Source organism: Ornithodoros turicata, chromosome 1 (assembly GCF_037126465.1).
Source record: "Ornithodoros turicata isolate Travis chromosome 1, ASM3712646v1, whole genome shotgun sequence".
NCBI classification, from domain to species: Eukaryota; Metazoa; Arthropoda; class Arachnida; order Ixodida; family Argasidae; genus Ornithodoros; species Ornithodoros turicata.
The window spans coordinates 77,582,671-77,653,399 of record NC_088201.1 but is presented as its reverse complement, the minus strand read 5'-3'; the positions used below and the strand labels follow the sequence as shown (position 1 = coordinate 77,653,399).

The following is a 70,729-nucleotide window of genomic DNA, read 5'->3' as shown; positions in this document are numbered from 1 at the left end:
TTTCGTACGACTGGGATATGCTTCGGCCCTTTTGCTCGTTCTCTGAACTGCGCGGGATTGACGTTTTTTTCTCTCCTGCAAATGTCAAAAAAGGGACGCTACTCGTCAAGCATGTTTTTGCAACAGAAGAAAGGGTTTCAGGTGATGATGTCACCCTCCACGGAAAGTGCGTGTCTCAGGTTAAATAATAATAATAATAGTTGGAGGTTTACGTCGCGAGACAACTCAGATCATGAGCGACGCCACAGCGGTCGGTCTGTGGATTGCTTTTGCCCACCTGAGGGTTCTTTAACGTGCGATGAAAGCTCATCACACGGCACCCCGTATTTAAAGTCCCTCGCGGAAGACGGCGTGTCTAACCCTGACTAACCCGTGACTTGTACCCTGCCACCAAGTTGCTGGCGTCCTCGGCCGGGTTCGAACCCGCGATCTCGAGATCAGAAGGCGAACACGCTACCGACTGAGCCACCGAGGCCGGTCTCAGGCTAATGACAGCGTTGTTTACGACATTGTTCTAAAGGTAAGCATGTTTTATTTGTCACACGTTGCGTTTGTACGCTGCCGTTGGTGAATGACAGTCCGTCAACAATGCCGTACGTCGTATTTCAGCTGGACAATGTATTGCATACATTGTCGGAAGGACGGTGCACCTGTAAAGCTGGAATACAAGGGTAGTGCAAGCATGCAGCCGCTTTGTGTGTTTACGTTAACAGTGCCGAGGTCGAATTCCGAATCAGTAGGCCTCAGGCGTGGGGCAAACCAAGCGAGAAGCCGCGCCGGGATCCAAACAAGATGATTCCGACCCTGTTTCCAGGTAACAATTAAGACGTCCGTCTTCACCGCACAATTGACAATTATATCTACAATCGCAAATGTATTAAGCGGAAACAGAGAATGGTACATATATCTACAGTGTGTCCCAGCCAAGTGCGAACAGTACCTCAGATGGAAGTAGCCCTACAGGCGAGCCTTGTGCTGCAAACGTCTGCTCCACTGTAAGAGGAGCCTGTTTCTCACACAAACGTCATGGGAGAGCTTTCTGTAAGATACCTTGTCTGTACTTAGCTGGAACACCTGGTACATACTGTCTTCTTTGTGAAGAGATCGGAATTTAATTTAAAAAGATGCTATATATATATATATATATGCAGGAAAAATCAGAAGACGACAAAGAGCTTACAGGAAAACACAAAGGGGAGTTTATTAACACATATAGGGATAGCATATAGGTGTTAATAAACTCCCCTTTGTGTTTTCCAGTAAGCTCTTTGTCGTCTTCGGATTTTTCCTGCTTATTTCATTCTCGTGGTCAACCGCCCTCCTAAGCTTCTAATCTATATATATATATATATATGCATGTACATAATTTTTTTTAGTCCCCGCAGGTCCCCCGAATGTGATGTACTTGTGTGCTAGTTACCAATACATAACTACATAACTTGTCTTCTGTTTCTCCCATCTGTACAAGTGTTGCCATACTGTCTCTCTACGCTGTATATCCTTTCATTCCTACATTTATATACACATATTCTGTTTTCCCCTTTGCTACCTCATGCAATAACACCTATACTTCATCATCAGCTGGACCCTTGAAATGTGGCGCAGAGACGGCGGGGTGCCCAGCAACGTTATGGAGCACTTTCCCTCGATAGAGTGCTCACTTTTGCAAGTGTTGGACTCCATGAAGAAGTCTGAAGAACAGAGGGAGTGTGAAGCCATAATCAGGGAATAAGTGTCCTGGGTTTCCCTGGATGTAGTGAAAGAGAGCCTCGCACCATACCTTTCAGCCATGGGACAACGTACGAAAACGTGGCATTTCATGGAATGGAAAGCCAGCGAAAATCAGCGGCTCATCCTCGCACCAAAGGATTTCCTGGCCTTGCTGGACACGGAATCCACACAGTTTTACCGTGATCATGTCCTCTTGAAATCTGACGTTTTACATATCGCAGCGAGCACACTTGGTCAATCCCAGAACAGGCAGTATGTGGACATCTTTAATTCGTCCAGGACACTAGAAACATGTTATAGGCCGAACAAAATGATCCTGTTCCAGCTACACAGGAAACATGCTGAGAGATACATGAGGTATCGTTATCTGCAGGTGGTTCCAGGAGCGTAGATGCAGGATCACAAGCTCTACAGCGCACCAAATCAAAACGAGACGGACAAAGTTGAAGGAACTGGCTGTGAGCATGGCAACACGTCAAGCATTTTCAAATGCTGCAACTCAATATGGTATGTGATGCAGGACAGGTGTGCTTGTAGCGTGCACATGCCCTCGAATCTAGTGAATGCTGGAAAATAAGAGAGAGTTATTGCTTTTTCTGCAGGAACTGCAAATGAAAGCCGTGCACGTGACGTCCTCCAGAATCAGCTAGGTGTACCAATTACACAGGTGTGTTGCGGAGTTGTTTATGACATAGGAGATGTAGCGCATGTTATAACACTGTAGTGATTATTCGCATGCTTTCTTTGTCCCTAGGACCTTGGAGTGTCATTGCTGTACATCCTCTATTGCTTCTCGTCTCTTGAAACAATGTCATCATTACGATTGGTTGTGTGAGTAATAACACCACCACACGTAAGCCTCCTTCTACACCTGTGTCGGCCAAGTATGCTGCATGAGGTGAAGTCCAGCAGCGAAACGGAAAGAGGAAGTGGCTAGTGAAAGGGTGGAGCAAAGAAAATGCACAACTGCCACTGGCATAGACAGAAAAATATTTCGGGAGGGATCTACGCTAGTGGCAACTGCAGTGATTGACAGACTATTCAGGGTGTCTACCAACCTGGAAAACAGGGAATTGTCGGGGAATTTTAACATGACTGGAAAAATCAGGACAAATTTCGGGGCACGATGGAAAATTTCGGGACGTTTTTTAAAAGTCATTTGCCTTTGCAGACTGGTCTGGTTGTCACAGGCCAACAGCCATGGCTATGTTGTAGCCCCGACGGCGTCGTGAAGCTTGGCGATACCATTGCTGTGGTAGAAATCAAGTGCCCCTTCAGCTGCAGAGACACCACGATTGTGGACTATGAAACAAAAGCGTCGAATGTCAACTACTTGAAGTTCGTCGGCAACCGGCTAGTTCTTCACAGCAGCCACTGCTACTTCACACAGTTGCAGCTCCAGCTGTACATCCTTAATGTTAGCAAGGGATTTTTTTTTGTATTTTTTCCGAGGTAAACTGTGACCATAGAGGTCACTAAAGACGAGACCTTCCTGGCAGAGGTTGTACCGACTCTAGAATATTTTTATTTTACATCCCTTCTGCATGAGCTTGCTCAGCACAGTAGGACACGCTAGTTGCAACCAGTAGAGCTACTTGTACATAAATTGCATGCATCCCTTGAAGATTAAAATACAGGGTCCGCCAAGATAAACTCCCGGGTTTGTAATGCAGATTAAACGGATAATGCGGGGCCCTCAGAGCTAACTCGCATATCAGAGGACAAATAATGCTCTAAAATTTCATCTCATAGCCTTTCTTTTGTTTAGTTCGCCGCGGATACTTCGTAAAAAATTAAAAATCATGGCTCTCTTAACATTTCCTATGGCCTATGTACGCGGCGCTAAGCCTAAAAACCACCGGCAAGCTGGTGTACCGAATGTTCCCGATAAAATGAATTAGCGGGGCTTTCAGTGATAAACCGCATGTGGAGCGCGCGTCGTGCTCGAAAGTTTCACCTCATAATCTTACTTTTGCTTCCTTCGCCGTGGATAATTTATAAAAGAGAACAAACGGCTGCTCTCTGGGTTTTTAATGGTGTGCGCCTTCGGACACGGCCCACTAGAAGCTGAAGGGTCGACAGCGGCGTTTATGCCGATTCCGAGGACAAAACATCGCCAATACGGAACATAGGAAGAGTTTTCTAATGTGAATGTGCAGGATGCAGCGGGATTAGCGGCATGATAGCGGTCTTGCCCTGCGGGTGGTTTTATAGGCTTAGCGCCGTATAGGCCATAGGAAATGTTAAAAGAGCCCCGGTTTTTCCTTTTTTACGAATTCTCCACGGCGAATTAAACAAAAGCAAGGCTATGAGATGAAATTCCGGGGCATTATTCATCCTCTGATATGCGATTTAGCTCTGAGGGTCCCGCATAATCCGTTTAATCTGCGTTACAAGCCCGGGAGTTTACCTTGGCGGACCCTGTATATGTCACAAGTCAGTATGTTCTCAATGTTTTATTTCACGTCTCTCAGCACCCCACTTCCATGGAAGTTTAGCAGGCCTTGGTAACATTTGCAGGGCAGTAGGACATTTAACATAACTACGATTTTATGATCGGTGCCTAGAGGTTGACAAGGGCCCCACACACTTTCATTACTTTACCCATGTGGGGAATTAGGGAAAGCGGTACAAGGTTGTTCAAGACATTATACAGTTTCAACCTCTGAATAGCTCACATGGCTCACATAGCTCACGCTCTACATGGATTCTTACTTGTGCTATGACAAATGTGGAGTTCATGTCCTCTACAGAAAGCTGACCTCCCCCAGTGTTGAATGGTGGCATCAGGAGAACAGCTCCCTGTTCCTCCATTGTAGTTTTTATCGCTGGGAAACCCTTGTCGCTCATTACCAAGTCTCCAGGCAGAACATGTGTGAGAAAACCAGACTGCCTTGTTATGAGGGAATCTGAGTGCCGTCCCCCATAGGGCTCAGAAACAAACGCAATCATGCCATTGGGAATGATACCCACAAGCCACTTAAGAGTGTATCCCCCCTTATAGTGAGAATAAAGGTAATGTTGCTGCTCAGGGTCTGACGGAGTCTCGGTCCTAACTTCAGTACAGTCAATTATAAATGTACAGTTTGGGTAATTAGCAGTAAAACATGCCGGCATTGTGTCTTTGATGGTCGTCCTAGGGGGCACAAAAATCCACTTTTCAAGCTTCGTACTGAGATGGTCCAGCATGAGATGAAACACTCGTGAAGCTGTAGATTTTGTAACACCAAAAAGTGCCCCAAGTGCTGTCAGGCTTACTCCAAGTTTCAACTTCATGAGGAAGAGGACAAGCCTGTCCTCTCGAGTCACATCTGAGGACCGTTGTCGTTGGCTTGGAAGCAGGTAGAGCAGCAGAGTGAACACTGACATGGTGACCCCGCAGAGGTCATGAAATGCCTGCTCAGAAGTTTGAAGCGTGGCAAAGCCGTGAAAATCAAATTCCCTTCTCCAGGTCACATTCTGGTCACACTCCTAAGCATAATGGTGACATGTGGATGTATGTTACACGTATGCACTAAAACTATTGTGGTAACAAAAGAGTGCATACCTTACGGGGCTTCTCGGCATGGCTAACTTGACAAGAAGCATCAGATCCAGCAGTGACAGCCACAAACAGCTGCAGGTCACCAGTGTCCATTTGGTCATCTGTCTCAGTATCCTGCTGTGCATGAAAGGGAACTTAAATGACGTACAGTATAACTATACAGTGTGTCTCAGTTAAATCCCCGGGCTTGAAATACAAAGAGAGCGGTGAAAGAAAAAATGAGCGCCACTTTTTGCGACTTGAGTAAGAAACATGGGCTACTTGTGGCGTAATACCTGTTTCTTACTCAAGTTGCAAAAAGTACTGTTTGCTTTTTCTTTTGTCACTCTCGTTGCACTTCAAGCCCGGGGATTTAACTGAGACACACTGTATACCGCGTGTCCGACGAATATTTCACAAATAAGTTTCATGTGCCTTGAACATCATCAGCAGTATCTCTATGCACAGTTTGTTGCCGGCTGCTGCTTTAACAGTACGTAAGCGGTGCTATAGTTGAAGCACAAAATATCTTGGTTACCATGTTTGCATACGATGCCAGGGTTGTCGCCTCTGATGCGACATTAGCAAGAAGTTCCAAGCCGCCCTCATTTGCAGATGACAGGTCAAATTCACTTGTCAGATCTTGCTCCTCCTGCTGGTCAGGGGGTTCTTCCGCTGGTGCAAGTGCCGTGCTGGCTTGGTGTTCTGCACGGTTTTTCGACCTGTGTTATTAAAAATTCTGAAAAATTTACGCTCCTTATCAAACTGCCATAAGCTGAACACATTCCTGAAAATTACCACACCTCTTGTGACGTTGGCCATCAACGTTCTTCCTCCTGTAAACTGATGGGAAGATCGTCGGAACGTACGATACATCACTCCCGACATTGCTGACAGTATTGTCGACGAAGTGCTGGCTGCAAATCATCGACCATGGTTGTGGCTGCCACGGAGTTCCATCTGGACTGAGCAGTCATAATAATTACAGTGAAGCGATATGCAATCATGTGTCCAACTACTTACTTTGCGCGGCGGACAGCAGCTGCCCATGCTTCCCGCCGTTTCTTCTCGTACCACCTTCCCGGGAATCGGTGGAAAACGACGGGGGGTGACGCGCCGACTGTGTTGAGTGTACTGTTCGTACAGCTTACAACGCAACAGTAAACTGGCTTTGTCTTCTTCTTTTTCCTCGGACGAACGTTTTCGCTCATCCTACGAACTCTTGTGGCACGAACGGTAGTGATTAAGCGAAAAACTTGAACCAACACGTGCGACTGTAGCCGAAGCGAATGCGAGTGTACTTAGCAGAGTTGCAAGACTGGCCCACCAGGGGAGAAAAGCAGCGCTGCCGTCGCCCCCCGAAACTCCAGCCGAACAGGCCTATGGGTGCCCCCCTCTCCTCCCTGCACGGTGTCGCTGCTATCTTGCTTCTTTCTATTCGCTTTTGTTTTAGTTCTGCGGGCTGTTGGTCGGTGTGTAATACCCCTGACACACGAGCATGTTTGAATTCCTTTACACAAAGGGACACCGAACGGAAAGGCGTTGCGTGACGTGACAGGGGACAAAGGAAAATCTCGTTTTACGAAGCTGTCCTTCTGGGAGGCTGAGATCGGCGACCTTGTTTTCGTCTGTAAAGACGTATGGCGTAGCTCCGAACAATTGGCGATACGACGACAATACTCTCGAATGAAGGCTAGACCGCGTTTTCATTTTTGAAGTACTCGGAAGTCTGCGGGCAGATACTCATGCAGTTGCAGTACGTATTTTGAATTCCTTCTTCGTACGTGTAGGCTTTGTCCAATGGAAATATCTAGCGCGCCATCTCTGGGTACATTTTTCAAAGGAAACGCCAAAAGGAGTTCGTTCTTGCCGTGTGTCACCGGCACGAATTCCTTTCTGGAAGGTGTCCTTTGTAGCTGTAAAGGACTCCTAACTGAAAAATTTTGCTAGTTACTGCCAAAAGATACTCTCAGTCTAGCAGCTAAATTCCCAAGACTGATCGCCAGTGTATAACAGCGCTACGTGACTATCACATAGCAATTGTCCCTAATATGTAATAAGCACCTGAAGCACCACCACACCAGAATGCATGTCAATATATCGACTCAGCCTGAATACTGTCCACGCACACATAGACAATGAGGAAATGTTCGACGAATTGTTCCACCCCTGACACGCAAGCGGACACTGAGCACATCGTCCTGCGCTGTGCTCCATATGAACGACTGATATGCTGTTTAGGCTTACCTTTACGCAGGATCGCCACTGGACCATTAGGTTTCTGGGGTCAAACCTGGAACAATCCAGCGTTCCAACGTTTCGCCACTGAAGCTTACTTACATGAAACGGGATGGGTTTCTGGTAGTTGACTGTGATAGACCAGTGTTTAGTGGCACGTTTGTTTCAAATACTCTTGCCTGCCCCAACAGACGAATGCGGTGTAGCCGGTTCCCGTAACTGCGACGAACCTCTCCGCATATTTTACCTTTTCATATCCCCTCCCCCTGGCTGATGAGAATTCCTGCCAGTGTGAGGATGAGACTCACGTGAACGCCTGAGCGGTCGCTCCTCCGCGAAGGTATTGGTGTATTCATTCGTGAGTTGCAAATAGAAATTAGAACACCACAATGTTGCGTGTGCAGAACAGACAACAGACCGTGCAACAGACGAACGGCGATGGGGTATAATGATGATACTGTCGGCGCCACCTAAATGTGACGACTTGAAGGCGTTGATGCTGTGCAACTCGTGTCATGAACCCGGTAAACGCAAAGTAGCGCTTTTTGCGGATACTATCTCAACTAACCTTTATCTCGGCATTCCTGTAGGCGATAGCTGCATGTCCATGTCCCAAACTATGCACTGTACACTCACGAATGAGTTTGTGCGTGCGACCGTTGCTACTTTTGAGTGCTTTGATGAAAAATTGCCGTTCTCCGGAATACACCAGCCAGCCTACATTCCTCAACTTTGTTCATACTTTTATGCCGTTGCATTGCAGGTTATTAGTAAACTGAGTATTTGTAGAATTTTCATGGACTGGTTGTAACATGTCACATCTAGGATCACATCAAAGAGATTTCCGCAAGAACTAAAGGTGGTGGAGATTATCTGCGGCGCGTGCAGCATGTTGCCACCAATACAGACAGACTCACCATACGTACAATCCGAAAAATTGCAAAACTCTCATATTCGAGGAAAGCATTGTCCTGCACAAACAACGGGAAGCAGGCGAAGGGAATTCGTTACATGTTCAGTTGTCGCAGAAAACTATCGATAGTACTATCAATAGTCCACTAGCGTAAACTATCGTAAGATAAGTTGATATAGAGTATATAAGTATATAGACTATCGATCGTAAGACTATCGGTGTAGTACTACCGATAGTGAAATATCGGAGAACTATATACCGCGTGTTTTCGACAGTACCCATCACAAGCACAATAGCTATTCAACAAAGACAATCAACTACCATTACGTAATAATTTGTGTAATTAATAATACTTGAAATAATTGTAAATGTGTAATACCACGATCAGAATTCTAGCGCAAATAATAAAAAGTGACGAAGTATTCAAACTCTAGTCCAAACAAATGATTCAGTCAGGATCCAGTCTGTTCGTCGTCCTTCTCTAAGTTTCTTCCTTGCTCTGTGTTACTACAATTGTTGACGCGAGAGTGGGAAAATGAAGAGAGGTACAACAACAGCAACTGTGTTTAAAGATGATGAAAGTGAGATGATGCCGATACTGAGAACCAAACCTAGGAAAAAACAAACGAAAATAAGAAAAAATTCGACATTACTATCCATTGTATACTACCGTAAAAGTACCAGTAATTTTTCTGCAATATCGATATATCGATACTCGATCTTTCACCTCACTACCATAACAGCGTCACGTTCAGGTGAGAGCAGTCATCGCGACACTTAGGGACAGTTCTCATTTGGCGACGCCCGACGCGGCGTCGTGAGCGGGCGGCGGATATAGACGCGCATTTCCGGAGTCGGGAGAGGAGAGACGTCAAGCCAAAAAACTGCCATGCCGAACTTCATTCACGATGTTGGCGAGAGCTGCCGAGAACGACAGCTGGCTACCAATTAGGTGACACAGAAAGGCGACGCCTCCTGATTTTTCGTCTGCATTTGGACGACGGAATGCCACTGTGGTGGGAACATGAAAATCGTGCGCGTTGACGGGGCGGCGGAAATGCGCCTCTACATCCGCCGCCTGTTCGCGTCGCCAAGTGAGAACTGGCCCTTTTCTTTAATTGGATTTTTTTCTTTAATAAATGGGAGACTCCCAGGTGAAGAAGTATCATAATGTGATATCACGAAAGAACGCACTATTGAACCGCCCACCGCAAAATATACATTATAGGACTGATCCAAAATCTTGCTTGAAGGTCAAGGTTTTGTAGTGACAGTAGTGACATGAAATAAATGAGCTTAGTGAAGCTGAGCTGCCACAGGTAATGTTGCAGTAGGTTGCACGTTATCGCGTTATTTACGAGTCAAAACAGCCCCCCCCCCCCATTCACACCATCCAAAGATCTGAAGTCCTACAGAACTGACGCTTTATTAGCCTCACGTTTGTCTGCAACTACATGAAATACATGTAAATAATAATAATGATGATGATAATGAGATGTTTCAGAACAAACAACAAGTTTGCATGCACCTATAGCACATCACGGAGTTGATCGCACATGCTTGCTTCATTCCTCAGTGTCATGTTTCTTCTTCTTCTTCTTCTTCATATGAGTTGAGTGAGGTCAGCCAAAGTCGATGGCTTGTTTCCTTCCACCCTTGGATCGACGAGCTCTGGTAGTAAGTATTCCATGTAGAACTTCTTCAGCTCCGGAAGAGTCTTCGCCGGAAGTCTTCATCCGGATGAATTTCGTGGACTTTGAGGTCTGACTGGGACCACGCGGCAAGTTTGCAGAACCGTCGCTTAGTTATGTTCAGCTGCATCTGTATGTGATAAAATATTTATGAGACCTGGGTAGTTGCAGGCTCCGATTGCATGATGTCTCGAAACTTCATCTACGGCGTCATATTTCTTAGCTGACGAAGGACACTTTATTTCTAAGATTCCGTCATCGTTAATCAGCCTGTCGAGGCTTGTGCCAAAAAAAAAAAAAAGCAAGAAGAAAAAGAAAAAGACAATTCAGGATCGACAACCAGTCCAGAGTCCACATTTCTTCACTTTGAGATGCGGGTCTTTCAGCTGAATTGCGTCAGGCTCGTCATGTTCGTGGTCTATTGCACTCGATGACTGTTTTTCAAGCTTTGCGGATACAGTATTTCGTTTAATATGCGACTGTACTTGAAAGACGCTCGATGCGGCCTGCAAATATACTGTACACAGATGTTGAAGGAATCCTAAACCTTCTTTGTTCGTGCCATAGTTTTGTTTCGCTTTGTTCTACAGTAGTTTCTTCAAGGTCCTCAGCTTCCTGTATAGTTATCCTTATAGTAGACAAACTCATTTGCTTTTGCAATATACAGGGTGTCCACGCTAAGTGTGAACAGATTTTTTAAAAATATATCAATCACTTTTTCCGAGATGAAATCAATTGCTATATAGCATATGCTGAAGGGCACTCCATAAGGGGGCATTAACAGACTCCTAAGGCAATGTCTTAATTAACTTTCAATAATTAACTTTTTAATTATAAAAGCTACGAAGTTGCTCCAATGAGAACATCTGATCTATTCGGTCACCAGATACCAAAGCCGTTTTCAGAACAAAAATCCGTTCGGTAGCTCGTCCGCAAAAAATTCGTGAAGGAACGCCATTTTTTTCTTTATTTGGTTTATTGCGCATCGGCGCAAAGAATTTTATTATTTTAGTTTATTGCGCAAAGAGGCGGCTTTCTTTTACCCCCAGTGTGAGAGAGTGAAAGAGCACAGTGCCGCCTCATGCGTCGAAGATTAGCTTTAACTTGCGGAAAGAAAACAAAAACACAAATCTATCGGGTGACTCTATCGCGACTGCCCTTATCTTAGGCTGCATTTTCTGTTTTCTTTTAATCTTTTTCCAGGACGCAAGAGGCGATAGTGTGCTCTTTCATCCTCTCGTACTGGGGGCGAAGGAAAGACGCGTCTCTAGAGATGCGCAATGAATAAAATAAAGAAAAAAATGGCGTTCCTTCACGAATTTTTTGCGGACGATCTATCGAACGGATTTTTGTTCTGAAAACGGCTTTGGTATCTGGTGACCGAAGAGATCAGATGTTCTCATTGGAGCAACTTCGTAGCTTTTATAATTAAAAAGTTAATTATTGAAAGTTAGTTAAGACATTGCCTTAGGAGTCTGTTAATGCCCCCCTAGGGAGTGCCCTTCAGCATATGCTATATTGCAATTGATTTCATCTCGGAAAACGTGATTGATATATTTTTAAAAAATCTGTTCACACTTAGCGTGGACACCCTGTGTATCGCTCTGTCCAGATCTATCTTCGCCACCGTGCGCCGTAGTCTTTGTCTCCCGCGATGTTTCCGAACTTGGGGTCTTTGGACGCTGTAGACTTGCCGAAGTTGGATGCCCTCCTACATTGACGCTGTCTTATCCAGGGCACATTCCCGCCGTTCGCTTCATAAAAAGGGATCGCCACTTGGGGCCGCGGATGTTGTACCCGAGAGCTGCTATTTCACATCGATGTTCGTATCCTCTGCCTTTAGCATAGTCTACTCGCTTCCCTCCAACTGCGCGGGCAACAAGGCTCATCAAACCCGAAATTCGCGGTCACCCCCCGCCGGCGCACTCCGCCACTATGCTCAGCCGCTATGTGAGAAGCGGCCTTACAGGATGTGAATTCAATGGGTGACAGCGTTTATGCCAATTAACAGCAAAACAGAATGAAAATATCAAGATGTCATCATCTAATACAGAAGAATGCCATGCAAAGAACCCCTGAAGATATGAAAGGCACTAGCAGAATATAAACCTAGTGCACCCTGACCAAATGAATTTTGTTGAAATGAAGTTGGCAAGTGATGCAATGTTTCAGAAGTAGACTGTGGGTCATTTCTTGCAGGCAGACGTGTAAGCGAAGCATGGACTTCTCTATGCCTGCTGCACTTAGAGAAAAATTGGTTGATTACCATTAACAGTGAAATTCAAAAGCCTCCGTAAAGGATATGTGTTTTCATGTATGATGTTTTTTCCTCAGACTTTAGCACCAGTGCTCGTATGTGTCTGCTGCCGTTTAAATGATCGCACTGCCGGCGATTTGCCGTGCAAGTTCACTTTTGTGCCTCTATCTTGGCAAGTTATTTCCTTGCCATATCGTCGCGGCTCTCTCATGCTGAATTAGAACGGCATGTATCAGCTTTTAGTCCGTTACGCAACTCGTATCAGCAGCGAAGAGCAACGACAATTTCTTCTTTGTCATTGGTGTTGCGGCTGGCACTATCATCAATGCGCATAGAAGCCAAGATGCGGGACGCGACGTGATAAGATGTCTGCGTGATTTCGAGTGGAGCGAACCATAGGGGTTATATGTTTATGGATACGTACCTTGGGGTATATGCATTGGTGGCCAAGCTGCATTAGGCAATCTCAGGAATTTCGAAGGGGGTGTGGAAAAATTCAGGGGGAGTGTACATCTCACTGGGGGGTAATGAAACTCCTGGAAATCACCGCAATTATAGCAAAGTGCCTTAGCGTAAAAAATATAGAAAAGAAACAGGTGAGCCGTATAGTTATTAGGCATTCGCATATACCATTCATCAGTGAAAAACTTCACTTGACACACCAACAGAAACAACGGCAGGCCTTGGGAGGTTTGTTGGATAGTATAAAGCAGGAATGAAGAGAATTTGAACTTACGATCTCGCAAATTTGCGTGTTCTTTTGTTTGTTTACAGAACTTGTCACGGCAGTGCGGGACAGAACGGGGGCTTCAAGTTTACCCTGCCCCGAACACAAATTTACCACGGGACGACTCTGGTTCTGAGGCTGACTCAAACACAGAGACGAATACAACACGAGCCTCAAGTGCCTAGGAACATGAACAACTGAAATATGTCAGTCGTCGAGAAAGCCCGCCGCTGTCTGGGTTTTCCAACAGCGGCATTTCAACAGAACCATGCACCGTATTGCTCTCCTGTAGGTAAGGTTAGGTTAGGCTTGGGCTTATCCACAACTGCCGACGCCCCTCGATGTGGACGTATTGAATGTGCAAGCTCGATGTGCTCTGCACAGTACTTGCGTATTCCTTTTCCCCTTTGTACACCCGAAGTAGAGCGTTCCAACCACTGAAAGCTTAAATAAGATTGAGAAAATTAACAATTCCTGAACATGTGTGTTGATTTTCCACTCTACTATGGCCATAACCACAAGAAAAAAGCACCTCCCGGGGCTTCCGATTCGAGACATTCGAGCAGAACATTCGGGCTCAACCAGTTTCCTCCAACACGCCTAAAATGTGGACGCAAATCGCCGACGCGGGAGAACGGACTTCCCACCAAATGATCGCGAAACGATGCACCTACAAGGGGCCTACGAGGCTAGCAAGCATGCCAAGCAATGGCGTTCAAGCCCATGCGCACTGCCCAAACCGCACGTACGAGCCCCAGTGCTCCTGCATCCGCGACGGAGGAATGAGATACAGAACACGAACAAAGAGGTAACCCGAAGAGCGCGCTTTCCTATCGAGAGAAACCACGGGATGGTGCCAAAGTGCAGAGAATGCTAGTAGACTTAAAAACCAGTATTTTTATGCGTACGGATCTGGAAAACTTCTGTAAATTTGTAGAATTTGTTGATTGAAATTGGTTCCTACACGGTTACTCTAGAGAATGACACATTTTGGCCCAGCTATCGCAGTCGTGAGTGCCGTGAGAAGCGATTTTCTTGGATCTCCTATAAACTGCCATACATTGGAAATCTGACAAACTTTAATTCGCCAAAATTCAGGGGTTCGCTTCAGGCCTTCAAATATGTGTCATTCCCTAGATAAACTGGAGTGGAACACGCCCGTACCTGTTTCGTGTGGAACTTTAGCGTAGTTTACGAGACCCCTGCGAACAAAAGTTCTCCATAGACTTTCTTAAAAGTGAGTCCGCCTTAACTGAAACATCTCTAAAATGTAGTTATCTAAAACGAGGCTCGTATAGGTGTTTGGGTAGCCATAAACGCACCACTTAATCCGTGATGGCATTGCCTGTGGCGGGTGTGCGCAATTCAACAAGGCCTTGCAGCTATAGGACAGCGTCAAAGCCAAGACGTAAGAGCGGGCCCCTCAAAAATTCCGCCCAGAGCCACTAGGCGCTGAGAGCGGCGCAACGATCGGGATACACGAGGCGTATACTGCTCGGTTTTTGCATGTTGTCAGACATATTTCTATGCGATGCGACTCGAACGCACCACTTTGTGGACGTTCGCAATACTAAAATCACATTTAAGTCTGAAAATAACGTTATAAGTTTATAAGTACTCAAAAATCGCTGTACTAGCACTGAACAGCTCTTGCGGTCTTAATGGATAGTCGTCAACTGTGTGCAGGTAGGCAATGTCTCAGTGGGTGGCGTGTATGCGAGGTACAACGTGATGTCCACTCGTAAGCGTGAGATGCATCACTAAAAACTCTGTACAAAGCCAGTGATGTATGTACAAAAACAAATAAAGAAATACTTCACATTCTACGGAGATCACGTGACCTTCTGACGCCACCCACTCACAGTTGCCTACACGTGCAGTACTAACGATGACCCAATAAGGCCGAAACAGCTGTCCACTGCTTGTATACGGCGACGTTGGGATGCTTAAAGGGACTCTGACCAGAAGTTCGACAAATCTTTCGTTTGCATCTATTACGAAGGTATAATATGCTTCCAAGCCACACGCGAAATATTTTGGCTGTGCGCGGCGGCAAAGTTTGCCAAACGGGGAGCTGAAAACCGGCTTCGCCTTTCCTCCTCAACTCGCGCAATCGGGGTCAAAATCTAGCCTCTTTGTAGTGGACATCCGCCAGTTTCCGTGTGCGTGACGAAAGCACGAGGTCCACGTTTCATTGGGCGCCCGGACCGGAAGTTCTGTTGTTAGTGAGTTTGTGAGAGCGCCAGCATCCGTCCGGAAAGCGATGTTCAATATGGACGTCGAAGGAAGAAATGCAGAAACTTCGAGCCCGGAACTTCTTTCTGACCTTTCTGCGATCGAGAAGAAAATTCTGCGTGCTGAACAGCTCAATAGGCTTTCGAAACGTCGCCGATGCCGCGAATGCGAGACGAAGTTAGAGCTCTACGAACATCGGTCACAGATGAAGCAAAGAGCATCAGTCGCCTGTCTTCGACAGACAGGTAAGCGATGAGCTTTTTAAACTGTGATCGAACATGTAAACGTTCTCTGAAATTTCGTGATCTTATATTTAATGCGCACTTGATGTTCATGGTGCCGGTGTGGGGTGTGTCATAATGCCGAAGGAGATCGAATGCTTGTGCTGCAAGGAGCTCGAAAACACTGCCGAATGACTGCAGTATGAGTGCATTACAACCCACGAAGATTTCCAACTTCTATTCTTCAATATGACTGTCCGGAAGGTCGCATATTGAACTCCGTGGGCAGCGCGAACCTATGAGCGACTATATTCACAAGTAAGTCACATGTGTCCTAGTCGAACGATGTTAAAATTCGGGCGCCCAAAACTGGTTTGGTCCTGCATTGAACTCGTTAAAAACTCCAGTACAGGGCGCAGCACATAAAAAGACTATACAGTACACAACTCTGAACTGGAGAAAACCAATATGGGCAATTTTGTAATTGTCAGTGTGCTGTTCCTGAGTCACGTTTTTATGTATTGCCCTGTGCATAAGGTTTTCGCGTAGGTTTTTAGCGATATTGAGTGTTCTTGATTGTCGATTCAGTGAAAAGTAAAACAATGTTGGTTTCTAAAAGAACACAGCATGTCGCTATTTTTTTAAATTGGCCCTTCAGTGCTTCATGTGAATGCAAGAATGGCATCCCCTAAACGATAGGCAATCAGAATGATTTCTGTGTAGTAATGTACAGGGTGTGGGCAGGTAAACTGCAGTTGCTCTCAGGTACATGTAGAAATGACACTACACACACACTGTACTGTAACCGGTTACCTATTTGCCTAAACTATATTTTACGTACATCTGTGTAGACGATGCAGATACACTGCGTATCGCCAGTTTGCAAGGTGGGTATGGCACAAGCTTGGGAAAAACAAGAGCGTGGTCATCCCAGCCTGTGCAATGAAGAGGGTCTGGCAAGCCTTCCCCACAGAACATGCCACAGGCTTCAAGTACTCAAGATCCTAACTGGAGGTACCTCTTCGCACAGCTCGTCTATCGCATTTAAAATATTTCAGCATCTGTATTTAGGATGATTTATAGCTCTCAGGATGATGCATGGTTCATGAGTTCAATATGTTGTGTTGAAACACAACACTAGTCCTTTTTAATGAGTCTTGCAGAAAGATAGATGAGCACTCCTTTCGTGACATTGTGTACCATTGCTACAGTGAACAATTTCTTGAGCAAGACTGATGAACGAACGAAAAACAGAGTCTGTCTTCCAAATATGTATGTTCCTTGTAGCTTCCGTATTTGTTAAGTGACTCATGTTGATGTCCCCCCTCATGTAATGCCTGTGAGGGCCTTTGAGATATATTCATCAATAAATAAATATCAAAACGGGAAAAAAATGTAACACCTATCCCCTCTTTTTGTGAATGATACATAAACATTCTCAGAAGACTTGTTCATAGTCACACTTTGCCTCATTTTGCCTAAAGCCTAGTTCCCCCTCTTACATCATCTCCACATCTTCAATCTCCAAAGCAGTACAAGGCTAAAGTAATCAGCTACTACATAAAAAGAAGGAGGGGGAGGAAAACAACAGCTGGCACATCTAAAATTCGAAGAAACCCTACTGCTTTCACGGGGCTACTCACGGCTCAGTCCTGAATCAGATCCGGATGGAAAACAGCTTTTGTGGGCCTCAGTGATAGATTCCCTTGATTGCACTGACTGTGAGGCACAACTCATTGGCTTGGTGGCAAGTGGGCTTGCATCTGATAGTACAATTTGGAATAAAGGGAGCAAGGAACATCTCTCTACGGTCTTAAGAAGGATATCAACATTACCTGTCAAGGTACATCATTTCATGTTGCTTTCAGTAAGTACAACACTCCTCGTAGCAGTTACCATTCGTGTTGGGAAAGCATGCTGAAGTTAGCTTAGGCAGTGCATCCAGAACTGTCAATCAGGTTCATAGAGAGCACCTGATGAGAGGAACAGCAACAGTGTCCAGTAAAGACTCTCCAGGAGAATTGTGCCAGGTTGGGGGTCACACCTTTTAATAGTGTCGATGGAAAGCAGGGTGTGTGAAACACTGACCTCTGGTAGATGATTTGTTATTTATAACCAGGTACCCATGTTCTAGTACTCTAGAAAAAGCCTTGGCTCTCTTGGAGGAAATTGCTAATGAATCTGAGTGTCTTTTGTGGAAACAGGTTGTAACTGCCTTTCTGTCCACCCTTATTAGTTGCCCTAGCAAAAGCAAATATGTAATGCTGTACACCATATCTGATGCTAGCACACTAATTGCTTTGAGTGTTCTCAGGCTTCTGAAATGGAGCTACCTTGTACATACACTGTGCCATGCCGGCAAGGACATAAATCAGACTGCCGTTATTTTTTTTAAATTGGCCCTTCAGTGCTTCATGTGACTGCAAGAATAGCATCCCCTAAACAATAGGCAATGAGAATGATTTCTGCAATGTATTGAGCTTTGTAAAACAACAACTTTATTTAAAAATATATTCCAAAAGCCGGGTGACGACCTCATAATGTAGCGTCCTTTACTGCAAACACCGCTCAACACAACGATTAAAAACAGAGCGTAAACATTTTGTCGCCTATCCGGGTGGCATCATCAGTACAACAGAGGCCAAAGAAGAGCACATCAGCCTATCTAAGAGGGCATCATACACATCCGATAGGGGGCCACGGTTTGTATTACAGGCTGAAGCATCAGGCCTGATAAAGCAGGATTGTAAGAACTTTCTAGGGCCCCATCGCTAGTCATGTGCAAAGGTTACTGCACCATCAAAATATATGTCCCTTAGGACAGCAATGGTAGACTAATTCAGACGTGGTTAGTTAAGCTAAGCATTAGTAGCCCTGGCAACGTCCCTTGTGTGCTCTTTTAGTCTTGTCCCACGTCTTTTGTGTATCTCGCCAATGTAGGTTGCATCACATTCTATGCACTCAACTTGATATGCACAGTCAAAATGCCTGATGGGCACAGTGCCCTCCAAATAGCGTATGAAATACGTTGGATGAAAGGAATGCGCACCACCGATTTGACTCCTTTGATATTGTTTTTGATTGTTCTCTGTTTTTAGGGATGATGCCACCTGGATAGGTAATGAAACGTTTACTCTCTTTATTCTTAACTGTTGTGTTAAGCCGGTGTTCTCAGTAAAGGATTTTACATTATGAACTTTGTTTGAATGATGATTAGTGGCGAGCTTGATACCCTGGGCCACTACTCTAATAATTGCTTGTGGTAGTGTGGCGAAATGGAATAACGAGACTTGTAAACAATGTACTTGGCAATACATTTATTTATCGCTCATTGGTTGAAGAACCCAGTGTGGGGTTCCATAACGGAGGGGCATGTAATCATACATGACCGATCACCAAAAGGCCTTGCTTTTGACTTGATTAAAATGTGAAGCGATTGTAACATAACAAATGCTGCATGGTGGCGACATGATAGGTACTCCTCACGAGTTGTCGCCACGGTTACGGTTAGTTGAGAAACTGCACATCCAGGTAGCAGGATCAAATTTTAATTAGGCTACTTTGGCCAACACGCGAGCATAGAGCACAGTGTGAAAAGTCCTTACAAAATAAAAAAAATACTACATCTACCTGGACCCAGAAATCAAGACAGTTTAAAATGCTGTGAACGAACTCCACTACGTTATTTTTGCCTGAATACCCTTTTCTAAAGCCATGCTGGAATTAAAAAAAGAAATCGACAGACTCAACTTGGTTGACAACGTGGTAGTACATGATGTGCTCCATTAGTTTACAGGGAACGGTAAAAAGTGGAGCTGGTTAATAGATAGAAGGAGCATAGTTGTCACCTCTTCTGAAGACAGGAATTAGCATGAGACCTATGTCCTCGACTCACACACATACGAAGCACCTTTCACACAGATTAACGTATCTTCGTTCCAGCTCTTTCACTTTCAGATGTTCATCTCTGTTGAGTGGTCTGTCATTCTTGTAATACAGATTGGAATTGAAATGCAGGTGCATAAGGGATGCTCTGAAAGAAAAGTGTTTGGTTTTAGTCCTCTTAATGTCTCCGAAAACGAAAACAAACTTCACGGTGACTATTCTTCTGAAATGAGCAATTCCAGGGTGACAGCAAAAAATATATCTCGCCATATCATTATATCCACCTGGCACTTCAATTGAATAATGGCAGTTGAAGATGATGATGATTCAATTTAATGGCACATAAGCAACTCGGGCTATAGTGCGCCAAAACCATGGTAAAACTGTGACTTGTTAAATATCAGACGATTATACTAAAATAATATACTTTGTTGGTTGGTAAACTGAGATATAGACAAAAACATATGATAAAAATAAGCAATTGAAGAAAAGGCAATTGTTGGCTTTGTGTGACTGATGTCCAGTTTGCCACACTACGTGTTGAATAATAATGTACGCTGATACGCTGTAGCATATAAAGTACAATCATGGAGGAAGGAAACACAGGAGCGGCCGTTTCGAGCAGATTTCCGTGGGACCCCTCTGGCGGTCGCTCCTGTCAAAACCGCCATTACTTCCTGTCCACCACGTGATCCTCTCTAAAGTTTCGGTTTGGCAACGCTTTGTTGCTCGCGCTGCTTTTCGTGCTTTTATGCTTTTCCAAAGTCACTTACTCTTAAAATGTGAGCACCACTGCGGAAACAACGTTTTGTTAACGTGTTCTTACCGCGGTTGCGGCTGTCGTTCAACAGAAAGCAGCTCTGTCACGGGAATAACGTTTCCTTCGTAATCACGTACTTGACCGGTTGTTTCGTACCCCTGTCTGTCAGTCATCTTGAATCGTTCCTTTGCAAGCTGGCGCTGCCCTACAGCTGCAGATTTGATTTCCTCCATCGTTGTACAAATTTGATTACTGGCATGCTTTACCACTTCAGCAGCAAACACACAAAACGCGGCCTCGTCGTCACACAAACATCGCTGCCGCGAATGATGTTTCTAGTCCTGCGTCGTTGTCCTGCATACCCTGACCGGTCTTGTAGTAGAAGGGTAAACCAAGAGTAAACCTCCGAACACACACAAATGAAGCTGGACGCGCGGCGTTTGTCACAATGCAGATATCTGAACTGGAAGACAATCACGGCTCCCGTCGTCTGCTTTGGAAGCTGGCCTGCGCATCTCTTGGGGTCACGTGAGCGGTCACATGGTAGACAGGAGCATCCCAGAATGCAGTGCGAAGCTGGCACGCCCGTCCCAATGGCAAAAAGTTGGAAGGGCCGCTCCTGTGTTTCCTTCCTCCATGAGTACAATCATACACACGCTCAATATGTGGTGGATACGAGAAACCAATATACACATACTTACATTTCAAACCTTCTTGAAAAAGGCAGTCCAAGTCTGTCGGATTTGCCAGACTCTATACAAAGTCAGTAAGCAAAGTGTGGAAAGGCTGTTTCATCTTTCGAAAGCGGAGGTGCAGCTACCACGACGCTTCGTCATCTCAATGCCTCGGAGCGGCATAGCCTAGTAAGAAGCCATCAGAAGGATCTCATAAAGATACCTTGGTTGAAAAAGTGGAAGGTTCTGTGGGATACGTAAGAAAGCATACGCGTTACACAACAGCTACGAGAATGATCGACTGCACTTGCATGGTTTTCAGTACGTAGACATGGAACTGAAAAATAAATGTACTAACCTTTTTGAAACTACTTTTCCGTCAGGACCACACGAGAGCACACTTGCTTTCTTTAGTTGAAGGTATCATCAGGTCCCCATGCTCCTTTGAGATGCAGCAGACAGAATTTCGCTGAGGCGAGTGACTGCCGTTGCGGTTCGTCGCTTCGCAGCAGATCAAGAACAGTACACCGCAACGACAGGTGAAACGCTCAGAATATGGCGACCAACTCCAACACCAACCCAATGACCCGAACAAAGAGGATGAACCGGGAGTCACACAAGTTCGCAGTTCGCAAGCTCGGCATACGGCATCCATTACAGCTGACCGGATACGGAAGCGTATATGGAACGCAGTGTACAGATTGAAAAGAAAATCGTAGAAACTGTTGCAGGTGATAAATGCAGGGTATATTTTTCTTTTTGAGGCTCTGTAACAAAAACATATTAACGTAGAAATGCCATTTCATGAAGGAAATTGACAGGTATCGCGTGACCACGTGACGCGTTTGAGCCAATTGTGGGTGTTGTGAGTGGCCCCCGTGTTGACGTCATCTTGATGGTGAGCCGGGGTGGATATTCTATATAAACGTATGTTTTCTCGGTTTGACGCTAGGCGTGCTGCACACGGATGAAGTTGAATGTTTAAAATTCGAGTTTAGAGAAACCGTGGGATTTTAATGCATGAATTTTCGCATGGAGAGTCCTTGTTGGGTGCTTTATCGACTACAAGTACGAAAGAGCTCCCACAGTTCCTGGTCAGAGTCCCTTTAAACTCACACTCGACGTGCTGCCAAAAAGCTGGGGCTTTTTTCCCCACTGTAAATAACGTTGTCTTCTTAGAACGGTAAATGCACGAAAAGGTGAGTGTTGAAGGTAAAAGTAATTGGCTAAAAATGCTGAGCGCAACGAGACTAACATTTTTCAGCCTCTCTATCGCAGACTTGTGTGGGTGTATCCTCCGCGAAAAGCAAAAGCACTCGCATTTTTTAGGTTATAAAACACGCATTGACGGAGGCAATTAACCGTTCAGAGAAAACATTTTGTCAAGTGCGCTATTACACATATCTAAGGTAATGTAATCTCAGAAGCACATTGGTCACTACACACGTTCGTTATGGTGCATAAAGCAGCGATAGAGGAGCTATTTGCATATCTGCATGCAGAGTTCGATACTTGAAAAAACATTAGGCTGGCAAATGTCGTCGTTCCAGGGCAAGCAGGATTTTTTCTGGACGTCGTAGTAGAAGCTGTAAATCTTGTTTCGCCACGTACATCGGTCAGTATTTACTTCTTCCAGGTCGCACATAGCGCCGCGCATCGTCTCTCCTAAACAAGGTAATGGATGTTCCCATAACCAAGCAATCCACAAACAAACGTCATCAGCTCAATTGACCGACGGCGTAATATTGTAACTTTGCTATGTAACTCTAACCTTACAGCGATTGGTGATGCTCAGCGATACCTGCCGTCGTACCTTGGCAAAGCTTAAGACAGTCGGCCTTTGATTTGTGGCCTGGGATATTCTTAGCCAAGCACCGTCCTTTCTCCAAGGGGATGCATCCCTTGTCCTTCGTGTGGACATAGTTGAAGTCGCGGTAGTCATCAGTGCAGGGACAACTTTCAGGTCCAGTTTGGCATGGATCTGATGACAGGAGTCCAATATGTATTCGAAACGATATTTTTCAAATTGTAGCTCTTTTACTAGCATGTTGGAACAAAGGCTAACTATTAACCAGGGCGCATTAAACTCATGCATGCGGTTAGACATCTAGATTAGCTATTGCGTAACAGACGTCAACTAAAAGAGTACTGAAGGGAACCTGTTGCCGGGAATGCGTAAACCGTGTAGCTCCTACACTCTAAGAAAAAAATGGTGCCGCCACAGCTCTTTTAGGTATGAGTAATTTGTTCCTTAGAACACATCCTTATGGAGTACAACTTACACCATCCAAGTTGGAGTTCCACTTTACTCCAGTTCCCAGGAGTGACTATGACACCAGTAACAGGTATCATGCCAACACCATAGAACAAGTTCCTGCCAGTACCTCTGCAGATGCTTTGGAATCCTCTATCAAATTTCTGACTTTGGAATATCTGTGTATCCACTGATAAGCAAATCGATACATAATGAAAATCGTCGTAGTGAAATAAGAAGGAAAGTGTTACGGTGGTGTACAAGAGGGTGCGATGCATTACCAATTTGGGTAGTCTCACGGAAGAACTTTCCAGAAAAGACATCCGAGCTTCCCTCAGCAACCTTCATTGGGAAGCGGCCTCAAACGCGGTAAAGTCCGGGATAAGTAATCGACGTAATTAGTGTGTCAGAGGGTCCTCACGAAAGGGTGAGAACTTCACGAACTGAGAGTTAATACAAAATCATGGAATACATAACAAAAATGGTGCAATATATAGACGGCTGCACTGTAGTACACAAGTTTAAAACTCGAAGCTCACCGTACGAAAATGAGGGTGATGTCACATATCACTTGGTTAATTTTGGTCGACAAGAGGGAACCTATTGCAGACAGACAAGCGGGAATACCTATTTGAAGTGATGGAGTTACATGGCAAATGCAGGAAGAAAGACAGAGTACCTGACTGAGAAGGTGAGTGAAAATGGAGTAAGAGTGGGAAGTTACTCCCCTACTACTGCTTTTCTTCTCAGTGTGTATACTACAGTGCAGATCAGCTGCGCAGCCGCAGAAATATTGGGGGGTCGCTTCTATGGGGATTTTGCATAGGGGAGGAGGAGGAGGAGGAAACACCTCCTTGTTTCCCTCTTCCAAATGCACTACGAAAGGTACGATTTCGAGGGGTGTGCATCACGGCAAAACAAGTTCCTCACCCTCTTCCTTGAAACAATGGCGCTCACAGCGCGTCTGCGTCGAGAACCTGGGACCACGAGGACCGAGGCATCGACCTTCAGCTTTCCAGGCCGGCCTGCAAGGCCTGTTGTTTCCAGGACACACGTACCAGACGCCTGTATGCAGGACTTGTGCTGGGCAGTGGTCAACGGTGCTGTTCACTTCACAACCGGCCGGAACTCCCCTTCGAACTACGGGATACGTCAAACATCAGGGTATGCCAGTTTCGGTGGTATGCAATCCGAGTAGAAACTAGGAGTGAATTAAGATACTGTAGTGGAGGAAAAATTAGGGCAGAGTTGATTTGAATTCTTTAGTATTCGCTTAAGATGCTTGTGGATCGCACGTTGAAGCTTTTCCTTTTGATGATTTAAACATAGAATTGTGTCGTAGCAATAGTTGCAGATTCAAAAATAAGCGCCGATTACACCTCTTCCATTTACTTTGAAAAATGAACTTCTTAGGCAAACAGAGGTTACAATGAACCAATAACTTCAGATGTTGTTCTTCAACCCCTGTTGCCCCATATGAAGCAAGCAAGGTTACCGCCTACATGGGTTTTGTTCTGTGTCCCGATTGCCGATGGGTGGAAAAACTAAACCCATTGTAAGTGGAACTGCCTTTGTCTCCCAACAGCGAATTGGGGAACAAAGCCAGCACTGGTTACTTGCAAACCCGGCAACTCCGAGTTACATGCATGATACGAGTCACCTAATACCCTGCCTCATCAGTTGCGTGACCCCTAATTCACATGATAAGAAAACTCCCTGGAAGGAATTGAATTCCACAGAAATGTTCGAACGCAATGAACAGGCCCTGTATGGAGCTGTGGCTCTGAACATGATTTAAGAACAAACAGACGAACAGTACAAATTAAAGCAGTACTTAAGGTATTTTGGGTAATGTTCTCAAAATACCTACAAGTATGGCATCAGCTTACCTTTTGCCACTTGCGTTGTAAGGGCTGTGACAAGAGCTCGAATTAGCCACCTAGAAACTTTTGCACACACATTGAGACTTACATATATCCAACTGTCCGCTACTGTCCCCTCCACTTCGATCTGTTTTAGAGGGAAATTCACAGATAAGAGTAAGTGTTTCCGTCGTGTCCTGGTCACTAAATGCCTGTGCCCAAGTCCCAACCACTGCACAGATTGATTCCAAACCCAATAGAGCAGATGTGCTAAGAGTACGGGTGATACACATTTCGTGACAACGTGTGTCAAGGTTAAGGTTTAGGACGGGAGCCGCCGGTATTTATAATTATTACCAAAGAAGACTCTTCATCTTGGATTGATCCCTTGTTTGATTGATTGATTGATTGATTTCGTCGTGTTTCGATCAGGGTGAGGACGGCCACATCCGTTCCAGTGATTTCGAAGCTATAGTGTGATTTTATTCCACCTCTTGACCACTGACCACGGTATCGAAAGCAACACGCGAAAGAGTGGCACAGTATGTTTGACTCTTATCCAGTGGCATACATGACAAGAACAGACGAGGGATGTTGATAGTATGTTGGAATTCTCTGTCTGGAAAAACGAGAAAACGTCATTCCCTAAGAATCAATGAGGGCCTAACATTGAGAAAAGGTATCTCGCGATCGTTTCATACAGTTACGGGTCGACTGGACGGCGTCTTTCCTCCTTTGAGCGCCACCTTTTCACTTCTCCGCTTAGGAAGCGACGTCACGCTGCGGGAGATTCTGCTGTCACGGAAGCAGGGCTAATCTGTACAATTCGTTTATGTAATATCTAACAACTTTAAGCACGAAAAAAAAAAAAAAATAGCGAGGTAGATTGTCAGCGTGTGTATCGGGGATGGGTTTCCGGATGCTACCGTCCCTTTATCCCTCGGTATTCGCCCATAGTACTACAGACCTCGGGACACTCCCACCGAAAGTAATTTCTTCACAGCGTTACGTGTCTGCTGTTGACACTCACTGCAGCAGTCTCAGGATAATTCTAAGCGTCAGCTCTGGCGCTGACGCGTGCGGTTGACTCGAGAGAGCAAATTTTTCTGCTCCCGCGGTAATAAGACCACTCTAAGGATAAGGGACACTCTAAGCTATAGGAGCCACTCCCTACCTAGTTCTGCCAATGGATCAATTTTTGAGTTTTCCTGGGGAAAAATTGCAGCCGAACTCAGCCATCGGAATTTGCTATTAGTATGACATTTGACGTTAAATAATGTCCGCAAGAACTGAGGACTTCCTTGTATATTTAACCCGTTTAAAATAATAATAATCAGTATATTATAATTACGAGCGCGAGGTAACTACGATCATGAGCGACGTCACAGTGGTAAGTTGTGGATTAATTTTGTCCTCCTTACGGTTCTTTAGTGTGCGGGGAAATCTCTCATTCCTCAAAGGGACAGCCTGGTCCCGAACACAAGTCCAGCAGTCACCTTCATACGGCTTCTAATGCTTGTTCCATATGTTTTTATGGAATATATTCTACTATATTCTATAATATACTCTAATGATTGTTACAACATCCACGCCGAATATTTGGGGTGAGATCAGATCGGATAATTTATAGTCGATTTTCTTTTTAGTCTAGCCCTGCCATTCGAATCAAATCCGCAGCTTCAAATGGTTAATGGTTAGCTATGTTTGAGACTTTGTGTTGTGTCGTCTGTTTTTAGTCTTTTTCCCAGTCTCGGGTTTTCGTCATGGATCCAAAGCTTGTTTCTCGTGACGTACCCAGGGTCTAGCGCTATGCAACTTCGCGTCTTCCGCACGCGCTTACTCGCAAGGTATACACGTTGGAGTTGTGGATAGCGTTCATCCTATGCTCAACTTTGTTCTCAGTGTCATTTTCCCGATTATTGTTGCCAATTGGAAGAGATATGTGCTGCTTCGTACACGCTGCGGCTACGTCACAGCGCTGCGCAATGCCATGTGCGCGTACCTCGCAGTAGTAAAAGTATCCGTCTCACTGTTTAGGTCTACCGGCACAGTTACACCTCATCAAATAATTTCGCATGCGGATTAGCGTACGTTGACACAATTGTCGCACGCACCACTTGTGTTGCCTGAAGCATACATATACATATGAGAGATCCGTCATGGAGCTTCGTCAGCCGCATTGGCCTGCCTTATTGGCAAGGAAGTTTGTTGATTGCTGTACGGTCGGAAGGGTACATGAGTCATCGGCATAACGTACCACAAAACGGGTCATCCAGCTGCCCTGAGGGTTACCGGGACCCTCTAGCGCAAAAGCCTTGTACGCAGGTACTCCCTTGGGAACGTCATATTCACGTGGCTGGTGACGTACACAAGGACAAGCTGGGTGAGAAGCATGAGAGAGGAATAACCTAAACCGGATGTGGGCAGGGAAATTGTTGTTAATCAGTTTTTACTGAAGGAAGATGTTTTGAAAACTGAGATTTCGTATGTAATACCTACAGTTAAGCTGTAATCGAACGCAAGCAGTTTCAGAAAATAGCTGGGCTCTCCCAGACAGTCCGTTTAACGTCCCTCACGGAGGCCAATGTGTCAATATGGCTTGCACCCCGCCACAAAACTGTGAGTGTCCTCGGCTGGGATTGGACCCGCAATGATGGGACCAGTAGGCGGATACACGCCACCAACAGAGCCACCGTGGGCAGTATGGATTGCATGGTAAGTAAAGAGAGCTAGCGGTAAAACCCCAGTGACGGCCACTAACTACTTCTACAGTAGTTTAACTACTAACTACTTTCCGATGGAGTAGTTTAACTAGTAGTTCAACTACTTATGAGGGGGTAGTTAAAACTACTTTAACTACTGCAATGTATTTTAACTACATCTATAACTACTTAACGTTGTCCATCAACACCAATCCCTTGTAGTGTTGTTGGAATATGAATCACAAGCAAGTGATAATATTTAACATATACTCTTGTGCCTACGTCGCTTAATTCACATACTGCGTAAAATCCACTGCCTGTCCCTTGTATATTATGCGCTGACAAAAAAGCTTGTTGCGGAAATATTTTCTATAGAGTGAAAGCTTCCGCTATAAAGGTACGTACAACATACGACGGACCATGTACGAGATTTTTACACTCAGGCTTCTTCGTCACAGATCAATGCGCCACGCACAAATATTGTGGTGGCTGCCGGTTGCGCCACTGTGGATCGTAAAATATTTTCGATTGGCCACGATGATCGATCACGTAACCATCCTATGCGGTTATGTGCACACCGGGACGGTAACCAAGGTATTACGCAGGCCGCTACGATCGTCAAATACAAAGCTTGCGGCGGGATTCTTTCTGCACCTACATGATAAACTAAGTTACAGAAATATAATAACAACAAATGAGGCTTCCCTAGACAAGCATTAAAAGTGAAGATTTCGTACACATTCACGGCACAATTGCTCTGCACCTCCGTTCTCATCAAACAAGTAGCTCAAGGTAAAAGTCGGAAGCACAATCGTGTCGTAAAGCTTGCGGCAAAATCGGAAGTAGTTGGCGCCTGTAGTAACCTAACTACTGTAGTTAACTACTCGAAATAGTAGTTTAACTAGTAGTTGCCACTACATTTCTGCAAGTAGTTGATAACTACTTTTTAAATACAATCAGGTAGTTTAACTAGTAGTTGAACTACATGTAGTTCAACTACTATAGCCATCACTGGTAAAACCTAAAGTAAATATTACGTTTACCGTGTACTGGTTCCAGGGCCAGTGGTTCGGTAGAAGATGTCGTCTCCTCAGAGTTCGTAAACCATTTCCCAGCAGGTCCTGCACAAACAACATTTGTGTCACGATGGGTGTGTTGAACGCTTTTGACTCACCAGTAACTACATAGATGGCGACGGCGATAGTGAGTGTGCTCACAAGCAGTAGCAGACATACGCAGCATCGCTTCAAATACCAGCCGGGATTTCGCGTAAGTGAGGAGGAAATTCTGAAAGGTACAAACTAAATTCATCCGCTCTGTAAGGCATCACATGTGAACTTACAACGTCGATGGCTGTTCAGGCTTCCGGAGATTATGGACGTCCATGTAGTTGACGATTGCCACCGCTGGAACCATAGCAGAAGTTACTTATTGCCTGCTAAGGAATGTGACAACGGAAAAAGTGCGAATAAACGCATTTGACGAAGTAGTCAAGGACTATAAATACTCGCAATTGATTACATCACCCCGTAATTAGTTAGCCAATCCCCCTGGGAGCAATAATTTCGACCAGCACTGGCGCCTTCGTTCCCATATGCCAAAGTTGTTCTGCGAACTTCGTACATTCAATGCTCTTCTCTAGGGAACAGCTCATTTTGCAATATATGTTACCATTTACATCATTGGATGTAGTTCCGTAGCCGGGCTTATGGCTTTTTTTTAAAGAATCCGAAGTAGACATCAAATAACGGATGATTTTACTAGAAGGATGAGAAAATTACGGATGAAATGAAACAAAAATCAACGTCGTATAACGTACCAAACATACAAAAATTAAATTTTATCGCTCGTTTCTTCGAGGCAATCCGCCATCTTGGATGAGGACTTTGACCTAACCCGAGGCACAGTCTCGACGCCCGCACCGCCTCCTAGTGCGTGCCTGGGGGGGGGGGGGGGGGGAGGCGCCCCACAGACACCCCACCACCAATCTGTAGAACCTAACTTAACCTAACCTCACTAAAGTGAGGTGTTTTAGCCCCCTACTTTTCGCAAGATGACAAGTTTCGAATCCGTTATGCTTAGCACTCCCGTGTTTCTCTGGCGCTACAAGTGCATCAGATGCGGTTGTTCAGATGCATATCAAATAACTTCTAGACCACAAATTCTTGTAATACTTGTATTTTTATATTCACTATATGCTCTTCTCTCACTTCAGTGCATTATTTCTCTTCTGAACACTCCGGCTAATTAGAAAAAGCATAAGCCCGTCTACGGAACTACACCCACATCATTTATAGCCCTAGTGCGCCAGTAAGAAACCAAAACGTTGTTCGGTAATTCCACTAATTTATTGTAGTAAGCTGATCCGCCGCATGATGGATTGTAACTTTGGTTCTACGGCCACAGTTTACATTCTAGGAATTTGACCTCAACTGCATGGGGGAATGCTAGCAAACTTTTCGCAGGCAATGTTCGTACAATTAAATATCTGCCCTCGTCAAATAACATAAGTGAGCTCACAGGTGAATAATTTATTGGATGTCCGTCTCGCTTGTTGCGGGTCGACCCATGGGCTGGATGGCGTTCTTGGTTGTCTAGCATCCTCTAGTTGAACCTTAGATGGTCTTCTGGGAGCTTGTACTTGAGGCTGCGATGGTCTCCTGGCCTCTACTTGAGGCTTTGACGGCCTTCGGTCATTTGGCGTAGTCATGACACTATTTCAAAATAGCTTTGGAATGGTTCTTGTGAACGGTCATCCGTTGACGTCTTCTTCTTCTTCCACACCAATACTGACCGCGATCCACAAAAGGAAAGGACAAAGATGCAACCCGAGGCAGGGAAATAAACAACAGACAACAAATTACAAATTTATGTACTGTTTATTTCCCTGCCTCGGGTTCCATCCTTGTCATCATGAACCAGCTTGTCTGCGCCCTCTCTCTGTTGTAAAAGGAAAGGAGATTGGCCAGAGCTGTTAATATTCTAGGGATATCGGGAACGCAAAGGAGTATTGAGAATTGAGAGACGGCAAAGCAACAACTACGACTACAACTCTAATTGAATGATGGCGATTTGATTTCTTTATTCCGTGTTAGTGCCGCGAAGCAACTCATGCTATGAGCGGCGTACGAACATAGACAGATGGAAAGAGGAAAACAGGAAGGAGTGGGGGACATGTGGGGTAGTATGCGTCCTGGGCTGACTTCAGGGAGACTGTGCCGACGTGAATGATGATGAGTGGGGAGTTTCATCGCCAGCGGCGATACTCTACCCCATTCCCGGCGAAATGAAATAATGAGTTGTCTCACAGTGGGGACTGAAGTCCTACGGTGTCCAACAACTTTAGAAGAGTTTTAGGGCAAAGCGTTGGTGGGCTGGGGGGGGGGGGTTGATGTTAACATTGCCTTGACGGGGTGTCCCGGGACGCCACCGTTAAGAGTTCACCATTTAAAATCCCACTTGCTTACAACCCCAAACGGCGATAGCGTATAGTGTTGCGCGCGTGCCTTGCTGTAGGGAGCTCCCCAACCGCGTGGTGAACTGTCAAAAAACAAACGTAGACCAACCTAACCTCTGCAACCTAACCTAACCGAACCAAATTCTAACCGTTTCTGCTGCTCTGATGTGGCCGCTGTTCTAAGCCTAATGGTCGCCAAAAACCCGGCTTTTATTGACGACAATGACTTCTACCGACGTCAAAATCATGCAATACTGCGAGGTTTGACAGTGTATGAAAAATTCGACACTATCATTCCGCCATTCTTCATATTAAAGCTTTAATTTAGAAATCTGGGATTTCGAACGGTGGACTTTTAACGGCGGGATATTGTGGCATCCCCAATTGGGTCATGAACCAAGCAATTTTAACTTAATGAGAGGTTGGCAGTCCAGCTGATTTAGAGACACTAAAAGTGGGTAATGGCACAGAAATTCGACCAGGTCGAGTACCTCGACATCTTCGATCTTCCGCAAAAAAGTATATTGTTAGTCCATGAAAATAACATGTTTCCAATGTCCAAACTGCAGCCGTTTTCACGGGAGCTGAAGAGAGAAAACTGCACTAGTGTTCCGTCCTGACGCCAATCGCGACTTTGAAGGCTTGCCCAAACACATCTGTACGCTCCACGAAATCCAAACATTTTCCATTCGTTGCCTAACACGTGGACGAGAAGTAGACGACTTTTGCGCGTCCCGTACTTATTTAGTAAAAAGAATGACAAAGCTACAAGCAAACGCCAACACGCCTCCATTTTGACGCGTTCGTCAGTGTGAACCGCTCGTCACAGCATCATAAAAGGAACGTCATTGCGTTTTATTTTTAAAACTCTTTCTTTGGTATAAATTTCGTGCAATGGGTATGCCGTGTTGTGATAGCATCTCCCTTGATTTGGTAGGTGGTACAGCGAAATCCGCTTCATTTGGACGTTTCTAGCAAAAAACACCAACACCAATCCCAAGCTTCAATCGTGTTTTTGCTATTCCCTCTTACTAAACATTCTGAATGACCAATTCATTACTGGAAAAGTCACAAAATGTCGACACGTTTTTTTTTTTTTAAATAGTTTTCGCTGGAGGTTCCTATATCGGAAAAGAGAGGTTCCAAAGGGGGCCGAAGTAAAACTTAAAAGTTAGGCGTTTTATTTAATTCAGCTTTATTTTCACTAAGCGCATACAAATGAACCGCTGACTGCTCAGTTCTTGGCCGATGGATGGGGGATGCACATCGAAGACAGAGTTTTTCGACAGCACCACCTGTTTGTAAATTATTTATCCGGGGTCCTTGGTGATACGCACGGCATAGAGAGAATAAATGTGACTGAACGTAAAATGTGATACCGATATAGTTGAATGGCCCTCTAGGCTACATGTACGCGTTCCAGGACGCATATATTAGGCAGTTCGTCCATTGCTCCACTTGGCCAGCTACGCCGTTCGTTAATCACTATCGTAATTCTCAGAAGGCAAACAATTCAGTGCTCACTGTGACTCCAACAGACAGTGTAACAGAGCTTACCCGCTGGTTTCTAGAACTCATGTAGCCCCAACGACGTATCCCACATCACGTTTTTCCCCTAAGTGATAGCGGAACTGCGGTTTTATTTGTTTGCAAAATTACCCAAATGTACGACACCTTCAAGACTACAATACACGACTCGAAGGTTCTATGTCATAGAAGTTGTTTCGTAATGCATTTGTTTAAAAAATGAGGTGACTGATGTCAAATCATATTTTCAAACTTACCCAAAACGTAGTTGTTACCCAAAACTTTGGGCTTTGGACAGAAATGTTCGAAATAGCGTCACTTCATTGTTCGGCGCCAAATCGCCATGAGCATTATTACTGTCATCGTGGTATAGAGTGTACGTGCTTGGATTTGCCATTCAATGTGGGAAGGTCGTGGAAGTTCCTACTGATGCACCCAGCAATAAAGGACGGGTGTGGTCCACACGCAGAGCAGAGTCATGCCGCCGTCTGCGTGGATCCACACGTCTTCAAGAGCCATCTTCCTAAGGTAGTTCACCACCGCTGAAATTTCGCGTTTAATTGAGTTTAATATATAGTTTTAGCATAGTCTCTTGGTCGGTCGTGTTGAAACGAACAGTGTTGTTCCGCACCCGTACCACTGCGTTTTCAGAATTAGCGAAAGCGTTTAAAAACTAAATATTCCACAAGTGAATGAGGGGGAATACGTTTATTTTAACGAAGAATGAAGAGAAAGCTTAGCCATACATGAGTGGGCTTGCTATTCCCTTAGAAAAAAATAACTTCCTGATGTGTAACCATAATTGTTACTGTTCTCTTACTTTTTCTCTTACTGTTCTCTTACTGTTCGTTGTTAGTAGAGCCATCTTAGATTGTCAAGAAGTTCAGGATCCCTGGGGAACTTGATGAGGACCTTCTGATGCCTAACCATATTTGTTACTGTGTTCTTACTGTTCGCTGTTAATCGAGCTATCATAGCTTACCAAGAAGCTGAGGGTCCCTGGGGAAATTGATGAGGACCTCTTGATGCGTAACCATAATAGTTACCGTTCGCTGTTCGTGCAGCCATCATAGCTTGGCAAGAAGTTGAGTTTCCCTGAGTATCTTCATGAGGACATCTTGATGTGTAACCATAATTGTTACTGTTCTCTTACTGTTTGCTGCTAGTGGAGCCATCGTAGCTTGCCAAGAAGTTCAGGGAACCTGGGGAACTCGATGAGGACCACCTGATGCGTAACCATAATCGTTACTTTTGTCTTACTGTTGGCTGTTAATGAAGCCAGCCAAGAAGTTAGTTTCCCTGACGAACTGGAATAGCGCTGCAGTGATGTCACTGTGTTGGGTAGTGCCAAGTAATGTCAACAAAGACAGTTCATGATACCCCACGTGAACGAGGCTTTCATAGCGCAATAGATGATGAGGATGTCAAGCGTACCCGCTTCGTTGCGCAGTCTGTGGAGTACAGGGGTTTTCCTACCAGATTATGAAAGTTTATAAACGAACCGATGAATATCAGAATTACAAAACTGTGTGGTCGAGAACCTTTTTCCTATGCATTTGAATAACCCCATATGAAGGTGGCCCTGCTGCACCATCTTGCGAAAGGTAGAAAGCATTGAAGTAGATAAAGTAAATGTCGGTTATGTTACCCCCGTAAGGTCAGGTATGTTATGTTCCTTTCTACATGGCTGGGGGGGGGGGAGGGGGTCGCTTTGTAACTACCAAGCATAAGAGAATTTTTTTTTTTTTCGTTTATGTTCCCAGTGGCGTAGAATCAAGCAACGGAGCAAGGATGACGAAACGAAATTGTTGGGAACGGATATCGAAGTCAGTCCGAAACAGCCTTCACAGCCGAAGATTCTCAACAGGTAAAGACGATCGGGCGTTGTACACATGAGTAGGACACGAAGTACGGCAACCGGAATGCTGCGACAGGATACGCTCAGTACTTGATTGATATTCCTCTGTCTCTTCAGCAGCGTAGAAAATATTTAGGGAGTGGTTCTTTGGAAACATTACATGGGGGAGGAGGATCTCACCCTCGTTTCCCTTTCCCAAAAGCACTACCGAAGGTATGTTTCGGGTGTTTTAATCCCCCTCCCCTCTATACGCCGCTGTTTCCTGATACGTCGAAGATCAGGAACATGAACCATATTTCTAAGTCGTCTATATATATTTCTAAGCGTTACGGAAAAGGCGTCCAACTTCTGTATTCCATAATCAGGCAGTGTGATATTATCATGAGATCTGGTTCGCCTCGAGAGCATTATGCGGGGAAATTCTGTCGTTCGACCATAATCTACGTGAATGAAACGGTTTAAAAGCTGCATCTTTTCCAGAGACACCAGCGCACGCCCTCCAGGTCGTACGCGATCCACAAGACAACATGAGGTTGCAAGATCAACAGAACGTCGTCCGAACGTCCAGAGGAACTGTTCAAGCGCACAAAGACACCAAGGGGTCCGTCATCCTCGACTGTCCACAACGCCACTAATAGTGACCGAGGCAAAAAACTTGTCGCAAAGGTACGACAGCACCACGAGCAAGCCGTGTGAGCGCGCTTGCGGTTTTCTTGTCAGTTACCTCAGTCATCCGCTTCACTTAAAGGAACGGTCGCATCTGTTTCAGTCGATTTCGAAACTACAGTGTCGTTTCATTCCTTGTGGACCTCTGTCCCCGGTGTCGAAAACTGCGCACGAAAGAGTGGCGTAGTTTGTTATTCGATGGAATACATGACAAGAGCAGACGAAAGTTGTTGAGAGTATCCCTCAATTCCGTCGCTGGAGAATCCAGAATACGTCGCTCCCTAAGAATCCACCAGGGCGCGACCTTGAGAAATGGAATGCCGCGGCCGTACGGTGTGTTATAGAGCACGGCGCATTCCCTCTTCTGAGCGCCGCACTCTCACTCCTCAGCTTAGTGAGTGACGTCACGCAGCACGCGCTTCTGCTTCCGCGGAAGCGGGGCTAACCTTTAAAATTCATCTATTTGATATCTAAGCACTTTTTAGACGAAAAAGTTGACCATCCCTTTAAGAAATAGACATTCAGATATTCTATGTGTGTATTCAACAGGATGGCGTTCCCATTAATTCGGATGGTACAGCCGTCTCAGTCACAAACCCGCAACACCACTGGCGAACTAGCGACAGCCGTCCGTGGTCAGTTTGAGCAGGAGGACGAATATGTACATCCCTCTGAACATCAAACAGTGGGTGGCCTCCTGAGTTTCCTGAGTTCAGCACGCCGCAACACGAAAGATGAAAACAAATGCGGAAGAAGTATAGCATGAAGGTTCCCAAGAGAACAATTGAGGAGAAGCCTTCGCTTGATGCACTAGACGTGGTATACTGCTCAACAGTGGCGTAGCCAGACCTCCAAGGAAAGGGGGCTCTATACGAAACCCCCCCCCCCCCCGCTGATCCTGGGTGCGACAACACACAATACTTGTGCACACCGCAGCATGCGGTTGAAAAAAAAAAGAACATAATTGATTTGGACACAATACGATTATACTGTGATGTTCAATGAGGTGGTGTCACGGGATTGGAATGACTTTGAAAAGCTCATACTTTGGAAACCATTCAAGTGTGCCGCTTAGATAGACGCCATGAACTGTAAGAACTTTCGGGATCGTCACACTGGTATCCCCCCCCCCCATATATTATTTTCTCCTCAAATTTGCACGATTTGCGTGGGTCGGTCAGTGGCAGGTAGGGGGCTCAGGCCCCCCCTAGCCCCCTTGTGGCTACGCCGCTGCTGCTCAATGTGTCAAAGTGACTCCCTGCTTTTGGTTATTTGCCCCTTCGCAAAACTCGTATGAATTCCTTTTTTTTTTTTTTCTCACAGCCAATATATAATTCTTCCCGCATTTATCCGTATAAGTTAGGAATTCCTTCATGCTTAATAAGGTCGTTTCCTATGATTCGTATTTACCTCGAACATCGCCTGAGTGTAATCGCCTTCCTGGATCCATCCCATCGATCACTGATATAAAAAAAAGTTCAAGAAGTGCCTATCAGACTATTTTCGGGTTTAAATCACCTGTTCCTTACTCCGCACGTATATTTGATATGTACCATGTGTTCATGTTTAAATCGTGTATCACCTTTGTATTTCTTACGCCGCGTTGTATATGTAATCTATAGAGATGGGACGAATCCAGAATTTCTCGAATCCGAATCAAAAGAAGGTTCTGCGATTCCACGAATCTTACGAATCTCGAATCTTTCGAATCTCTTCTTTAAACAGAGTTTAAAAAGCCAAGGAAAAACCCTTCTACTGAAAATAGATGGGTAGAAATCCAGCGAACCGGTAGAGATGTAGGAAGGGAGTTGCCTCAGGACAGAAGCCGCCGATATTTCGAACAGAGACTGTTCTTCTTCTGGGCACCGTCCTCATCATCGGCATGGCATTTAAAGGGTTAGGTGTGACGTGTTTAAAGGTTCATGCGAATTGTGGGTCAACAGCCCGGAGGGAAGAAAGGTCCGTACGGGTTTTTACGGCGGGAGTGAATGGCTGCTTTGTTAGAGTGTGGAGGGGATTATGTGAACGTAGTGATCTAGGCTACAGACCGGTTGCAGAAAAATGGAAGGTTCACGAACACGTGGACGAAACGGGACAACAGGCAAGAATTCGCAAGCATAGCGAAAGATAAGGAGGTTAGTGGTTACGTGGGGAAAATTCCAGAACGAGCAAATTTTTTTTTTTTTTAAATATATATTTGTAATACAAAGTTGTGGCATGCAATAAAGAGAGCAGAAAGCAGTGGCCATGCAGAACATAACAGATGATAATGGAGGTAGATGGGGAAAGCATATTTTATTTGTGAAGTGTTTCTAGGGTGCCTTGTGATTTGTTGATACCGGACGGGTGAAGAGCGTTGAACTTGTATATGAGATAAGACTCCCTATCACGTCTGTCACGTGTGGATCTAAACCCGGTTTCTAGAATATATAGTTTAATGTTGTCAAAATTGTGACCAGGAACGTTAAAGTGTTCGGCGACTGCTTTGGGGAGTTTGTTGAACGTGTCGGTTCTGTGTCCGGTAAGGCGGTTGTTCATTTGTTGGCCGGTTTCACCAATGTATTGCATAGAGCAGTCGCCGCATTCAATGCAGTATATAACATTGGAGCTTGTGCATGTGAATGCGTGGTTAACGGGGTGGGTGTAATTGCTCGCAGTGCTTTTGATGGAGTTAGCGTGTTGAACGTGCTTGCATGTTTTGCAGCGCGGGAGGTTGCAGGGTCGTGTTCCCGTGTACGGGGCGCTCGTTTTGCTGATTTTGGCATTGACCAAGGAGTCTGCCAGGTTTCTTGCGCGTCGGTATGTCACCTGTATGGGATTTGTGAATATGTTGTTAAGTCGGTCACTGCTTTGGAGGAGGGGCTCGTGCTTCTGTAGAATGGCTTTGATGTTTGGAAGTGCGTTGGAATATCTTGTGATGAAGCTTATTTGGCACGCGTCGGGATTTTTTCGGTTTTCCAGAACCTCGTTTCGATCGAGTGTGAGTGCCTTGCGACGGAATTCGGTTAGGAGGGAGTCTGGATAGTCCCTTTGGGCAAGTGTACTGCAGAGTTCGTCAAGCTTCTCAGCGTAATCTGTGTCGTTTGAACAAATTCTGCGTAGTCTTACACTCTGCCCATTAGGAATTCCAACCTTACAGTGACGCGGGTGGTGACTCTTGAAGTGAAGGTATTGTTGTTTGTCAGTTGGCTTTTTGTACAGGGTTGTGACGAGGTTGCCGTTGTCTAGTGATATCGTGGTGTCGAGGAAGTTAATTAAGTGAGTTGACTGTTGTGATGTGAACTTTATGTTGCTATGCGCGGTGTTCAGTAGATCTACGAACTTTTGAAATTCATGTTCCCCGTGTTCCCATATTATCAGTATATCATCGATGTATCGAAGGTACACCGTGGGTTTTAATGATAGGGCGCTGAGAACTTTGTTTTCTAGGAACCCCATGAAGATATTTGCGTATGTGGGTGCAACAGGTGTGCCCATACTTGTACCGTGTACTTGTAGGTAGTATTCACCATTGAACTCGAAGTAGTTCAGTTTAAGAACCAAGTCCATTAGAGCGAGTATGGTTTCCGTGTCTTTTCTGGTGTTTGTAGTAGAAAGGGTATTGCAGAGGGCTGTGATTCCGTCGTTGTGTGGGATGTTAGTATACAATGATGTCACATCCAGCGTGGCTAGTATTGTGTCCCTACCAAATGTACGAGTGTTGTTTATATCTCTGATTATTCTGAGGAGGTGGGGTGTGTCTTGTACATGCGATGGCAGTGTTGTCGGAATATGGTTTAAATAGTGGTCCACACTCAATTCTGTTAACGAATACGAAATCCACAAAGACATATCAGACTTTGCGAGACGGCTACGCCTTAGAGAATTCTTCGCTCATACAACACAAGAAAACAACAACGACCTCCGACTACCATCAACCTGGACACCAAATCACGGCCGAGAACCCGCACTAGACCTGTACATTAAACAAGTAAGCAACGACATCCTTCGCGGTATTTCCCAAAGCTCGCGTGGTCACAACCTCACTAAAACACAACGTGACATCATCAATGCGCTAGCTGACAGAGATGATATCATTATCAAGCCCGCAGATAAGGGTGGGAGTATCGTCATCTGGCCCACAGATAAATATATCTCTGAAGCACATAGGCAACTCAACAATACGCAACACTACCTCAAACTGGACCATGACCCAACAAAGGAGTACACGGCGCTAATAACCCATACCATACAGGACCTCCACGAACGAAAGCTCATCACACGTGATGACCTCAGATATCTCACCCCATCAAACACAGACGCAGGTCGTTTCTATTTACTGCCCAAAATCCACAAGGTACACGCCAACGAGCTCTACACGGCTGACATCCCCGGCAGGCCAATTGTATCTAATAACAACACACCAACAGAAAGACTCTCGAAATTCCTGGACCACTATTTAAACCATATTCCGACAACACTGCCATCGCATGTACAAGACGCACCCCACCTCCTCAGAATAATCAGAGATATAAACAACACTCGTACATTTGGTAGGGACACAATACTAGCCACGCTGGATGTGACATCATTGTATACTAACATCCCACACAACGACGGAATCACAGCCCTCTGCAATACCCTTTCTACTACAAACACCAGAAAAGACACGGAAACCATACTCGCTCTAATGGACTTGGTTCTTAAACTGAACTACTTCGAGTTCAATGGTGAATACTACCTACAAGTACACGGTACAAGTATGGGCACACCTGTTGCACCCACATACGCAAATATCTTCATGGGGTTCCTAGAGAACAAAGTTCTCAGCGCCCTATCATTAAAACCCACGGTGTACCTTCGATACATCGATGATATACTGATAATATGGGAACACGGGGAACATGAATTTCAAAAGTTCGTAGATCTACTGAACACCGCGCATAGCAACATAAAGTTCACATCACAACAGTCAACTCACTTAATTAACTTCCTCGACACCACGATATCACTAGACAACGGCAACCTCGTCACAACCCTGTACAAAAAGCCAACTGACAAACAACAATACCTTCACTTCAAGAGTCACCACCCGCGTCACTGTAAGGTTGGAATTCCTAATGGGCAGAGTGTAAGACTACGCAGAATTTGTTCAAACGACACAGATTACGCTGAGAAGCTTGACGAACTCTGCAGTACACTTGCCCAAAGGGACTATCCAGACTCCCTCCTAACCGAATTCCGTCGCAAGGCACTCACACTCGATCGAAACGAGGTTCTGGAAAACCGAAAAAATCCCGACGCGTGCCAAATAAGCTTCATCACAAGATATTCCAACGCACTTCCAAACATCAAAGCCATTCTACAGAAGCACGAGCCCCTCCTCCAAAGCAGTGACCGACTTAACAACATATTCACAAATCCCATACAGGTGACATACCGACGCGCAAGAAACCTGGCAGACTCCTTGGTCAATGCCAAAATCAGCAAAACGAGCGCCCCGTACACGGGAACACGACCCTGCAACCTCCCGCGCTGCAAAACATGCAAGCACGTTCAACACGCTAACTCCATCAAAAGCACTGCGAGCAATTACACCCACCCCGTTAACCACGCATTCACATGCACAAGCTCCAATGTTATATACTGCATTGAATGCGGCGACTGCTCTATGCAATACATTGGTGAAACCGGCCAACAAATGAACAACCGCCTTACCGGACACAGAACCGACACGTCCAACAAACTCCCCAAAGCAGTCGCCGAACACTTTAACGTTCCTGGTCACAATTTTGACAACATTAAACTATATATTCTAGAAACCGGGTTTAGATCCACACGTGACAGACGTGATAGGGAGTCTTATCTCATATACAAGTTCAACGCTCTTCACCCGTCCGGTATCAACAAATCACAAGGCACCCTAGAAACACTTCACAAATAAAATATGCTTTCCCCATCTACCTCCATTATCATCTGTTATGTTCTGCATGGCCACTGCTTTCTGCTCTCTTTATTGCATGCCACAACTTTGTATTACAAATATATATTTAAAAAAAAAAAAAAATTTGCTCGTTCTGGAATTTTCCCCACGTAACCACTAACCTCCTTATCTTTCGCTATGCTTGCGAATTCTTGCCTGTTGTCCCGTTTCGTCCACGTGTTCGTGAACCTTCCATTTTTCTGCAACCGGTCTGTAGCCTAGATCACTACGTTCACATAATCCCCTCCACACTCTAACAAAGCAGCCATTCACTCCCGCCGTAAAAACCCGTACGGACCTTTCTTCCCTCCGGGCTGTTGACCCACAATTCGCATGAACCTTTAAACACGTCACACCTAACCCTTTAAATACCATGCCAATGATGAGGACGGTGCCCAGAAGAAGAACAGTCTCTGTTCGAAATATCGGCGGCTTCTGTCCTGAGGCAACTCCCTTCCTTCTACTGAAAAGTGTTTTGAAGCAGAATTTTATATCTTTGTTTAATAAAAAACAAATTTTGGGAGATGGCATACCCACCCGGTCAGCACAAATTGTTGCAGTGACATTGCATCGAACGTCACGGGAAGTTCAGAACATTTCATTCATTGTTTATTGGTGGGAATTACAGTTAGCACAAGGTCGTGCAAACATTGTGCTACTGAAGCACTTGGAGCATGTGCCTCGGAAATGCTGCATGCAAAACGTGCAACATTGCAGCAGCATGTTTGTCTCGATGTTGCTGCAATGTTTCAGACGTTGCCTAGAGGTAACATTACTAAGCTGCGACGTTTCCTGAATGTATCATGTGGAACATTGCTCTCGCAAGGGAATCACAGTGTTATCTCTACAGATCCTTCGAAATACAGCAGACACATAGATATAATGATAGTGTTGCAACGCCAAGATTAGGCCACTGATGCACTGTTTTCTGAGCAATGCTATTGTAACATTGCATTAAAATTGATTGCCAAACACCACATCATCAATGTAACTTCGACATTTCTTTAGTGTAGCACACGCACATTGCTTCGGAAACACAATCACACTGTTAGCTCTACGCATCTTTTGAAATACAGCAAAAACATTGAAATAAAGATATTGCACAAATGTTGACTTTACGTGGTTGATTAAGCGTTTTGGAAGAAATGCAATTGCGACATAGCATTGACATTGCTTGAGAAACATTGCATCAACAATGTAAACGCCACATTACAAGAATGTAACATATTCAACATTGCTTCAGTAACATAATCGCAATGTTAGCTTTACGCAATCTTTGAGACATAGCATGAACATTGAAGCCAGTATATAGCTACAACGACGAATGTGGGCATGAAACATCGCTGAAACACTTTAACGATTAGGTGACATTGATGCAACACATTTGCAACATCTTGTGCTGTCTGGGCATATACACCTTCCTAAGTGTAACATATTTGACATGTTGTTCATCGACTACAGGAAACACATAAACTCAGGAGTCGGAATTCCAACCATAAAACTAAGAAGCAATCAAAGCAAAACCGTGTTACTTTTAAACTTCGAAGGAGTTTATGTTGTGGTTTTATCGCGTCCCGGGGGCCGCCGGCCGAGCAGGCTTGGAGGCGCAGATTTTAAAGCGGAACAAACAAACGTTGCTGGAGGATTCGAAAGATTCGATTCGCAGTTTTGGGCAATGCGATTCGGATTCGCGAATACTGCCTAGGATTCGAGAATTCGAGGATTCGGTTGGCACATCCCTAGTAATCTATCTACCGCTCCCCTCTGAAATGCCCACGGCTTTGAGGGTGCATAAATAAATAAATAAATACGGCGTGCTGTACCTACCTTCCTCCGAGATTGCTTTGGTACTCTCAGAACGCCAGAAATGCGTAGCTGTGGACATCAGCGTAGATGTTTGACACCGAACATGCAGGTTCCCATGGATGAGATTGTTCATTTTTTGCTGTTCGATGTGTTCGCAGAAATTTCGACAATACTAGATAGGCAAATTGTGAAATGAGCCGAAGTGCTTCGCATAATTTTGTCCAGACTGCTTTTCTGGCCCTACTGGTTGTAGAACTTATCGGGAAGGAACACGGTGGGTCTCTCGTCGCTCTAGAGGACAATACTATTCCCTGCCCATGTTTTGCGTGTTACGACCACCCACAAGTGGGCATACTCACGAGGGCAGATGAGGGGGAGAGAGCCCTCACCCTCACATCATGCATATTGAGGTCAGGAGTGGTGAGGAAAAAATTCCAAAAGAGAGATTGAGCTGAGGTGAGGAAAATGTTTCGAAAGCGATGTTGACGTGAGGTGAGAAAAATTTCGGAGAAGGAGGTGGAGGTGTGTTGAGGAAAATTTTTCGACAAGGACGTTGAGGTGAGGTGAGGAAAATTTATAGAGAGGGAGGGTTGAGGAGATGTGGAGCGGCTATTTTCAATTGCACGATCGATCAAAAAGGCATGGAGAGTCAGCTTTTTCAATTGCTAGGATAGCCGAAATGTTTTTGTCCGGCCAACACAGGCTCTCTACACTAAAGTGTGTCCGCTGTAAGCCCGTTAGTCGCAGACTTTCAGTTGAGTCAAAGACATGATAGATGTGTCAGAGCAGATATACACTTAGAAGTGAATATAGCTTACGAGTACTTTATGTATTTAGCTTAGATTTCAATACAGTAAACTAGTCAGTTGAGTCAGATACATGAACAAGTGGATATAAGTTGTATGCTTTGTGTGTTTAGATTTCGACAAACCCAAACTAGTCAGTCCTAAGCAGATGTGTTGCACGTATTATTTGAAATTATAGTACATGACAACCAATGACCTTACCAGAGACTGATGTAGCAAACGGAGGCAACGACACGCGCGTTTAGTGCAATAAGCGCTGGCATATATTCCGTATTGCCACAAGTTGAACCATTGAGCTTTTAGTACGGCAATGGGGTTGGGACAAGAAGTTTATGTCATCATAAAGTAATTTAATTAGTAAGTCAGCATATAAGTCTCTAGTAATCTGTACAACTCGCCTACCTGATGGCTTCAAAACAAGGGTCTTGAAGATAAGGTCCCCGAATTCCGGCTACAAATGAATACATCTGCTATTTTAATAATATTGATCGATAATGTAAAGTTACAACAGATAAAAATGCAAGATGTACAAGTAAATACAGAGTATAGCCTGCACGCCATCCAGAAAACGACCTCCGCTGCTCCATTATCATTGTTATCATCCATTATCCTGTTTTGCCAGCATGAAAAATAGAAACAGCTAAAGATTGCTCGGTTTGTGCAACTTCTCTACCCAAGTACCCGACGTCCAACATTTACTGATTGTACATGTAGTCAGGGCCGGTGCTAGGAGTGTGCGGGGCCTGAGGCAAAGGCACATCGCGGGGCCTGTTTCACACGATCAAGTGCATACTTGATATTTTAAAAAAAAGTAATCCCTGGTTGAGGGCTTCATGCGTGGGGCTTAAAGGTACTGTAAAGCAGTAGACAAGCATGATATGCCGGTGATGTGACTAGAGACTTTGTTGCGTCTAAATACCATATGCGGAACCATACGACCGACAACGCGCTATAAATATTTTTAATTTGCCATGAAAGATGCGGCGTAGTGGAGCGGTGCGACGCCTGGTGTCAAACAACCCCCTGTACAGCGGGCAACACTGAAAATTGGTATTACACACTATGACATTGGAACTTCGTCATTTTAGTAACCATATTATTAGTTTTCCTGTTTACCTATGCATTCTGAAACCGCTGTTAACAGTTTAACCTGTTAACCCCTGTTTTTGCGAACTAACACAATGCTGGCCGCTGTTCGATGGGGGCTCTCCCGTTGGGGGCTCTGGATGTTCTCTGCTGCGCCTGCGCGCTCCTTTTGTTCGCGGCCTCTTTCGGACGAACAAACTCTCTATGTGAACCTCTGTGAACAAACAAGTCCCGACGCTGTCTGGGTTCTTGAACGTCTGACACATTTTTTTCAACAGCTCAGCATTTCATTTCAGTTCGCTTATCCGTTTATCCTCAGATGTGGATCGTTGTGTGGATTGCAGGGGCGGATTTTATGGTGGATTGTGGTGGATTGTTATGTCGGACCCAGTGTTATACGCATGCAATGTGGTTGTCGCCGTATGTGTCAGAAGTGAGGATTCATTTCGAATACCTAGTACAGTGTTGCCCGTAATCTTTAATTGTAATTTTCTAATTAACTGCACCGTCGATTGGAATGAAACTTTCACAGTTTTTGTCCTGGTGGCTTGGACTATCGAATAGCCACACTAAATGACATTTGATCAGTGCTGCTTTACAGTACCTTTAAGGTGGTCGCCTTGTCCCCCCCCCCGCCATCGCTGGCCCTGCATGTAGTGGATACTTGTTGCGAGAAGGACGGACCAAGCAAGGTAATAAATCTTAATAACGGGTAAAGTTACCCGTTATTAAGGTTTATTACCTTGCTTGGTCCGTCCTTCTCTAAGGAATCAACCAACGAAGCAGTAAAAAGCCAACTAAGCCAACTACGACGTCCACACCTACCTACTCCTAATACTTTACTTTCTGATTCCGTGTTAGCGCCGCGAAGCAGCTGTGGCTATTAGCGGGACCACTTCTAATAGAAAGAGCAATTGTGAAGTGAAAACGTTTTACAGTAACAGGTTATGGGGAGACGAGGCAAAAAATTATGACAAGTGGGTTGAAGTGAGATGAGGTGATGTAGATACTCTAGAAAGAAGGTTGAGGTGAGGTGAGGAAAATGTGTTCTGGAAAATGTTGAGGTGAGGTTAGGAATATCTTTCAGAAAACAATGAGGTGAGGTGAGGAAAAAATTTTAAAAGGAGGCTGAAGTGAGATGAGGAAGGAATTTCCCCGAAAAATGACGTGATGTGAGGAAAAACGTCTGGGACAAATATGGAGGTGAGGGCAAAGAGCTTGAGGGGATATACCCACCTCTGCCACCACCCACACTCACCCCAAAAGACAAGTCGTAAGTCCTCCTCTCGCTATACCGACTGGGGACGGCCGTGGAACGGTAAAACACTTTTTTTTTTTCAGTCTGCACGTCAGACTACGTCCGCATATGAGAAATAAATAGTGATTCCGCTAGATCTGCTCTTTAAATAGACTGCCGCTGGCACAGTATCTTTGTGACACATGTCAAGACTCTGAGTAGGTGCTAGATATATTCTGTCGAAATAGAGGCGATGCGAAATCCGCTCTTCCGAGGAACAGGCTCCGCACGTAAAGTGGGTACGAGGTGCTCATATTCGGTCACATGATTCTCGCAGCTCAGAACAATGGCATCAACACCCCACACAATGTATCCTATATAAACCCCGAACCGAAAGAGTCATGACTCTCTCTGAACGACAAGCACACGCGTCTTCTATTACCCGTTATTTATTCTGTTCCTATACTCTCTCTAGTTAGAACTAATAGACAGTGTTCCGAGAAAGAGCAAGAGCAAGATGAAAGCAGGGTATCGTGTTGTGCTATGTTAACCCATATGCACGATCACGCATTGCTAACTCTATTACTCCTGCTTTATTTTTCTTTGTATTTCTATGCATTGTAAGGACATACAGCGCCGTATGTGGAGGGACCTCAGAGAGTTCAGTCAAATCAGTTTCCTATGGAAGATAGCGTTGACTATATAAGCCCTGTAGTTCGATTCTGCGAAATCTAAACTTCTACGCTGTCCTGTCAAAGAATGGCGTGGAGGTCGTAGAACATCATGGCAACAAGCTATACGCGTGGCGCACTTCTCAAGGGGGCAGCACCATCGCTGCCTTCAATTCCGAAACTGGGTAGGTGATTACGCCCACATGTGTTCATGGCTCGTGCGTTGTGAGGTGTTGAACCGGCGATGGCTATCGTTTTATTCTGTGGTTTCGAGAAAATCGAATTATTGTGCGAGTTTTTTCGAAGTTCGAACTTGAAGAAAGGTATTAAGCTTTACGACAGTAACCACGTGTATGCCGTTCGCGAAGTTCAGGACCATATAAACCTTGGACCCGTCGTGACAGGGAAGTGCGTTGCACAAACAGGGAAGCAGGCGTATGACGTCGTAATCGAGGTGCGTATTTTGTTTTATCTTCGTCCCGACTGATGTATTTGTAAATGCGTCGCATGCAGTTGTATGACAAGTGTAAATATGTGTGCTGTTATGTCACGCAGCTGCAGCAACAACGAAAGATCAGCCGTGCGTCCTGTACTTGTAGAGGAGGAATTCTAGGCCGCTGCAAACATGTTGCTGCTGTAGCTGCCTTCATCAACAAATCAGCGGTGAACTCGTGCACCTCCTTTCCGCAGTCATGGGGCGTTCCAACGTCCAAGCCACAGCTAGACGACAAAAAGAGCATTGACGATCTTTTTGGAGGTAAATACCACGGGGACATTGAGTAGTGGACCCTCTCATATGGCAGTGTAGCCCATACTGTGTGATTTCATGGAATTGTTTTATGGACCGCAAAGTTTGTGGCAATGCAACAAGTTTACATGCGTTTGAATATTACAGGTGAAGGAAAGAATGCCACAGCTGCAAAACGCATTGTGCCAGTGCTGCTGTCAGACCTCCTACCAAAATTTCAAGGAATTCGAAGTGTGGTCACCAAAGCAATTGAGCTTGAATTTGCAGATGAAGTTGAGAGGGCCTGCCGCATAACTCTTCAAAGCCTTATTGAAGCTGCAGCATCCAAAGTTGAGAAAGAGGACATCCATGCTGCACTTCAGGCCAGCGCACATGAGAGAAGCGTATTTCAGTGCATGAATGTGGTGCAGGCTTCTCCAACACTGAGGTTGGTCAAAGAGGACTGGACGCAACATGTCCCAATTGAAAATATTGCCTTTTATAGGAGGCACGTTTCACACTGTAATGTGGAAGAGGTTGCGCGTGCCACTCTCGGACAAAATGTTAATGACAGGTATGTTGTAAACTTAGGGTACATGTGACTTGTCAGTGCATACCTTTTCTTGCTCAGGTGGCACAAAGAGAGACGGTTGAGAGTCACAGCCTCAAATGCACACAGGGTGTGGACAAGGAAAGATGGATTTGAGAAGTTAGCGAAAAGCCTAGTCTGCCCGAGGAGAGTTCAGACAGCTGCAATGGCATATGGTACGGTAACTTGGAAATCTCACTTTTTCCTATCACTTTTTTTTTTCAACTTTTTGCAATGCAAACATCATTTTCATTTCACTATTAGGCACAGCAACTGAGACAGCTGCCCGGCAAAGTCTGCAGAGGGAGATGAAGGTACCTGTGACACAGGTAATGCAATATTTTGTTAGAAAATCGTCGGTCATAAGCCATCTGATTCTATGTTCAATCCTGTGTGGTCTATTGTGTACATAATTATTAATATATCGTCATGAACGCATTAAATGTTCGGGTCATTGGCTACGTAAACTGCAACCCTCTCCGTGGTTCACGGCTATCGAGATTGTAATTTTTTTTACTCTCTTGTGCTGCAAGCCCTGAATTGTCCCAATGTTTGTATTTCAGATTGGATTGGTAGTGCATGATCAGCAACCCTGGTTATGCGGAAGTCCAGATGGCCTCATCAAGATCAGAGAAGAACAAGTGCTCGTCGAGATCAAATGTCCTCACAGCAGGCGGGGGAAACCAGTTGTGGACAGGGCACAGAAACTCAGCTACGTGAAGTACCTGACTTATGATCATGATGAAGGGCAGTTCTACCTCAAAGAGACGCATTCTTATTACACACAAGTACAAGTAATGATGTACATTCTCAACATCACCAAGACATTGTTTTATGTATATTCTTCGAGCCAACAGGTCACTGTAAATGTAGCAAGGAATGACGCATTTTTATCCCAGTTGGTACCAAAGCTTGAGCACTTTTATTTTGTGCATCTATTGAATGAGTTTTGCTAGGAAGAAAATGTTGATGCAGAATAAAAGATGACAGGCCCATACCTGCGGGTTTTACCAAGAGTATGTGTTTCGAAAAGTTTTTGATAATCAGACACATCAACTTTGCAGTCACAGGAAGTGTGCGTAGCAGGCTGAACACAAAACACAAATATTTAATATATACAAGAAATATTATACAGGAGGATGCATCACATACATACGGCACATACTCTACAAATTTCCCATTTACTTCTGGCATCACTTCCTGATTATGGGTGGCTGGAAGTTCGCAAGCACACAGCAAATGTGGAAAATGTCAGACATGCTTGGTATCAATGATACGGGCACTCTGTTATTCAGGATGTTATACACCTTGATTCTCTGAATTGCTCTCTCAACATGGATACGAACACTTGCAATGCAATAGGTATCCTCCACCTCCTCTTTTGAGAACTGCAAGTTGCCTAAGGCAAATGGCGGCATGACAAGGATCGCATTCTTTCCCTCAACAGTTGAGCGGATGGAGGGGAATCCCTTATCACTTAGGACAAGGTCACCATGCTCTACGAGGTCTAAAAATTTTGAATGAACAGTTACCTCAGAATCACTTGTGCGGCCCCCATATGCATGAGACACAAATGCGATTTGACCACTAGGCACAATCCCAACTAGAAACTTCAAGGTAAATGTCCCTTTGTACCTTGAAAACAAGGCACGTTGTTGTTCTACCGTTGCTGGGGTTTCTGTCTTTATCTCCGTACAGTCTATTATATATTTACACTTTGGATAATGTAGCTTGAAGCATTCTGGCATCATAGCTTGCCGGACATCAGGTGGCGGTGTATAAATCCAACCCTTGGTTGACGTGGTCAACACTTCCAACACTCTATAAAATATTCTTGATGCAGTGCTCCTGTGCACAGCGAACAGTGCTGCCAGAGCAGTGAAGGAGATGCCCATCTTCATCTTCATTAAAAAAAGTAACAACGCATTCTCCATTGTAATATCACAGCTGCGGACCCTTAGCACAGAGAGAAGGCTCAGTAACAAAGCAAACACATTGGGCTGCACACTTGTGAGGTCTTCAAGGATATCAGGGTCATGCTTTATGGAATTGTAACCACTGAACACACAAGCTCGTTCTCCTGGAATTGGCTCTGCCGACGCTGATGGGGTGTCTTGTGTGTGTTTGCTGACTCTAACGGGATGGACTACCTGCGTTTGTGCACAGCCTTGCCCAATGAATGCGAAGAGAACAGAGAAGTGACAATCTGCATTGTCTGCATCTTCCGTCTGGGTGCTAGAGTCAATACAACAACATTGAGCAATATGTTACACAGTGACACAAACACCATAATGCCCCATCATTTACGTTTCACATTTCATTATCCGAAAGGACAGCCTTTTCCTCAAATTGTGATACTTACTATGTGATGGACGTTTGCCGCAGTGTCATCTGCGCACTCGAATTCGAGCAGAGAGAGGTCAGACAGCCCAGACCAGTCCTCCTGAGGTTGGCTGAAGTCATCCACGTAATTTTCCAGGGACCCTTGTAGAGGTTGCCTGACTGATGTCGTCGCATGAGCGTGACGGTAACTTCCCTGTAGCACTGATCTGTTCCGCCTTTTCATTACCCTAAAAAACGAGCAATATGAGACATGCACAATCACATACACCTTGCACACAGTTACCTCGCATATCTTGCAGTCTTGGCAAGGTTGTCTTTTGCAGGTTTCCGATATGCTTCTGGAAATATTGTCGGTACGTAGGATGGGCTCTCCTCATCGTCAGCCTTTGCACCACCGACAAAATGATTTGAGCATATCCGGGTGTTGCTGGTCGGCAGCCACCGTTGTCCATCTTGCCTGTGCGCAAATGATGTGCCGTTAAAACAAAATACCACGAGAGAGCGACGGTTGTTCTTACCGTGTGCGGCGAACAGCGGCGATCCAGCGCTGGCGGCGTTCGGTCTCCTTTTTCCGTCCCGGAAAGCGGTGAAATGTCAGATAGTCACCAGTTTCTTTGCTTAGATCCCCTTCGCGGTTGGAGCAGTGAACAACGCAACAATATCTTCTGTTGTAGCCGTTTCTACGTTCGAAATTTTCGCCTCCGCGGTCACTACTTTCCATGCTTCAATAGCGGCACGCCGGGTCCCACCTACCCAGTTCAAAATGGACTCCGTTGTAGAGGGCGCCACAAGTACGGGCAAACTTTAGTGCACGAGGCCTATATTTGGCAGCGTCTATCATGTTAATGAGTACTGTACCACAATATTTATGTGTAATATTCCTCAAGCTCGAGGAAATGTCATCTTCTACGTCGATACACCAGCTCGCCTATATCTTACTACATCATAATTTTCCTGTTAAGTGCAGCACATGTATACGTCAATTGTTTGCGTTTTCATGCAGCATGTTCCCCAACAGTAGCGAAGAACTGATGCCAGTGAACCATTTCTACGAACTGTCACAGTCATCCACAGAGAACGTCCTGCGGGGAGAAGTTTCCAAGATCGGGTATACATATGCATTCCACTGCGACTGCTCACTTTTTTCTGTGCCGTAATCGTTTTCTCTATGGGATTGCCTTACGCGATAATCATTCAATTTCAGTGTGACGGGGCAGAGCAAGTACATGATCGCCATTCCAAAACCCGAGTTGATAGCGGTTTCAGCTTTGCTTCTCTTCGTCACCGTCCTCTTCTTTGCCATTTCAATGCATTCCTACACCGTACCACAAGGTCAGCACGTACTTTCCTATACAATGTAGCATGTGGTGTCACTACGTAGCGACAAGCTAACACGCCATTACATCTAAAGAAGGAGGGAATGATACCCTAAAGCCCAGCGCGGATGACCTGTTTGCAATGCGCGTCCAATCCCTATCCACGCACAAACAATCTGCTCTGCTGGCCCAGTTTCATCACTGTCTTGGAAACGGAATGGCAGGGTGCACATGGTTCTATGCACATGGGATGTAGGGTGTAATTCCTTATCACCGTATTGGATAGTGCGTGCCATGTCATCCATAGAGCTATCTCAGGGTGCACCCATGCAGTATAGCGGAACATGGGTTTAATCGCTTCATCGTCGTTACGGTCGTTACAAGCTGGCGTGTGGCGGGAAATTCAAAAAAGGCGGGCGGGAAATTTAAAAAGGTGGGCACGTGATAAAACACGTGCACGGCGCTCTTCGCGCGATACGTGAAGGCCGTGGTACACGTCACGCGCAATGTGTCACGTGCCCACCTTTTTGAATTTCCCGCCACTCGTTAGCTTGTAACGACCGTAACGACGACGAAGCGATTAAGCCCCATGGACAAAAGCCGGAGTCCCGGATGAGTTTTGCTTACTTTTGTGTTTTCTGCGTTGTTCCGACTCAGGCTTTTGTCCAAAATGATATTCTATTGAATCTAGAGACCTTTCACAGGGTGTATCCACGGCACGCCAGACGCGCGTTGAATAGCGCCCACTAGAATCACTAAATAGCTGGCTCGACCTCTGCAGCAGGAAGGCGCTGTACTTCGTTTGTCTGCTCACTGTACATGTAAAAAGCGGCCCCTCCTATAACCAGGCCCTTTTTCTTTTCTATCTTTCTTTTTTTTTTTTTTTTTTTGCATGCACGGCGATACACAGCCGGTTCCATGCGCCGATGCTCCTCGAAAGGGCAAAGGAATGGAAGGAGCTCCGGCGCGCGAACAATAAAGTCCGCTCAGCGGCACCGCTCAAGAGAAAAGAGGAGAAATACTATTAAGTTGTTTGAGAGGCAAAGGTGGACAAAGAATTGTAGGTTTCGATCCAGTGCTAAAATTTAAACAACCCGTAATTGCTTCACAGTTCTGCGACAATATGCGAACAGTTGGTTTCCAGCATGCCCTTCAAGCCCTGAAATCCGGACGTGAGAAACGGCTCAATCCAGTGATTTTTGGACTCTGAATATCGCAGGTCCCAAAGCTAATAGGCCAATAGTGGGCCTCCTCAATGTCGTACGTCCAGAAGGCAATTGCAGCCGCAGCGCCGTCCAACGTAAAGATCACTTCGGTCGTGTTAAAATTGAAGGGAAAGGGCAAGGAAGTGAAGAAAGGGCACGGATTGATTTAGCTGCATTGCATGCGAGGCTCACGCGAGCCAACAGCGTCTTGGGAACAAACAAGTTTGATTTCATGGGGAAAGGCTTCGTTTGGCCTAAAATATCTTCAACGTCGAATCTGGTGCCGAAAGCCGGAACGCCTTTGAAGATATTCGAGAAGCTGCGAACCCACAGTCTGGTATTTCGCTTCGGGAACAGCGACCTCCGATACTGCTCTTCAGCAGACGTTTCTTTCCCACCGTCTCGATTTTCGCCGAGGACGCTGTACTGAAGACTTCGTCTATTCTGGGACAATGGAACGCTTGGTAGCCACAGGAACCCTCTTACGGGCTACCATTACCCGGACTATCAACATAGCATACGAGTTGATTACAGGCGGCGACGTATCCATTCAAGAACTTGAAGAACGACTTGAATTTATCATCCAGAAGGAGGCAGCGCTCTGCGATGTACAACAGAAGATTCTTGAGCAAGTGGATGTTGCACACTTGGAAGAGAAATTAAATAGACAACGAGCTACGCAATTACGCGAGCTACGGCGCAGTCGCGTTCCTGCCGAAACGACAACTGTATCCGCATCGCATGCCGATCCCCACGATGCCAACGCTTCGCGCCGAAGGGTTACACTACGAAAGTTAGATTCCAACCTTCTCGAGAGATTGAAGTGGGTGGAAGCCATTTTGGGACCATTTGTCAGCGACGATCCATAGCAATAAAGAGCTTCCGAAAATGGAGAAATTCAAGTGCCTCCTAGCGTATCTAACAGGGGCAGTCGAGTACATTCCCTTGTCAGAGGCAAATTAAAAACGAGCTGTGTTAGCGCTCACGAATCGGTTCGGCAGTCCCGACATCATTATATATCACCACATCGAAGCTCTGCTGTCCACATCAACCATACGCTCGTCATCAGACGTCAACCAGCTGCGAGGTCTGTGCGACCGGGTAGACTTCTGGGTCAGCTGCTTGAAAAACATGGGCGCCCCCCGAGGAATATGCTGTGGATCTTCATCATATCTTACTCAGAGCCCTGCCAGACGAGCTGTCAATTCTGTACAGACAAACTCAAGGACGAGCTGAGCACTGCAAGTGCCGCGGCGCCACAGAGCCCTGCACAGCAGCTGCATCAGTGGTCACTCACGGTGAAAGCCGCTTCACAAGTGCAGAAAGCATTGCTCGTTCTTAAGATCCACGTGGAGAGTCACGAAGAGATTGTACGTACGTCGGTTACTTCGCGGTCTGACATCGCACGAAAACATGGAAAACGTTTCAACGAGAGCCATGCATATTTTGCGCATCGCCACATGCTTGGATTGATGACTGCACTCAAAAGATACCGCTGCAGACGAGCGCAAAAAGGTTGCAGGAACAGAACAGATGTTTCAGGTGTGCAAAAAGGTTTCACAATGCAAGAGTCTGCCGCACAAGTCGCATGTTGCGATGTGCGCAATGCAACATGCAACATTACAACAATGCATAGACATTACTTCCCCCTGTACTCACGCTGTAGCTGAAAACATTATGAGAGGTGGCACGGTTGAACCCGACGCGGCTTTCAGAACCTAGCGCTTCGACAGCTACGGAGGCACCTCCTCCAGAAAGCGAACCAGCTTCAGTGCCTTCGGCTACACAAATGTCAAGCAGCACACAGCACAAGTGCACACAACACGCCAATGCCTCGTGCGAATTCTACTTGGCGGTGCTAGCCAAAGTACGTCCGTGCGCCAGGACGTAGCGGCGCTACTTGATGCTCCTTCGGTTGGAACGGAACACATTACGATCTTCGCGTTCGGGAATACCTATCGTCCCACGCGTCGTCGTTGCCGTATTGTAAAAATCACGCTTCAAAGCCAGTTTCTAGCCAACAGCATTGAGGTGGAAGCACTGGTTGTACCCGAGATGAGTCTTCGGTTCAACGCGGACATATTCGCCTTGCTACAGGAATACCAGCTTCAGCTACCGGACGTGTCCGCGCACGGATATTGTTGCCGTTCATGCATTTTATTTTGTTGTTGTTGTTGTTGCTGGGATGCGATTAGTACTGAGAGGTGGTAACAGGCCGCATCCAGCTCTTTGATGCGTATGTGACCGCAGTAGAAACTACGTTTGGATGCACACCGCAAGATCGCCTGCAATGTGCAAGCGCAGATCCGCGCCGCGGCACTGTATTCTGCGTGTCCTTTTTGACAATGAAAGAAGCTTCATTCACTCACCTCCTTATTTTATGGACCCACGAGCGACTTCTTCATGCGGGTGTACAACAAACGCTCATGGAAATTCGTGAATGCTGTTGGGCGCTGAAAGGACGCCAGACGGCGAACAACGTGATACAAAGATGTTCGACCTGTCGTCCTGTGCGCGTACAGGCTTCATCTGCGCCCGTAACACCACTGCAACGCGAACTGACCGCACTAGCACCACCATTCCGGAATGCAGGCGTGGACTTCGCAGGAACAATATATGGTCGAGACACAAGCGCAGCCGCGAAAAGTTATGTGGCCGCGCTCTCCGGCGCAGTCAGACGCGCTATCCACCTCGAGTTAGTATCTGATATGCCTTCACACACATTTCTCAGAGCCTTTGGCCGCTTCGTCGCAAGACGAGGCCTACCGACTGTACTTTATTCAGACAACGCACAAACTTACTCCCGCGGCCTCCAAGGTACGAAATCCTCACGAACTCCGCTGTGCAGGACTTTTCTATACGCTTCCGCATCGAGTGCCAATCTTCCCCCGTCCGCGGCCCTTGGAGAGGCATTGTGGGGAAAACGATCAGAACAGTAAAGCGTGCGCTACTGAAAACACTGAGGAACGCATGCTTGCGCCAGGCTCCAACAGCTCCCCATAGCGCCCATAGTTTGAGATAATTCACACAACACTGGGCACACGACCAATGAGAGTGCAACGTTGTAGAAATTATGCAATGCCAGTCGGCCAATCAGGAGCCTTAACTTTGGCTGACCTTTCGACCGGTTCTGGCTACCATCGACTTCTACCGGATTTCACGCCTACCACCGTTACCCGATATTCAAAATAACTGAAGCTTCTTTTGGCTAACAGAAATATTTATTTGACACAAAGCACTGATTCAAAGATCTGATACATGGATGCACTGTGAATACAAAGTCCGTTGCTGACGCACTGTAACTAAGTTCGAACTTGAAGCAAAACGAACACAGCTCTCGAAATCCGACGGGGCCCGCGCTTGTTCTTCACTCTCCAACCGCTCCAACTCACGAAGCATTCCAGTTCCGGAGTTGATAGACTGTTCGTCGGATAATAGTCGTGCCCAGGAACAGTACAACACATGTTGAATCACATCGACGCATGAATAAACCAGCGAACACTTCTACAAACTGTTCTGCCGATTGACATCACCGAAACACGGAACACAAGAGGACGCCTTGCCGGCCGATTTAATGATGAGCATCTTCTTTCGTTGTTTGCAGAGCGGAAAAGGCGCTTGTGTGGCACGTAATCGTAATCCTGTCTTTGTTGTCAGGCCTCAAAATCCGACGGCGCTCGAACGCGTTCTTCACGCTCCAACCGCACCAGCCCACGAAGCATTCCAGTTCCGTAGTTGATAGACTGTACGTGGGATAATAGTCGTGTCCAGGAACAGCACAACACGCGTAGAATCACAAACTGTTCTGCCGATTGACATCACCGAAACACAGAACACAAGAGGACGGACGCCGTGCCGACCGATGCGAGCTATTTCGAAACTATGCTGAAACGGCCGCCGGGACTCTGCACACACATGCGCGCGTACAAAATGCGATTTCAAAATGTTGTCGACCAATCGGAGCGCGCACGCAGTCTGGGCCAATGAGCTTGCAACGTTGTAGATTGGCGCAGTGGTACATACTCTACAGCCGCATCCTCGGTTACCTGAGGAGGACTGCTTGCGCTTTGAAGACTTGACGACAATACTTAAAGGAGTGGGAGGCTGGAGTAAATAAGACCCCTAACGTACATCAGCGCGGGTCCGGCCGCAGCAACGCCTTTGACACCAGCTGAATTTTTGGTGCGTTTAACAACCCTGTCACATGTTCTCGAAGGTTCCGCAGTAAACTCTGCACTGGCGACTCTCCGACGGATGATACGTGCGCGGCAGAAATACACCGAGGACCTATGGGACAGGTGGAAACGTGTCTATTTGCTCCAACTGCGTTCAGCACATCACATAGGAAACAGTGATGCAACGATTATCAGAAAAGGTGTACCCCTCATAGAAGGCGAGAGCTCGCAGCTACAGTGGAAGATGGCACGGGTGATTGACCCCACGAGGGGAGCGGATGGAACCGCATCAAGATACTTCACAGTACAGCAATCCAATGGGTGGAGGATTGAAGTCGCAGTACAATGTCTCTATTTGTTCGAGGATGCAGTACAAGCAGGGATGGGCAGTATTTAACTACATTGTAATTAAAATACTATTTAAGATATAAATACATGTAATTATATTCTGTATTTAAATACGGACTTGAAAAATGCATTTCTAATTATATTTTTCGGTATTTATTCTTTTAAATACTTTATAAATACTCCTAAATACTGTATACATTGACTCATATCTTAAAGGTGCCTTGCATTTGATCTTTCGGGAAGAAGGGCGAGTTTGGGGCGCAGTTATGCCGTACGCTAGCATGCGCATGCGACAAACGATTTTAGATGGCAAGTTTTTCAGTGTTGTTGCGGACAACAGTAGCAACTACCCAATTACCTTGTTGTACGAAGCATCTTCGTCAAATTTAATACAAGCATTTGTTCATCGGCACCTGTAGAGATGCTGTTCTCCTTTGCGAATCCGACGGCCGAACAGAAAATGCCTAAAAGATGCAGACTTCGAGAAATTTCTAATATTAAAATCGCCATGATAATCTAACACATAAATACTATTGTTCGTTCCTGACTTATGATCATCGTCATTTCTGAAATTCCAGATGATGTTTTCCTCACAGTATTTATGGAAGTAGTTACGGTATTTAGATACTGTATTTAAATACTCACGTCGAAAAGTATTTATGAAGAGTATTTAAATACCACTTCATATAAGGTATTTTGTATTTATGTTTAAATACTAAAAAAATGTATTGATGCTCATCCCTGAGTACAAGACGGCGGGGAGGTGTTTAAACTTGAAGGGAAAGGGCAAAAAAGGGAAGAAAATGCACGCATTGATTTTGCTGGATTGCGTGCGAGGCTCACACGAGTCAAGAGCTTCATGAGGAATAAATAAGTTTAATTTCGTTGGGAATTGACGTCTCCTCGTTAACCCTTTGTTGAGCCACGTTGACCATGCTGGCGAGATGGGGAAAAATATTTGCTCGATGCAGCAGTTGCAACCTGGCACCTACGCTACATGCCATAAAAAGGCGTACACTCTACCCTCTCCTCAAATCCGAAGCGATAACTTTATTCTTCTCCTCAATGGCTCACGCAAAGCGACCTATGCGGCAAGTTTTTGCCTTTAGTGTACGTCAAAATACATAAGGACTAGACGAGAAGGAGATCATTTCCCTAAGCTGTTCTAAGAATGATCACCTTTTCCGAATGCTTCCATAACCTCCTTATAAGTTATAACTGCTTTCAAATACGTCCAGGCAGCCGTGCGAGGAAAACTTCGTTCTTCAAAGGTGGGAGACACTCGCCAACAACAAACTATTCCATAATCCGACTTACCGTGGACCCGATACCGCAGACACCGCTGCAGGACCTGCCCAGCGTGTCCCAGGGTCTCAAATCGCCTACTGCCGATCAAGCACGTCGTAACGTTGCTGAACAACAAGTACATGAACGTCAGCACTGAATAAACTATTCATTACAATCGCACTGCTCTCTTGCCTACAGACGTTAAATAGTAGAAGAGCTATTTCCTTGCATTTTTTTTCTTTTTAGCCGGTGCTACTTTACATCATAAACGCATCACTAGAATATATCTCATTCATGAAAGCGGAACAACGAATCGACCAGGATGCCTGATTATCCCCCCTGCACATGGTCAAGACAACTGCGTCGTCTGCTATGATATCCGCAATCTTGAAGCCCCGTAACCCGCGCTGCGCCGACAGAACTGCAAAAAAAACTTTGTGTTTATTTATTTATTTATTTACCCTCAGGGTTCTTCATTACAGAGGGGAGTGGGTAATACATTGAAAATAGGCATACACATATGTTATACAAAAAACAAGAACAAGAAATGCAGTTGATTCAAATGCAGGTTTCATGGACAAATAAGCAGATGTATCAAAGCAGGTATCAAATACAATATTCGCTGAGTGCATTGTTGAAATGAGTGATAGAGCTGATGTTGCAAACAGAAGGAAGGTGGTTCCACCTACGTGCTGTGCGCGGAATAAGCGAATCTGCCAGTGTGTTAGTTGCAGCTATGGGAACAAACACTTTGTGAGAATGATCTACTCGCAAGGATATATAAGGTGCAGAGGAAAGAAGTTCGTTTTTTAGCGACATGTTGTGATAATAAATTTTATGAAACAGAGAAATGCTAGAAAAGTCGCGTCGGGACTGTAATGATTGTAATGATAAATGATTCTTCATTAGTGTCACGCTGGATGTTCGATGGTAGTTGCAGAGAATGAATCGCGCGGCTCGGTTCTGCACTTGCTCCAATGCGTTAATCAGGGTACGATTACTAGGGCTCCATACAGCTGAAGCATACTCAAGATGGGGTCTAATCAGCGACTTGTACAAGTTTAGTTTAAGGCTACTAGGGACACGAGAGAAGTTACGTTTAAGGTATCCGAGCGTACGATTGGCCTTATTTATAATGTAGCAAACATGTGGTTTCCATGAGAGGTTTGTAGACAGGATTACACCTAAATACTTATAAGAAGATACCTGCTCAAGTGGCACGTTATCAATGCAGTATGGTTCTGCTGGCGACAGTTTACGTGTTATTCTCATGTGTTTACATTTTGCGATGTTTAATTCCATTGACCATTTCTGACACCATAGTGAGATCGCTGTTAAGTCGGACTGAAGCTGTTCAACGTCATCGGTTGTTTTGATTTCGCGATACACAACGCAGTCGTCGGCGTACAATCTGAGAGACGATTTGACAAAGCCAGGTAGATCATTAATATAGATTAGGAATAACAGACGACCAAGTACGGAACCCTGCGGTACACCAGAGGTAACCGGAAGGTGAGATGAATCATGATTATTTACAGATACAAATTGAATGCGGCAGGAAAGAAACTGTTCAATCCATACTAAGATAGATTTTCTTATCAATGCTAAGTTTGCTTAGTTTGTACAGGAGCAGAGAATGAGAAACTTTATCAAACGCTTTAGCGAAATCTAAAAAGACGCAGTCTACCTGGGAGCTGTGGTCAAGGATAAGGGCAAGTTCATGAGTCAGTGAAACTAGTTGCGTAGCACAAGAAAAAAATTTACGAAATCCATGCTGGTGAGGACAAAAAAATGAGTGAAATTCCAAGTGATTGACTAAGTGTCAAAAATATTACATGTTCGAAAATTTTACATGGCACACTGGTCAACGATATAGGCCTGTAACTCAAGGGTGAACTTCTATCTCCGGATTTGTACAGCGGAATCACCTTCCCAACCTTCCAATCGGATGGAACAAAACCTTCTTCAAGTGACTGTTGAAAAAAGTGCCGAAAGTACAGCGGCTGATGAAAGTGAAGTTGCTTTAAGAAATTTGCTATTGATTCCATCAACGCCTGCAGAAGATGACAGTTTTATCGAGTCAATCACCTTCATAATTCCAACGATGTCAAACACTAGGGGATCCATTGGAAGAAGGTTAACTGATATGCTATATGACATATCTACAGATGCAGTGTGAGAAAACGACTTAGAAAATTGATCATTTAACACGGAAGCGCACTGATCAGGCGGAATATCATCACCACTTGGTTGTTGCAGCTTAACATCATGTTCGCCCCCATCTCTGAAGACACTCCAAAACTTTCTGGGATTCTCTTTTAGCATGGTCGGCAGAGTTTGCTCGAAGAAAGTATTCTTTGCATTTAAAACTTCTTTATATTTTTGCTCAGTGTAATAGAATACGGCCCAACGTTCTGCGTTGCCAGACCGCTTAGCGGCACGAAATAACCTTTTTTTTTCTTATTTCGCAACCTCTTGAGATGAGTGTTGAACCACGGGGAGTCAGACCGCGAGAAAATTCTGCGTTGCGGAATGTATTTTTCCATGAGAAACTCCACAAAGTTTCTGAACGCGTTCCAGTTTTCATTTACTGACCGCGTGTGACATATTCGAAGAAAGTCTGACGACCACGCTTCAAGTAAGCTGTTGATAGTTGTGAAATCAGCATTCTTGCAATCCCGAATTACTTTACTCTGCTTTACTGGACGCTGAGTAGACATGCTAAGCTTAAAGTGGATGATTTTGTGATCACTGAGACCAGGTAAGCACGTCATAGATGACAGGTAAGTTGGCGTTGTAGTAAAGACGAGGTCTAATGTTGATGAACCCTAGTTACCCTAGTTGGCTCTTTTACAAGTTGAGTTAAATTAAAGTCTAAGCATAGGTCTAAGAATTCATTACAGTCAGAAGAATATGGTACAACACATGGTGATTCACCCTCCCAAGTTATATTAGGAAAATTAAAGTCACCGAGCAGGAATAAAGGTAACGCTGGATAACGAATAACTACCGTATTAAGGACATCATGAAGTTTGCACATGAATGAACGATCCATCGATGGAGGACGGTAACAGACGCCCAAAACAAAACGGACGTGTTGACAACATATTAAAACCCAAAGTATTTCAAGATCACAATCAATGTTCACGATAACTGCATTGAGGTGTACGGCTACTGCCACGAGGACACCACCACCAGTGCGTAAGCCTCTATCAGCGCGGAAAACATTGTAATCACGTTCACACCTAAATAACTCACGGTTTGAGATTAATGCAGATAACCCCGTTTCAGTCAGCACAACTATAGATGCATCACATGAGTCAATAACTGAGCAAAGATCGTCACGCTTGTTTACAACACTCCGTATATTGGTGTACAGGACAGATATTTCATTTGTAGAACTATGGCCATCACCCTCTGCGAGTGGTCAATTAGGCGTGCGTTCGACGACGCTTACATACGAACCGCGTGCCTCATTACTCGAACTCGCAGAATCCAGCGTTTCTCCTGAATTCATTCTGTTCTGGTACCGTGAAGGGCTAGTATTTTCGTAGACAGAGTCAGCTTCACTATCATACATAAAACATTTGTTGTCGATGTATATAACTTATTGTAGCGAAGCGTAAAAGGACTGTTCATGCTCTTCCCATACTCTAAGAGCTTTTTCCTAGCAAGACGAGTGGGTAGAGAAACGTCTTCTGCAATGCTGAATTCACTCTCTTTTAGCTTGTGCCGCAACTGTAGCACACTATCTTTTACTTTAAAGTTCGCGAAGCGGACAATAATGGGCCTGCGTTTATCATTACGGAAAATACCGATCCTGTGCGCTCTTTCGATACTATAAGCAGGAAGGTGCATCTGTAGTTCTCGGCTTATCAGCTCTGTTACAGTTTTCTCTGCCGCAACCCAAGTTTCACTGGGATTATCAACCAATCCGTGGAATATGAGGTTAACAATGACTAGAGATAAAAATTTTTAAAACTGTAGCTGTACACCTGTAGTTATACACTGCACTTTCGAACTGAGTAAATAAACAGCAGAGGAGGTTCGGTGAAGTGGGCGAAAGCGGAACACAGCATCCAGGCATGGTGACTACGAGCTTCAAAATGGCGCCTTTGCGGCATTCGCTTCTGAAAGAGTTACTCTACACTGCACAGCCCCCTCTAGTGGCGGGCAGCAGCCTGTCACGGGATTTCGTTTTTGTTGTGGCTAAGTCGCTGTTCCCTTTTGACGTTGCCTCGTACAACCATCCGTTGGTCCTGTGGGGTCCAAGAAGATACCAAGCCCATTCTTTTCACTTGCACTGGACTGCACCACCTTGGACTCCACGCAAGACGGGTTTTCGGGAGCTGCACTTTCCAACTGAAAGGAACATTATTAGTAATGCCTTTCTTTTCAACAGGAAAGTGCAGCACGCAAATAAACCAGTTGAGATCTGGTGCAGGAGGTGCAAGCGAAAAGAATGCACCTACTTCCTTTGTCCCTGTTTTGAATCCGCGCTTTCTGTCACGCAGTATCAACAAGCACAAGTTTTTACCTTGACAAGATACATGAAGGAAGGGCAGGATCCTCCCCTATACACCGAAAAGTAAAGCTAGAGTTGCAGTTCAGCCATGCGTACGTCTCAGCTATGGTTTCAGTTCTACAGTTGTTACGAGAGGGAAACTTAATATGACGCGGTATTACCATGTACGCCTGTTGTTGCCTCAAGAGCATAGCTCCACAATTCCTCGGCGAGTACGAGAGTAGCATGTCTGAATGACATCCAAAGTGGCAAGCACAGATCCTCTTTATTGCCTTCCTCAAGTAACATGACTCTTACAGGTGTTCGAGAAAACTAGAACTCATTTCCTCACCATACATTACTTGCCCTACACTTTCCTCTTCCCTGGAATACCCCCCTATTTTCGCTTCTTCCATGACAACATAGGAGACTACGTTATTTGACCAACGGTCCCTAGTGTCTATATATGGTTAGCCGATGCTGACCCGCTGGGATTTTCGCTGTGCGCGGTGGTGCCATCTGTCTGCATGCCACAGAAATGTGCACAAGTGGGAAAAACGGGATGATTAGTCACAATCTGTATTTTGGTATGTGATAATAAATGGAGCGTAGACGCGCAGCTATCGCTCTTATCTCGGAATCCTTCGTTCCGTCGTTGCGCTGTGCCTCGACAGTCACGGTTTTTCGAAATGGGTAGCAGGAAACCTATCTGCGGAAAGCGAATGAGACGCAAAGAACAAGCCTTGAACTTCTACAAGAGAAGGCATCTGGATAACCTTTTAGTAGTAGTCAGACACTCACGAATCAAGCAACCTTTCATCGACCTATATATATATACAACATATATTATATATGCATATAGGTCGAGGGAAGTACAAAAAATCAAACGGCCTCTAAGTTTTACAGTCGTGTAAGGAAAAAGACGCCGACAACAGATCTTAGGGAAGTTATAAACACTAGTTCATTTAATGGGTAGAAATTAAAAGGTAAATGATAAAAAAGGCTAGAAAAAAAGTTTTTTTTTTGTCCTGACGAAGACAGCCCCACTGTCGAAACGTCGACCCTTTTTTATCATTAACTTTTAATTTCTGCCCATTAAATGAACTAGTGTTTCTAACTTCTCTAAGATCTGTTGTCCTGACGAAGACACTGCCACTGTCGAAACGTCAACCCTTTTTTTCATTTAACTTTTAATTTCTGCCCATTAAATGAACTAGTGTTCCTAACTTCCCAAAAATATGTTGTCCGCGTCTTTTTCCTTCCACAACTATATATATATATATATATACAGGGTGTCCACGCTAAGTGTGAACAGATTTTTTAAAAATATATCAATCTCTTTTTCCAAGATGAAATCAATTGCAATATAACATATGCTGAAGGGCACTCCCTAGGGGGCATTAACAGACTCCTAAGGCAATGTCTTAATTAACTTTCAATAATTAACTTTTTAATTATAAAAGCTACGAAGTTGCTCCAATGAGAACATCTGACCTCTTCGGTCACCAGATACCAAAACCGTTTTCAGAACAAAAATCCGTTCGGTAGATCATCCGAAAAAAATTCGTGAAAGAACGCCATTTTTTTCTTTATTTGGTTTATTGCGCATCTTCAAAGAACCGGCTTTCCTTTACCCCCAGTGTGAGAGAGTGAAAGAGCACAGTGCCGCCTCATGCGTCGAAGATTAGCTTTAACTTGCGGAAACAAAACAAAAACACAAATCTATCGGGTGACTCTATCGCGACTGCCCTTAATTTGGGCTGCATTTTCTGTTTTCTTTTAATCTTTTTCCAGGACGCAAGAGGCGATTGTGTGCTCTTTCATCCTCTCGTATTGGAGGCGAAGGAAAGACGCGTCTCTAGAGATGCCCAATGAATAAAATAAAGAAAAAAATGGCGTTCCTTCACGAATTTTTTGTGGACGATCTATCGAACGGATTTTTGTTCTGAAAACGGCTTTGGTATCTGGTGACCGAAGAGATCAGATGTTCTCATTGGAGCAACTTCGTAGCTTTTATAATTAAAAAGTTCATTATTGAAAGTTAATTAAGACATTGCCTTAGGAGTCTGTTAATGCCCCCCTAGAGAGTGCCCTTCAGCATATGCTATATTGCAATTGATTTCATCTCGGAAAAAGTGATTGATATATTTTTAAAAAATCTGTTCACACTTAGCGTGGACACCCTGTATATATGTGTGTTTACAATGTTTACCATTTGATCGTGCACTCCCAGCCAAGGACAGCTGTTTCGCTCTACTTGGAACTCGTCAGCCTGGCTCAGGGAAGTGGCGCAGGAAATCTATATATATATCTTGAAAAGTTGGAGTTGGATCGAACGGCTACGTAATTATAGTTGAAATAAATGGGAGACAGAAGACGAAAGTAGGGGAAGTAACAAAAAAGGGTTTATTAAAACTTATAAAAGTTAGGGAGGATGTCTAGGTTACGGCGGAAGCTCAGCCGTCTTCGGGACGAAATAGCCAAATGTGGCCACGAGGCTGATAAGGGGCTTGAGAATGACGTCATGGTCGGCTGAGAAGGATACTGTGGTGGCGGCTAAGTATGTTGTTAATGTTTGGGATATTTCCGGCGAATGTTACAGTTAAGTTCACAGCATTACTTTCTGATTTGTTTTTTCTTTTCTCGAGTAAGCTCAGACGGTTTGCCTTGCGAGCTCTGTTGAGAGCATCTTGAACTACATCGGGTGGATCCTGACGACCGACAAAGGTTTGTTGCAGCTGTTCTAAATTTCTGTCCAGATCGTCGTCATTCGAGCAGATTCTCCTATACCGAAGAGCTTGACTGTAGGGAATGGCCAGTTTCGTGTGGTGAGGATGACAATTATGGAATGACAAGTACTGCTGAGAGTCTGTGGGTTTACGGAACAGATCAGACGTTAAATCTCCATTGGTTAGCTTAATTTGAACATCAAGAAAGCTAACAGTGACGGGAGAATAGGTGTGAGTGAAGTTAATAGAAGTGTGGAACTCATTGAAATCACGTATAAATTCCAATAGGCTGTCTTCCGAATGTGGCCAGATCATAAATATGTCATCAAGGTAGCGCTTGTATAAAGTGGGTTTGTCCTCACGCGTGCTCAAGAATGCTTCTTCTAGTGAACTCATGAATATATTTGCATAGTTTGGTGCCATTTTAGTGCCCATGGCGGTGCCGTTGACTTGTAAATAGTGGCCATCGTTAAATTCAGAGTTGTTGTTCTTTAGGATCAGTTCTAGTAGAGTAGATACGACAGATGGATCAAAGAAGAATCAGAGTACTTTGAAAATCTGCAGCTATGCCATCATCGTGCGGAATATTGGTATATAGGGAAGAAACATCTAACGTAACTAGGAGACTAGATGGGGGTGGCTGACATTGATTTAGTATTTGCAGGAAGTGATTAGTGTCCTTGATGTATGATGGTAGTCGCGGGGGTATGTCCTTAAGAAGATGATCTACGAAACTAGAGAGTTTTTCAGTGGCTCCATTGTAGGAGACGATTGGACGCCCGGGTTCCCCGGTTTATGAATCTTTGGGAGCATGTAGAACCTACCTGGCTTTGAGTTACGGGGAAGAAGGTATTCATATAACGCCGAATCGATCTTCTTTGCGGCCTTTAATGCGTTTAGTTGTTTTGTGATATATCTGTTTGATATATTTGTGAAACAATCTGTTCCGTGGGATCAGCATCTAAAGTTTTGTAAAACGTGGCACGAGCCAATTGTCGCAGTCCCTCATTGATATAATCCTGCATATTCATTACGACAATTGCACCACCTTTATCTGCTCTTTTGATTACCGTATTTTCACGCGTATTAGCCGCGGCTTGTGCGCGAATTTTTCTTTTCCCGGACGCTCTGCGGCTTATCCACGGGTGCGGCTTATCTGTTGGCTATTTTTCCCTGGTATTTTCCCCATACCCCGGATTAAACGAAAGGGCCGACAGTGCCTCATGTTTTTTCGGAACAGGACCGCTCTGCCAGTGCACGAACAGTACCGAACAGGAGCCGGTCCACATTCGAGTGGACTGACCTTCCGAATACATTCCCCCACGCAGCTTTAACAAAAGGGGTGACAGTGATTAATGTCCCCTGGAACACCACTAATTCATCAATCCACAAAAAACACGCAACAAGGGCACAATCCGATCTTAGTAGAACACTAGAACTGACCTCCTTTGTTATACATCATGCCGACACCGGAATGTGGACCACAGGGTTTACGGCCTCCCTACGGTCTCCTTTGTCGGCAGGATAATTTAATTCGGGATTCATTCAATTAATTCGATAATTCAATGCACCTGACATCGCGATAAAACGTGGTCAGCTAAGCGTCAGTTCTCATTTGACTTGGGCAGCAGCATTCGTGGACACGGGCACGGCCGTTAGAGGTAAGGCACGGCTCCAACGCGGAGGCACAGCTACGACAGCGGCTTCAAACTAAAAGTCGTCGACATCACGGATCAGTACGGGAACAGGGCAGCAGGCAGGGAGTACGCCGTCGACGAGCGTTGAGAGTCTATTGATTTTGTATGTGCATCACTGGTTTAGCGCACAAAGCAGTCGCGTAGTATTACCCGTGGCTTATCTGCGAGTCCGTCTTATCTGCAAAAACATTTTCAAAATGTACCTAAAAACGAGTCCTGCGGCTTATGTGCGGTGCGGCTAATGCGCGTGAAAATACGGTATTAGGTTTTTCGATTCTTTAGGATGCGACAGACTACTTTGCTCGGCTTGACTCAAATTTGGTTTTGTTTTGCGAGGAGAGGGATTATATGAAGTAATTATATCTTTTTGAACTGCCTTTATATATATATATTGAGAGCTTTTTCGCGATTCGGCTCTGGCGTAAATTCACACGGTGGCTTGGAAGGTTTGGGTGTTGTATCAGGCTTACCATGAAAATACTGTTTCAGACGCATACGTCGGGCAAAATTATCTAAATCGAGATGGAGTTGGTATTCGTCTACCTTGTTATTATTTGGGCAGAATGAAAGCCCACGGCTAAGAAGTGATAGTTCAGAATCGCTGAGGGGGCGGGACGACAAATTTACAACATTTTGATGTGACGTATTGGTTGTGTTGTCATGAGCGTTAGGATTTTGATTGTCACTCTGTCTAAACACTGTGACAATCAAAATCCTAACGCTCATGACATGCTTCTCAAAGAGGGCTACAATCTTTTCTTTAATATTGTCCCACCATTCAACTGACACTATCACATCTGGAGTTTCTGCTTGTAATAGTTCGGCTACTTCTCTGACAACCTCTTCGTCTTCTAACAGACTCGTGTTCAAGCGCCACCTGCTTGGATGTCTACCTGGCCCTTGCCCCGCTTTAAGGCTAAGCATGACTATATCGTGGTCACTAATAAAACAGCAAGCGTTCCCAGCCTTGAGGACTTCACAATCCAGAATTTCCTGCTGTAAATCTGTTGCAACATAGACGCTATCTAGTCTTACGTCTCTACCAGGCGCATGGAATGTATACCCAGGCAAACTTCCGTACAAGTGCTCCCAGGTGTCTACAAACCTGTGAGCACCCACAAACCGACGAAGCTCTTTCGCATTCCAAGGCTGTGGTCTCTCGCTTCCCCCTATCTTATCGTATTCTTCTCGCAAAACGCAGTTGAAATCCCCGGCCAAAATATGCATTGCCCCACCCAGCATATATGCGTCAAGTGATCTGAAAAATATATTTCATAGGAAATTATCTACCAGAGCGTAAATATTTACCACTTTATATGTAGTTCCCCGGTAACTGATATCAATCACTATAACTCTGCCATCGTCATCTCGGGTATATTTGATTATGTCCCCTTCAAACAACCTTGTCATACAAATTGCAACTCCTCCTCCCTTTCTTGATCCAAAGCTATGAAACGAGGTCATGCCCAACCTCCCAAGCAGCGCAATGTACTGAAAGTCGAGTGCAATAGGGGTGGACGGTATGTGTCTTATCAATGTTCTTTAGTTTCAGCAGTTTGTTCAAGGCCTTTTACCTACCCGTCCAGCCCTATTGCGCTCGACTTTCAGTACATTGTGCTGCTTGGGATAATACAGTACAGCTAAAAGACTATTAATTATTGATAGTTGAATATTGATTGATTATTGAATATTGATATATATAGACTATTGATACTAAAAGATTATTGGAACAGAGCTCTGAAAACTGCGAGTATTGCTGCAACATTCCACCACACACTCACCCTAGTGCTTTTGAAGACTCTGTCCATTAACTGGCCTTTTTCTTCTTAGCCACGCAACTTCCACTCCTGCCTCCGGGCTGGACTGTCGCAGATGCGAGTAGGACAGGGAGCAGATGCCTGCCTTGAAAGTTCTTTTGCGTCGAGCCCTCCGAGTAACCCTCCGACGACAGAACCCTTTTAGCCCTAGCATCTGGCATTTCAATATCTATAGTTCCGTTTGATGGCGTATCTGAAGACGACCCTGACTCCGTGTTGGTGTCCGTGCCCTCCGGTTCCGAAGATGTGAGAGAAGATGAGCCCTTAAAGGGGATTTGCCCTTGCATGGCGTTCTCCTGGTCCCTTTCTATTCCCTCCTCCAGCGTGCCTTCGTCTGCAGCGGTGACCGCGCTCTTCTGCGTTTCCTTACTACCGGCTTCCGTAACAATTTGTGTGATAGGAGCCTCTGGTTGTGACACAGGCTGTGGGACCTCCGAAACAGACGTAGAGCTGTCCACCACGGTTGCAGCAGCGCAGGTATCGTTTGTTTGAAGGGCTTCCATCATAGCTTCATTCGCCAAATTATCTCCCTCATTGGGTGGTGTCGTGATGCTTGCATATGTGCTCACCGAGCATGTCATAAAAGCATGATCACCTCCACACCTCTTGCAGAGGGCTTTGCAGCCTGGAGCCGAATGACCAAAGTCACCACACCTTCTGCAGTGTTCTATTCTGCATTGACAGGACATGTGCCCTTTCAACCCGCATCGGCGGCAGGACTTCTTCATACCCGCGTATATGCACATGGCCTGGAAGCCATCGATGTCTACATAGTTAGGAATTTCAACTTTTGGCTCGATTACTACCCTTCTCGATCCCTTCTCCACTGTCGGGACCTCCCGGAAGTACTCTCGATTTACAGATATCGCTTTGCCAAACGCAGCAAAAGCTTCCTTCACGTCATCAATGGGAACTTCAACCGGCAAGAAGTGCAACGTTACTAGCACAGTGGTGCAGCCTAATTGAGTTAACGGACACTCCCGTCCTCTAACGCAGTACGCAGGCAGGCAACGTTTGAGCGGATGGCGTCAGAAGGTCACGTGGCACGTGATTTCTCCTGTCAGGGCGTGCTAACACACCACTGAAAGCCCAGTGCAAAGCCAGTAAAGTGTACAAGGGAAAAAATAGCAGGAGCTCTTTGGCTGCACGTATAGCATATGTTGTAACTCAAACGTCGCCATGCCAGTACTGGACAGCTGTTTCGGCCTTCTTGGGCCTCATCAGCAGTACGCAGGCAGGCAAC

The 70,729-nt window shown here is 45.1% G+C and overlaps 5 protein-coding genes and 1 long non-coding RNA gene across 8 annotated transcripts; 2 read left to right on the top strand and 4 right to left on the bottom strand.

Moving 5' to 3' along the window:
* Positions 1-4,147: 4,147 nt before the first annotated feature.
* Positions 4,148-5,890, bottom strand: LOC135401290 (uncharacterized). The gene is made up of 3 exons (XM_064633594.1): positions 5,793-5,890; positions 5,279-5,389; positions 4,148-5,202 (listed from the first exon to the last, which is right to left on the bottom strand). The coding sequence occupies exons 1-3, from the start codon at positions 5,793-5,795 to the stop codon at positions 4,390-4,392; spliced, it is 927 nt and encodes a 308-aa protein (XP_064489664.1). The 5' UTR covers positions 5,796-5,890; the 3' UTR covers positions 4,148-4,389.
* A 20-nt stretch (positions 5,891-5,910) lies between these two features.
* LOC135401296 (uncharacterized) lies at positions 5,911-6,632 on the bottom strand. Its single transcript, XR_010424775.1, has 3 exons — positions 6,278-6,632; positions 6,058-6,219; positions 5,911-5,976 (listed from the first exon to the last, which is right to left on the bottom strand). It is a non-coding gene; the product is annotated as an uncharacterized LOC135401296 (long non-coding RNA).
* A 15,570-nt stretch (positions 6,633-22,202) lies between these two features.
* Positions 22,203-30,528, bottom strand: LOC135401273 (uncharacterized). Of its 3 annotated transcripts, none has more exons than XM_064633564.1 (9): positions 30,194-30,528; positions 29,016-29,079; positions 28,848-28,960; positions 28,717-28,794; positions 25,081-25,119; positions 24,999-25,022; positions 24,040-24,249; positions 22,669-22,836; positions 22,203-22,520 (listed from the first exon to the last, which is right to left on the bottom strand). In XM_064633564.1, the coding sequence occupies exons 1-9, from the start codon at positions 30,381-30,383 to the stop codon at positions 22,336-22,338; spliced, it is 1,071 nt and encodes a 356-aa protein (XP_064489634.1). In that variant the 5' UTR covers positions 30,384-30,528; the 3' UTR covers positions 22,203-22,335. The 3 variants fall into 3 exon arrangements, with proteins under 3 accessions (XP_064489634.1, XP_064489642.1, XP_064489651.1); XM_064633572.1 differs by having other exon boundaries at positions 29,019-29,079; XM_064633581.1 differs by having other exon boundaries at positions 29,016-29,111; positions 30,194-30,260.
* Positions 30,529-33,001: 2,473 nt separating this feature from the next.
* On the top strand, positions 33,002-58,913 carry LOC135401265 (uncharacterized). The gene is made up of 6 exons (XM_064633552.1): positions 33,002-33,185; positions 34,421-34,524; positions 34,996-35,181; positions 51,412-51,516; positions 51,613-51,740; positions 58,691-58,913. Exons 1-6 carry the CDS (start codon positions 33,087-33,089, stop codon positions 58,894-58,896), a joined length of 828 nt encoding a protein of 275 aa, XP_064489622.1. The 5' UTR covers positions 33,002-33,086; the 3' UTR covers positions 58,897-58,913.
* On the top strand, positions 46,994-49,152 carry LOC135378551 (uncharacterized). The gene is made up of 7 exons (XM_064611603.1): positions 46,994-47,203; positions 47,305-47,506; positions 47,645-47,924; positions 47,982-48,050; positions 48,108-48,241; positions 48,330-48,394; positions 48,629-49,152. Exons 1-7 carry the CDS (start codon positions 46,994-46,996, stop codon positions 49,019-49,021), a joined length of 1,353 nt encoding a protein of 450 aa, XP_064467673.1. The 3' UTR covers positions 49,022-49,152.
* LOC135378546 (uncharacterized) lies at positions 49,247-51,129 on the bottom strand. The gene is made up of 4 exons (XM_064611599.1): positions 50,927-51,129; positions 50,692-50,865; positions 50,428-50,635; positions 49,247-50,215 (listed from the first exon to the last, which is right to left on the bottom strand). The coding sequence occupies exons 1-4, from the start codon at positions 51,127-51,129 to the stop codon at positions 49,259-49,261; spliced, it is 1,542 nt and encodes a 513-aa protein (XP_064467669.1). The 3' UTR covers positions 49,247-49,258.
* Positions 58,914-70,729: the final 11,816 nt, after the last annotated feature.

Bases quoted from the DNA above. Each gene is read 5' to 3' on its own strand.
- LOC135401290 (XM_064633594.1), bottom strand. The intron at 5,203-5,278 runs GTATGCACTCTT...CATTATGCTTAG, and splicing joins ATGCCGAGAAGCCCCGTAAG to GAGTGTGACCAGAATGTGAC.
- LOC135401273 (XM_064633564.1), bottom strand. From the start codon at position 30,383: ATGACTACGCCAAATGACCGAAGGCCGTCAAAGCCTCAAGTAGAGGCC. The intron at 22,837-24,039 runs GTGAGGAACTTG...TCCTGTCATCAG, and splicing joins CCATTGTTTCAAGGAAGAGG to ATCCATGCCAAACTGGACCT. The intron at 22,521-22,668 runs GTACGACGGCAG...TACCTTGTTTAG, and splicing joins CTGTCTTAAGCTTTGCCAAG to GAGAGACGATGCGCGGCGCT.
- LOC135401265 (XM_064633552.1), top strand. From the start codon at position 33,087: ATGCACCCAGCAATAAAGGACGGGTGTGGTCCACACGCAGAGCAGAGT. The intron at 33,186-34,420 runs GTAGTTCACCAC...TTATGTTCCCAG, and splicing joins TCAAGAGCCATCTTCCTAAG to TGGCGTAGAATCAAGCAACG. The intron at 35,182-51,411 runs GTACGACAGCAC...GTTTTCATGCAG, and splicing joins GCAAAAAACTTGTCGCAAAG to CATGTTCCCCAACAGTAGCG.
- LOC135378551 (XM_064611603.1), top strand. From the start codon at position 46,994: ATGGCTATCGTTTTATTCTGTGGTTTCGAGAAAATCGAATTATTGTGC. The intron at 48,051-48,107 runs GTATGTTGTAAA...TTTCTTGCTCAG, and splicing joins GGACAAAATGTTAATGACAG to GTGGCACAAAGAGAGACGGT. The intron at 48,242-48,329 runs GTACGGTAACTT...TTTCACTATTAG, and splicing joins GACAGCTGCAATGGCATATG to GCACAGCAACTGAGACAGCT.
- LOC135378546 (XM_064611599.1), bottom strand. From the start codon at position 51,129: ATGGAAAGTAGTGACCGCGGAGGCGAAAATTTCGAACGTAGAAACGGC. The intron at 50,636-50,691 runs GTAACTGTGTGC...CTCGTTTTTTAG, and splicing joins AAGACTGCAAGATATGCGAG to GGTAATGAAAAGGCGGAACA. The intron at 50,216-50,427 runs GTAAGTATCACA...GCACAAACGCAG, and splicing joins CGGCAAACGTCCATCACATA to GTAGTCCATCCCGTTAGAGT.